The sequence below is a fragment of the Myodes glareolus genome, chromosome 9 (genome assembly GCF_982192425.1).
Source record: "Myodes glareolus chromosome 9, mMyoGla1.1, whole genome shotgun sequence".
NCBI classification, from domain to species: Eukaryota; Metazoa; Chordata; class Mammalia; order Rodentia; family Cricetidae; genus Myodes; species Myodes glareolus.
This window is the reverse complement of record NC_142034.1, coordinates 94,204,223-94,273,532: the sequence shown is the minus strand read 5'-3', so window position 1 is coordinate 94,273,532 and position 69,310 is coordinate 94,204,223. Positions and strand designations below refer to the sequence as shown.

The 69,310-nt window shown below is 54.6% G+C and overlaps 3 protein-coding genes and 1 long non-coding RNA gene across 9 annotated transcripts; 3 read left to right on the top strand and 1 right to left on the bottom strand.

Annotated features, from left to right (window-relative positions):
• The first annotated feature begins 12,642 nt into the window (after positions 1–12,642).
• On the top strand, positions 12,643–14,170 carry LOC125401531 (tryptase beta-2-like). The gene is given in 7 exon segments (XM_087909596.1): positions 12,643–12,781; positions 12,970–13,142; positions 13,229–13,338; positions 13,463–13,600; positions 13,602–13,730; positions 13,826–13,967; positions 14,045–14,170. Coding segments are annotated over 7 exon segments (957 nt in total).
• A 3,534-nt stretch (positions 14,171–17,704) lies between these two features.
• On the top strand, positions 17,705–22,088 carry Tpsg1 (tryptase gamma 1). Of its 2 annotated transcripts, XM_048436138.3 has the most exons (6): positions 17,998–18,149; positions 18,776–18,802; positions 19,987–20,158; positions 20,741–21,006; positions 21,323–21,468; positions 21,572–22,088. In XM_048436138.3, the coding sequence occupies exons 1-6, from the start codon at positions 18,104–18,106 to the stop codon at positions 21,890–21,892; spliced, it is 978 nt and encodes a 325-aa protein (XP_048292095.3). In that variant the 5' UTR covers positions 17,998–18,103; the 3' UTR covers positions 21,893–22,088. The 2 variants fall into 2 exon arrangements, with proteins under 2 accessions (XP_085550911.2, XP_048292095.3); XM_085694785.2 differs by lacking the exons at positions 17,998–18,149; positions 18,776–18,802; positions 19,987–20,158 and adding an exon at positions 17,705–17,836.
• Positions 21,909–45,441, bottom strand: Cacna1h (calcium voltage-gated channel subunit alpha1 H). Of its 5 annotated transcripts, none has more exons than XM_087910752.1 (34): positions 45,302–45,441; positions 45,088–45,221; positions 44,793–44,890; positions 42,897–43,056; positions 41,355–41,670; positions 41,120–41,212; positions 39,377–40,166; positions 38,615–39,054; positions 36,783–36,934; positions 36,016–36,201; positions 35,449–35,566; positions 35,183–35,338; positions 34,908–34,998; positions 34,388–34,596; positions 32,990–33,418; positions 32,451–32,551; positions 32,182–32,305; positions 32,033–32,101; positions 31,754–31,938; positions 31,428–31,554; positions 31,113–31,238; positions 30,922–31,011; positions 30,527–30,719; positions 30,176–30,193; positions 28,838–28,989; positions 28,223–28,332; positions 27,929–28,062; positions 27,650–27,720; positions 26,428–26,506; positions 25,355–25,476; positions 25,029–25,274; positions 24,763–24,946; positions 24,474–24,634; positions 21,909–23,767 (listed from the first exon to the last, which is right to left on the bottom strand). In XM_087910752.1, the coding sequence occupies exons 1-34, from the start codon at positions 45,392–45,394 to the stop codon at positions 22,718–22,720; spliced, it is 6,807 nt and encodes a 2,268-aa protein (XP_087766878.1). In that variant the 5' UTR covers positions 45,395–45,441; the 3' UTR covers positions 21,909–22,717. The 5 variants fall into 5 exon arrangements, with proteins under 5 accessions (XP_087766878.1, XP_087766881.1, XP_087766879.1 ...); XM_087910755.1 differs by having other exon boundaries at positions 24,474–24,556; XM_087910753.1 differs by having other exon boundaries at positions 24,778–24,946.
• Positions 31,779–37,714, top strand: LOC146892853 (uncharacterized). The gene is made up of 2 exons (XR_015738913.1): positions 31,779–31,899; positions 32,108–37,714. It is a non-coding gene; the product is annotated as an uncharacterized LOC146892853 (long non-coding RNA).
• Positions 45,442–69,310: the final 23,869 nt, after the last annotated feature.

Below are 69,310 nucleotides of genomic sequence, written 5' to 3'. Positions count from 1 at the left end.
GGCAGAGTACAGGGCTTTCCTCAGTTCCCAATCTTGGGTAGATTCTGAGGATTTCACTGATACCCTCTAGATCAGGGATCCCCTCTTAGGTGTGGGGAAACTGAGGCTGAAGAGAGTTGTTCAATCCTCCTCCCATATATGACATCATGGGGCACGATGCGGGTGTTTGGGGCCTGCCTGTCCCATGGCCAAGGCTCCCGGTTTCGTAGTAGCGGCTGGAGGGATGCCTCAGCAGTTGAAAGCACATGGGGCTTTAGTAGACAACCCAGATATGGGTGGTTTGCAATGGCCCATGATTCCAGCCCCAGGGCATCTAATGCTCTCTTCTGGCCGCTGGGAGCACCTGTACCCATGTGTGCATATGGCTTTCCCCACATTATCAAAAATAATATCTTTAAAAAGGAATGCACGTCAAGTGTTTGATTTAGCTCTGCGCCTGCTCTGTATGACAGTCAGGGCTCCTCCCTCAGGTGTACTCTAAGGATGGGCTATTTGGGGAGGTGTCAGCTCACCCCAGCACAGATGTGTCCCTGCAGGCCATCCCACCTGGTCCAGGAAACTGATGTCACTCAGTTTTAGGGGCGAATCCTTCATGAAACAGATTCCCTGAGTCCTGAACCCTAGAGTCACCACAGGTCCCCATAGGAGGAACATTTAGGGCCCTAACCTGTCCCACTTCTGTTTGCCTCTAATATGAGGTACCTGGTCTCCTCTTTACTTCATCACCTAGTTCCCTGCAAAGTTCTTGACACCCCGGACCCCAGGTCTGCTGCTCAGGAAGAAATTCCATCTGTGTATCCATGCATTCCCTTTGTTCTCACCAGATAGAAAGACAGAGGGAGGTCACAACTCGGCCTTGGTGACCCCATCCCAACTACTGGGTCTCCCAGGGTCATGGGCTAAATGAGTTTGCGGTGGGCCACGGTGGCAAATTCCTTCCTGTCTCAGGGATTCTGTACAAGAGTGAGGTTGGAGCTGTCCCCTCCTCTAGGGTCCTTACTTGCCTCAGGCTGCCCTTTGGTCCCAAGCAGGAGGGTTGAGCACATATCTGTGAATGGTTGCTGGCAGCAATGCATCTCTCTGACATATGCAGTGATGAAAACCCAGTGTAAGGCCTGCCCTGTGCCCCTAACCCAACCAGGCTGCGGATCTCCCATTTAGAGCTCTGGGTTCCTAGGGCCTAACCGCTGACCTCTCTGAGTTCATCACACACACTCTACGCAGAAGTCTTAGAGAGATTGCCCCCTGACATGGACAATGGCAAGCCATGAAAAGCTGACATGTCATAGAGGAAAGGACATGAGCAAAGGTTTCTACTCCACACGATTAGGATGTGCACACAGAGTTCACTGTTCTATTCCTGTGAAGAGACACTATGACCAAGGCAACTCAAAAAAAAAAAAAAATAAAGCATTTAATTGGGGATTTTTTAAATAGGGATTTTTTTTAAGATTTATTTATTTACTATGTACACCATGTTCAGCCTCCATGTATGCCTGCAGGCCAGAAGAGGGCACCAGATCTCATTACAGATGGTTGTGAGCCACCATGTGGTTGCTGGGATTTGAACTCAGGACCTCTGGAAGAGCAGTCAGTGCTCTTAACCTCTGAGCCATCTCTCCAGCCACCCCCCTTTTTTTGAGACAGGTTTCTCCATGTAGCCTTGGCTGTCCTGGAACTCACTCTGTAGACCAGGCTGACCCCAAACTCAGAGATCTACCTGCCTCTGCCTCTTGAGTGCTGAGATTAAAGGTGTGCATCTCCACCACCGGGCTTGATTACAGGTTTAGAGGGTTGGTCCATGACCATTACAACACAAAGAAGACCATGGTACTGAGCAGTAGCTGAGAACTTTACAAGTTGGATGCTGGTCAACAGGCAGCAGGCAGAGAGAGAGAGAGAGAGAGAGAGAGAGAGAATTCTGCCACAATACGGACATCTTCCATCTCAAGGAGCAGCCCCTCTTATGTTAACAGCACATGGGAGAGGAAGGGAACACAAAGCACGAAACAGCAAAGGAAGCTGTGCTGTTGAACAGACTTAAAAAAAACTGGGCTATTTTTAGAAGAGGCCAGTGATATGTTCATCCTGTTTTGGCAAACACCTCTGTGCATGCTGTGTAACATGTATCTGCCTCATTATGCAGTCACGATTCATGCTGACTCACATTTGTGTCCAGTGCTGGCCAATAATACACAGTAAACCACCTCCCCACATACAGGGTGGCATTGTCATAGGATTCACTGGGAACCTGCCAACAGGGAGTCGCATCAGACTTGAGTAGCCCTAGGGTCTCAAAGCAATCCTGATATTATTTATAGGGGTGTAACCCAGGAAGCTGCACAAAGTCCAATAAAGGTGCTGGAGGCAGTGCACACCTGTGATCCCTGCACTGCTGGGTGTGGTGCACACCTATAATTCCTGCACTGCTGGGTGTGGTGCACACCTGCAATCCCTGCACTGCTGGGTGTGGTGCACACCTGTGATCCCTGCACTGCTGGGTGTGGTGCACACCTGCAATCCCTGCACTGCTGGGTGTTGTGCACACCTGCAATTCCTGCACTGCTGGGTGTGGTGCATACCTGTGATCCCTGCACTGCTGGGTGTTGTGCACACCTGTGATCCCTGCACTGCTGGGTGTGGTGCACACCTGCAATCCCTGCACTGCTGGGTGTTGTGCACACCTGCCATCCCTGCACTGATGGGTGTGCTGCACACCTGTGATCCCTGCACTTGGGATGCTAAGCCAGGATAATCATGAGGTGGTTGTCAGCTTGGGCTACACAGTGAGACTGGATCTTTAAAATAATCCAATAAAGAACCGTTGGGAGACAGGAGACATATGTGACACCAGATGAGACAAGCATGAGGACATGGTCCTTTGGTGTCAAGTTCGGGTGCAGGAGTAGCAGTTCTCCTAGCTGGTGCTGGTGCTCTGTGTGACATTTCCTCAGTGTCATTAAAGTCTCCATAGGGCCACAGTCAGGGTTGGGGAGGTGACTCAGTTGGCAAAGTATGTGCCTTGTAAGTATGAGGACTTGAATTCGGCTTTCGAGAATCCACATAAAAAACCTGGGCATGGTGATCCTGTGATCCTGCAGCTGCGAAGTGGAGACAGAGGACCTTTGAACATGCCGATGAGCCAACATAGGCTCACTGAGTAAGCTCCAGGCAAGAGACCTTGTTTTAAAAAAATGACACAAGCCAGGCAGTGGTGGCACATGTCTTTAATCCCAGTACTCAGGAGGCAGAGACAACCAGATTTCTATGAGTTCAAGGCCAACCTTGTCTACAGAGCAAGTTCCAGGACAGTCAAGGCTAAACAGAGAAATGCTGTCTCAGAAAAAAAGAAAAAAGGGGGCTGGAGAGATGGCTCAGCGGTTAAGAGCACTGCCTGTTCTTCCAAAGGTCCTGAGTTCAATTCCCAGCAACCACATGGTGGCTCACAACCATCTGTAATGAGGTCGGGTGCCCTCTTCTAGCCTGTAGGCATGCACACAGACAGAATATTGTATACATAATAAATAAATATTTAAAAAAAAGAAAAAAAGAAAAAAGAAAAGAAGGAAAAAATGATCCCTGAGGTTGACCTCTGGTTCCCACAGTGTGTGCACACACAGAGACACACACACATGAGCAGACATGATGAGGGACAGCCTGTGTCAGTAACAGCACGGACAGGCACTTGTCACTTTTCTGACTATTGAAGAGAGGTGGAGATGCATTTCCCCAAGGGAGCAGTTTTCTGTTATCTAGACAAATGGAGATCTGACCCAAGATGCCAGTCATTCCAAGCCAGCAGGTTCTGGACACAAGACACCTATGTGTACAATGATAGCAATGACTTAAGAGCCCCGAATGGGAACACAGCAGAACCCATGGCTGCTTTCATGCACTTTAATGAGATATAGAAGGCAGCTGACTGCACACTGTAGGAGTGGTCAGGGGCTCGGGTAGAGCAGAGTTGATGAGGAGCAGGGGGACAGGGATGTCACCAAGGCAGAAAGCAGTGTGCTGGGAATGGCATGGTCTGGTTCTGCCCTGATCCTGGAAGGAGTCCTTGGGGGACATAGCAGTGGACCCAGTCCAAGTAATGAGTGATCTGAGTGTCGATGCCAGGCCTGTGCACAGCCGTCCCTCCAGCTGGTCACATCTGCCTGCAGCCAGGTGTCTTTTACTTTGCAGACCAAAGGTTCTCTGGAGTAGCCCTAGAGAGAACAGGGGTCAGCACTCTTGTCAAGGCTGGGTGAAGGGGCAGGATGATGAGGGGATGTAGGAACATCTGGCAGGGGTTGTGTCGTTCATTCCCAGCACACAGCATGTCATCATGGACAATGTGAACATTATCCCCTGTACTGAGACCTCTGTGACATCTCAAGTCTCAAAGGTGGTTTTCCATAACGGGAACTTGCACCTCCCTCAGGGAAATGGTGGTGGCAGTCTTACTGTGGGTGAAAGAAAGATCGTCATGGTGGGCAGAGTCCCAGGTGGCTGGGATGGGCTCAGCTAACCCTGTTCTCTGGGGACATTTGTACTGATGAGTGTCTCCTTGAGTCAGGCCTGCTGGACCAAGCTTTGCCAACCTGGTTTCTTTCACCAGGCTGGACCTGGATTTCTGTCTTTATTAAGAGAAGAAGGGCAGTCTTGACGGTCATCAGAGAGCCCTCTGGTTGGTGGAGGGCAGGGTTGGAGGCCATCATCTGCCCTCAGCATGACTGGTTCTGGCCTAGGTTGGGCAGAGGATTCCAGTGGAACCCTGGTCCTGGACACCATTCCCCGGACTTCTGTGTATGGGCAGATTGGATCCTCACCCAAGGATGCCAGGATCCTGAGGTCCACAGCCAGGCCCTGTTCATAGCCCTATCCCTAAAGTTCTGCTCTGACCTGTCAGAAACAAGGAGGAAGAAAAGGAAAAGAAGCAGCAAGACCGTTTGGCAGAAGGGAAACTTGCGCTGGAGGCACCCACTCTGTTCAGCCCCACATAACACTGTGGCCTGGGTGAGAGCCCATGAAATGCTGGTCTTTGTGCAGTTGAGGCTAGCTTCTTTCCTCATGTGTTTGACATTGTTGATAAGTGTGGTCTCTCTCTTTCTTAATCAAATGCCCATAATACAAACTGACTCTAGCCCTTTCAGAGATGGAAAACTGAGACTTGAGGTACCACATGGCTTGTCCTAGCTACTCTTGGGGTATCCTGGATGATGGGACTTGAAGCCCTGTTCTGATACCTTCCCACTTCCTAGGTCTTCAAATTTCCACTCCCCAAGTCAATTTGTTGGAAAGAACCCCAAATTTGTTTTATTGAAACTAGAGATTCATTCTCTTTCTCTCTCTCTCTCTCTCTCTCTCTCTCTCTCTCTCTCTCTCTCTCGGTTTTTTTGAGACAGGGTTTCTTTGTGTAGCGCAGGCTGTCCTGGAACTCACTCTGTAGACCAGGTTGGCCTCAAACTCACAGAGATCTGCCTGCCTCGGCCTCCATAGTGCTGGGATTAAAGGCGTGCACCACCAGTGCTGAAATGGAAGATGATATAAACAAGGAGAGAGACATCTCATGTGCACAGATGGGAAAGCTGACAAGGTGAGGACAGCAGACCTGCTCCTGCCGCTTATGTAGTCACTATCAAATCCCCAGGAGCCTTTTTCCTTTTTCAGAGATGAAAACAGGGCACCCCTAAAATAAATAGGACAATCATCAAGCCCAACCAGTCAAAGGGATATTGAAAACACAGGAAGAAGGCGAATGACCCCTATTCCCAATTTTGTAACTTCCTGTGAACTTTTAGGAGCCCACAGTGTGACATTGTCATGTACACAGACACACAAACCAATGGGACAGAACTGAGGTCCAGGAGCTAGCCCACAGGTAGATGCCAATCAGTCTCCTGACAAGGGTGCCAAGGGCATTCGCTGGGAAAGGAGTCGTCTTATCAAATGGTGCTGGGACATCAGGGTCCCCTGTGCACAGAGACGAAGTCTCATATCCACCTCACAGAATACAGAAACTAGCAGGAGCCCGACTCGGGGTGAGGCCTGTCAGTCCAGCACTTGGAAAGCTCAGGTGGAAGATTGTGATTTTGAGTCCAGCTTGGGCTACAAGAACATATCTGCAAAAACAAAAACAAAAACAACCAAATAACAAAACAATAATAACCCCCCTCCCAAACAAACAGCCCAGGAGTTCCTTCAGTTTGCACAATGGATTCTTAGGGTATATTCTCCCCAAACATGAGGAACAAAAGAAAAAAAAAAACAGATGAACTGGGCCTTGTCAAGCATCTGTGTGGCTCAGTGGTTAAGAGAATGTAAAGGGTCTGCAGAGGTGGCTCGATGGTTAAGAGCACATACTGCTTCCAGGGGACTGAACTCACTTCCCAGCATCCTTACGGGGTGCTCACAACTGCCTGCAATTCTAGCTCCAGAGGATCTGATGCCTCTGGCCTCCAAGAGCAAATGCACATACAAACACACACAAGCACACATAGTTGTTTTTAAAATTAAAGAGAACTTTAAAATTAAAGAAAAAATAATAAAGGGGTGGGGGGCTGGAGAGGTGGCTTGTCAGCTTAGAGGCCGACTGCCCTTGCAGAGGACCTGATTCAGTTCCCAGCATGCTCATGGTGGACAGCTCAAACTGCCTGTGCTCCAGCTCCCAGGGATCTGGTGCTCTCTTCATGGGCATCTTCACTTCCGTATGCACAGACACACACATACACACACACACACACACACACACACACATTCACAAGTGACAGCGAGGATAAGGGAAGACACTGGCATTATTTATCACTTGGGAAACACAGATAGATACAAACCACTCAAGATCCTGCTTCACCTGAACAAGAAGGACTATTCTAAGAAGGAATTCAGAGGGCAGATGGCTATGTATACAAAGGCACTTGCTACCAAATCTGACAACCTGAGTTGAAGCCCTGGGACACATGGTGGAAGAAAAGAACCCACTCCTGCAAACTGTCCTGTGGCCTCCACACGTGCTGTGGGTGTGTGCACACACAGATAAAAAATGTAATGAAAAGTTAAAATGAGCCAGGTGGGGTGGTGTACACCTTAAATCCTAACACCTTGAGGACAGAGGCAGGTGGAACTCTGTGAGTTCGAGATTAGCAAGCCCCTGTACTAATGGCTTTCTCGTTCCTGTGATAAAATACCCACAGAAGCAATCGAAGAGAAGATTGGTTTTGCGTCACGATTTGAGAAGGGACACAGTTCCTGATGGTGGAGAAGCATGGTGGCAGGAGTGGAGGTGGTTAGTCACACGGCACGTGCAACCAGGAAGCAGAGGGGATGGGGAGGACCGGGGCTCAGCTGTCTCCCAACTTTCCGCTTTTCTGTGCAGCCCAGGCCCCTATCTCTGGGATGGTGTCGTCCACATTCAGGATAAGAGGATTTCTTTCCTCTTCATTTAAACCACTCTGGATACACCCTCACAGACTTGCCCACACGCATGTCATCAGGAGATTCAAAATCCAGTCACGTTAACACCAATGATTAGCCATCATAGACTTGAACCTCACACCTCAGTGGAGCTGGTCTGGTGGTCAAGTGGAGGACACCATTCAAACGCAGAAAGACAACGTTCACAGCAGAACTACTCAGAATAGCCAAAGGCAGAAGCTCCTAACTGGAAACCGCAGGCGAAACGGATGAACGGTGAGGGGCAGTCACACACTAAACAACTGGTGGTCGCAGAAGAAGGAAGCACTAGTTCCTTCGAGAACATCGTGAATTTGACAGCACTGTGTTAAGTGAAAGAAGTCAAGCACACAGGGTCATGCACACATTTGTTTTTTGACTCCATTCATGGGGGATGTTTAGCATCAGGAAAGCTGGGGAGAGGGCTCAGCTAATCAAGGGCTCTCTGAGCAGGCATGAGGACCTGGAGTATGATCCCCATGATGCCCCCACAAAAAACTGTGTGATGATACGCCCTTGTAATCCCAGTGCTGGGGAAGGGGACACGGGAGGATGCCTAGGGATTGCTGGCCAGCCAGTCTACTTAGCCTACTTGGTGAGCTCTGATCCAGTGAGCAACTTGGTCTCAAAAAAAAAAAAAAAAGTAGACAGTGCTTGAGGGATGACACATGTACATATATGTACATCTTCACTTACATACATATAAACATGCATACATACAATTTGATATAGCCACAAACTTCCAGAAAAGCCACGTGTCTGGTCCAAAGAATTTTATTTCTGGACCACTTAAGAGTTTGGACTGTGTGACAGCCCTTCAGATTTCCACTGGCAACTCCTCTTTGTTAATAATAATAATAAAAAAAAAGCGGGGGGATATGTTGAGCTGGAGAGATGGCTCAGTGGTTAAGAGTGCTGGCTGCTCTTTCAGAGGGCCTGAGTTCAATTCCCAGCAACCACACAATGGCTCTCAACCACCTGTAATGAGGTCTGGTGCCCTCTTCCGGCCTGCAGGCATACACAATGAATAAATGCATCGTTTCTAGAAATTTTTCTATGGTGCTGCCCTGTAGTCACCTGAGTCAGGACACAGCTAAAGATACTGTCACCACGGAATTCTCAGGCATTGTTTGGCACTTGCCTACCACCTCAGCAGGAGCGTGGAAGCAGGAGCCAGCCTAGAATTCCAGGGTGTACTTGGCCTCTCCTCTATCCCCGCCGGCTTGACCCAGACCCCTGGACTAGTCAGTCCATTTCCCGGGATTTTCTGACCCCAAAGCTTCTGAGGATTGCATTTTATAGAATGTTACTCAAGCAGGGATTTCCGATATTTCTCACAGTTAGGCTGAAGTCAGACATCTGATGTTAACATTATAGTTGTGACTGAATTCTAGCCATGTCTTTGCAAATGCCCGCCATTTCAGCTCCTGGTGTTTGTTTTTGCTGTTTGATTCGGGGCCTTCAGCTTCCCCAGGCGAAGTCTTCCCTTCCCTCTCTGATTACCATGCACCTAGCTGTGCACTTAGGGCAGAGGACAAAACTCGAGCTGATTTCTTAACAGAATTTCAATCATTTATTTACTTACCTATAACTACATTAACTCACGGTCTTCTGTTTTAATCAACGAATCTCCACGTATTTCTTTTCCCCAGTTTCTATTTGCTATGCAGGGTTCTGACTGGGACTCTGGGGCCTCCTGCTAGCTGGCTTCTGTCTTTAGGCTCCCTTCCCACCTCTTTTACATGATCTAATTATGCAACATAATTTCCGGCTCCCATTGTATTTCCTTTGGTCCAGAAACGTCTCCATGAAGTGCAGCTCCTTTCACTGGCAAATGTATTTAGAAACCCGTATCTGGGGATGAGTGCTGTATGTAACTCTGGGAGTGTCTGCACTCTTGTTCCTTCTCAGGGGACAGAGCTAGGGAACGCACGTATGTGTGCTCACACAATGCACAGACACAGACACATCCATGTGCTGATGCAAAGCACACGGGCACATATACTGTCAAGCAAACTCTTTCTCTGGGGAAGTGTAAACAAACTCCAATCCCCTCCTTATCAGAGCACTAATGACAAACCAAAGTCAGATGTGGGGAACCAGTGAGCGTCTTGGAATAGCACGCAGAACATAGATAAGGGGTTACTTACGGGAGGGTGGGTGACCCCGAAGCAGTCGCACCATCTAACATTCTCACCTTGACATGGACGAAGATTCCCCCTCCCCCAGTTAGCCTGCAATACCCCCAGCCCATGAGACTGTGTGCATTTAGGGTACAACTGCACACAAGTAAATGGCCATAGAGTCCAGTGACCATCCCTATCCCCTTCTTCTATGAAGGAATCAATAGTCAAACCTGATCTTGGGAGACTCTTGGAAGAGTTACAGCAGCTCTGATGAAGATGGCTGTCATGCTGGCAGGACAATGTTCTACAATGCACACCACGTGGATGACATCCGTGCTCACACGCTCACACCTCATATCTGTGTTTCTATAGCTACTGTGGGAACTACAAGCTCTTGGTTACAATTCTCCCCTAAAGATCACCCAGGTTTACTACTTCCTTCCCATCTTGGGCTGCTGGGCTACATCACCCTCCTGCCCCTCCTCCAAGCAACGAGAAGGGCAAAGGTCACGTACTCGGTAAGTTTAAGACTCCAGCAGTCTCCCAGTCGTCCTGTCCTTTCTCTCTGTGGGGGAAGACGGGCTTAGATTAAGTACAAGTCACCCAGTTTATGCTTGCTCACCCTAGAGGGGTTCTATTACAACCCTGTGAGGTCCCTAGCATAGCCTGGGCTCAATGTCACCTCATAAAAGTCAGGTGGCTTAGCATTGCACCTGGGCAGTAGGCCCAGCGGGCACTCCACAGCTTCCTCCCTGGTCTGGCATGCCCTCTTCTGGAGGCACCGGGAACTGTGGCATTAGGAGCCAACTAGGCTTTGCAGAGAACTCAGATGTTTGTAGCATAGGCAAACCTCAGGGCTCTGCAAATACAGTGATGAGCAAATTTAGCAACCAGCCAGGCAGTGGTGGGGCACACTTTTAATCCCAGCACTCGGGAGGCAGAGGCAGGCTGGTCTCTGTGGGCTTGAGGTCAGCCTGGTCTACAGAGTGAGTTCCAGGACAGCCAGAACTGTAACACAGAGAAACCATGTCTTGAAAAACAAAACAATTTAGCAAGACTTCAATGCACAAAATCACCGTACAATCACACTTTACCAGCAACTGGACAATAAACTCAGAAGTCAACACCATTTGCTAGCACTAGCTGTAAGGATAATACATCGTCTTGTTTTGTGGCTACTTTAAACCATCAATTATTTTCAGTTACGTTTGGAAAGTTCACATTTAAAGACTTTTTCGTTTCTAGAACATCCTTGATGCAGTCCTAGATCGTGTGGTCTCTTATCATCCTCTTTCTGAGGGAATTCCGGGGGAGCAGAGATACTGGCAACACATTTTCTCAGATCTGCGAGGCTGAGAAAGTCCTGCTCTCTCTCTCTCTCTCTCTCTCTCTCTCTCTCTCTCTCTCTCTCTCTCTTTCTTCTTTCTTTCCTTCATTCCTTCCTTCCCTTCCTTCCTTACTTCTTTTTTTCTTTCTCTTTTCTTCCTTTCTTCCTTTCTTCTTTCCCTTTTTTTTTCAAGATAGGATTCTCTGTGTCCTGGAACTCACTCTGTAGACCAGGCTGGCCTTGAACTCACAGAGATCTGCCTGCCTTTGCCTCCTAAGTGCTGAGATTAAAGGCGAGCACTACCACTACTCAGCTAAACTTTGCTCTTTTTGAATTTTGTTTTGAGTCAGGATCTTACTATGTAGTCCAGATCTTAACCATCCTCCTGGAATTACACCTGTGGGCCACCACCACAGACCCCAGCCATCCTCTGGGATTACACCTGTGGGCCCCTACAGTCACCCCCTTACATTAGCTACTCACTGGTTAATCTCTTGGTCCTGAACCAATCAGAATTCCTTGGAGTATCAGGATCCACAGCCCCTGATTCAGTGGTACCATGCAGGCCCTACCCCCATTGGTCCTTTAGCTTGGAGCCTCCTGTGTGTCCCTAGGACACCCTCTCCCCTAACCGGATTCCTGAAGCTAAGTCTTGTTAGTGTCCTGTTTGAGAGTGCCGGGGACGTCTTGTTAGAAAGGGAGCCTATCCTGTGTTGCTCAAGGAGTCGAGTTGATACACACCTCTGGGGTGTGCAGAGAAGAGGGCGGGGCAGTCCTCGGAGAAACCCAGGAGGTGGTAGTGGGGACCAAGCTGGGGATGGACGGGAGCTCATGGTGAGGAGAAGGCTGTAAATTCCTGACCTGCAGACCAGAGGAGCCCGCTGGTGGGTGGATGGGCATGCAGGACAGTGGTCATCCCTAGCCCTGGAGAGGTGCAGGGATGGCTAAGGTGGCGTGTCTCCTGGGGGGAGGCTGGGAGCCTCTTCTTAGATCTCCGTCCTCTGCATGTGTTGCCCCTCAGCGGACGAAGTGTCCGATAAAATGAGGAGCTTTATCAGATGCCCAGTAAGCAGCCTCCCACATTAGGAAAGCTGTGTAGATAAGGGCCGGCTCACACTGCAGGGTTTATCTGTAGAGCTGGGTCTGGTGGGGCAGCAGGGCCCTGTGGGCTGGGACTTGATCCTGCTTCCTGTCATGACTGATTCCTATTCTGACAAGGGGCCTTGTGTGACCCTCTCCCTAAAACTGTTCAGGAAAGCTGAGCCTGACCCCGAGAACTTGGAGGACAAGACGAGTAACACTGTTACCCTCGTTCCTTTTGGGGTGGCTCACAGACAGTATCTCCTGTCCTGTATCCCTCTCGGGAGATGTGTTAGAGCATGTCAATATGTCATTAGAGGGTGACACTGAGCTAGCAATTTTTTTGAGGCCTCCCCTGAATCCCTGGGCAGGGGACAGGATCCTCATTTCAACAGCTGGAAATGGTGCCATCTCAGTGCCGTAGGGCACTCAGCTGAGAGAGACCCTCGGGGGTGCAGTGCTCTGCCCATGGTGGCATGCCCTGGCATCCCCAGTACAAAGAGCAGACCTGATGGACCCTGAGCAGAGAGCAGTTGGATCTCAGAACTCTGCCTTCCGTAGCCTGGCTATGCACACCAAGACTGCAGGCAGGGTGTGTCGCTGGTCCTCTGGCTGTGTACGCGATCCTGTGACTTGTGGGCATCAGAAGAGCATCTGGGTGCTGGGGGCATGTGTTACATGGCGGCCTTTGATCATTTCCTTCATGTCTGGATTGGAGAGTGGCATGCCCCTCCTCTCGTGCTCTCCGGTCTGGTAAATAAAAGGGCAGAGGACAACAGGAAGAGAAGAGATGGGCAGAGATTGCCGAGGTGCCGAGGTAAAGCCCTTTCCCAGAGTCGCTGGCAACTGCATATCACCCTGAAGCAGAGTCACAAAGCTTGTGACCTTTGTGACCTGGAGTACCAGACCCCAGATTCCTTGACTAAACCTACCCTCCATTTCACGGACCCTGGCTCCATTCTGGACTTGATACTCCGCTAACCCCAGTCCAGCCCTGTCTTGCAGCTGGACTCAAGCTGAATTCCTCACTACTTCCAGATGCTGAGCCCGTACTGCTGGTGCTGTCCCTCCTGGCTAGCCTATTGCAGGCCTCCCCTCGTGAGTGCGGTCGTGCCCTCTCTTTCTCCCTGACTTTCACAGGCCACAGGCTGCTCCACTACAGGGGGGATGAAGCCAGGGTGCCGAGGCTGCCCCCTTGTCCTTTACCAGGCTCAGCTGAGCAGTGAGTGGACATCATGGGAGGACACAGGCTTCTGAGAGTCAGTGGCCCTAGCAGGTGAGCCTGCAATTTAAGTTCAGCTACTGGGTACATTTCTGCAGATGCTCCTTCATCCACCCACAATTGGTGCTCATTGTGGCACATTGTGTGGGACCGTGAGTCTCCCTGGGCCTGGCATGGGAGATGGGGTCGGGATTTCTCCCATGGTACACAGTGTTCCTGAAGCTTCAATGTTCAGGTCCAGGCTGGAGCCTTCCAAACAGGACTGTTTTCTTCCAGGCACATCCAAGGCCCAGTGCTTTTCCAGGTGCAGCTTCATGAGCAGCATCTATACTATGAGGACCAACGGCTGCCTGTGAACCAGATCATTATACACCCCAACTATTTCTCGGCCGAGGGTGGGGCAGACATTGCCCTGTGAATGTTTCCACCCATGCCCAGCCCATATCCCAGCCCTTGCTGTGGAGACCTTCTCCTCAGGGACATCATGCTGGGTGACAGGCTGGGGAGATATTGATAATGGTGTCAAGGCTAGGGATGGCTGCCAGTTAGTTGGAGGTGGGTGGGCAGGGATTCTCAGGGATGACCAGGGATGGTTGCTGATGAACCTCCCCCAAAAGTTGTACTTCTCTCATTCCAGAGTCTCTCCCAAGTGAAGGTGCCCACTGTGGAAAATGATCTTAGTGATTGGAAGTATCACACTGGCCTCTACACAGGGGACAATGTTCTCATTGTCCGTGATGACATGCTGTGTGCTCGAAATACTGGGAGAGACTCCTGCCAGGTGGGTCCTGTGTCCCCCGCCCCTGCACCCCGTCTCATCCAATCTCCACATGGAGTGCTAACCCCTATCTTCTCCAGGGTGACTCAGTGGGGTCACTAGTCTGCAAAACGAAGGGTGTCTGGCTGCAAGCAGGTGTGGTCAGCTGGGGTGAGGTCACCATCCTAGGATCTACATCTGGAATGGATCCACCGCTAGGTCCCTGAGGACTCCTGAGCTGCTTCCAGGGTCAGAAAAGAACCAGGCCTCTGCTGTCTTTAACTTGCTGCTTCCTGCCCAGGTAGAACCCCTGACTTCTTGTTCTTCTGCCTCCCCTGTCCCTCTGGGCCCCTGGCCACTTCTATCCCTTCTGCTTCCCACCCCAGGTAGCCACACTGGATATTCACCCTCCTCTGTAGCTCATTAAAGTACCTGGAAACAGCTATGGGGTGCTGCTCTCGTTGTAGGTGTCACCGGGGGCACATGGAGTACCTTGGCAAGGCTGTGATGCACTTACTATGGGGTCCTAGTCACAGGATTCAGCATATGGTAGTGGGGTTGGGCCTCCTTGCCAGCACCTGTCCCCAAGACTAACCTCTTCCCACACAAGCTCACTTTAAAAAGTTATTTTAAACACATGTCAAACATACATTTGTTTTCCAGACTTAGTGACCCACGCCTTTAGTCCCAGCACTTGGGAGGCACAGGCAGGTGGATCACTGTGAGTTTGAGGTCAGCCGTGTCTGCAGAGAGAGTTCCAGGACAGCCAGGGCTACACAGAGACACCCTGTCTTGAAAAAAAAACCCACAAAAACAAACCAACAAACAAAAACCAAACAAATACATGTGCTTGTCTAATACATGTGTTTGCCACAGCACATGCGTGTAGGCTGGAGGACAACTTTGTGGAGGCAGTCCTCTCCCTTCCTTCCACCTTCATGCGGGTTCTGAGTATCGAACTCAGATTGTCAGGCTTTGACGGCCAGCACTTTTACCCACTGAGCCATCCTTCCTGCCCACAAACTCATTTCTTTGACGTGAGAGGCATAATGTCCTTAAGATTGGTGGAGAACAGGGACTGATGTGGGATTCTCATCTGTATGCTGTGAATACCACTGGTTAATAATAAAGCTGTTTTGGACCTGTGATAGGGTAGAGCAGAGCTAGGCAGGGAAAACTGAATGCTGGGAAAAAGAAGGTGGAGTCAGGAGAAGCCATGTAGCCCTGCTGGACACAGATGCTGGAACTTTACCCAGTAAGCCACAGCCTCGTGACAATACACAGATTAATAGAAATGGGTTAAATTAATATGTATGAGTTAGCCAATAAGAAGCTAAAATTAATGGGCCAAGTAGTGTTTTAAATGTGTGATTATTTCGGGGCTGAGCAGTCAGGAACAAACAAGTGGCTCTCCTTACAACAATGGACACCTTAAAAGACTAATGTAGAGGGAAGCCAGACTCACTGCAACTGGGCTGAGAAACAAAGTCAATCATACCCCTCCCCATTCAGGGATAGCTCTATGATCTTTACCCTGCAGTGACAAGAGACATCTTGGCCTCACTGATGACTGCATGACTGCCCTGATAGCAACACTCTTGCAGTCTGACCTTTCCGTCGCTTCTACATACAGTCCATGCCGTTACTGCCTCTGCTGCCCAGAATCCCCTGTGGTGGGGTGTGGGATGCAGCACACTTGGTAGGATTTGCCTAGCACACAGGAAACCTTGATTTTGATCATCACCACCATACAAGCCAGGTGTGGGTAGTACACCCTGCAATCCCCTCACTGGGGAGGTGGAGGCAGACCAAGAATTCAAGGTCATCCTTGTCTACAAATTGAGTTTGAAACCATTCTAGCACTGTGAGAACCCATCCCAAAAGAATAATAATTTTGTGCAGTGGCACATCTGGTTGCTATGGTGCACTTTGCTTGGAGGCGTTCTCATTTGAGGCTCTCAGGACTTAGGTGTTCATGACTGTTTCTGCTCACGCAAACGCCTATACCTGAGACATTCAACTGAAGGGAGCTGTTGGCCCAGGAATGGGCCCCATTGGGGTGCCCGTTCCCTGTTTGTTGGAATGTCACTTATGTTCCCCAATCATATGCCAGCAATACTGCCTCTCTGATCCCCTTGTCTTGATTCCGTATTCTGTATTGGAGGTAACATCTGATGTGTGTGTGTGGGGGTGACATCCATGTTTTTTATTACTGCTGATGGCATACTGTTCCCTTTCTTGGGTAGAGCCCTCGTCCTTGGTGGGGAAATGAAGTCAGTTGTCTCATCCAGTGCTTGATGTCATCTCTTGGTGGTTGGGGGTGTGTCACATTCTTAGCCAATGAGCCATCTCTCCAGCTCCTTAGTTTTAGGTTTTTATGTCAAACATTACACATGCACACCACAAAAATAAAAGGTGAAGCTGGAACTCAGTCCCTTGTCCCTCCATTCTCTCCATCTCACTCTCTCGGGGTCACTGTGGATGCTGGAGGGCGATGACATTCTGATAAGTGCATTTAGCCATCCTTTAGTGGAGGCCATGCAGGGAGGGAGATGGCCCAGGACTCCAGTGAGAGGTATCTAGGGACAGGCAAGGGGCCAGGAATAAAGGGAGATGGGTAGGTGGGAGGGAGAGCAGCCTGGATTCCTGCTGGGCTTTCTTATTATCTGACCCTGGCAGAGCAGCTCAGCACAGCTTGGAGTCAGTTGACAGATAAAAGTGATCCCTGACTTCATTTCCCGCCATGGGCACCAGGGGTCAGGCCTGAGAGCTTTCAGGATCCAAACCCTCTGTCTCAGGCAGAGGTCAGTAGCCAGGAGAGCAGGCTACTTTAGACAGACGTAGCCCTCAGCTCTGGCTCTACTTAGGGTCAGAGTTACAGGAGACTCTGGCAGCTCTCTCTCTCTCTCTCTCTCTCTCTCTCTCTCGTGTGTGTTTGTATGTCTGTGTGTGAATGTCTCCAGGGCCAGGCTGCCCGGCCCCTTGCTTCTCTACAAGGTGCTAACAGAACCCACTCCTGTCGTGCGTGGATGGGGTTTTAGTCCGAATAGCAGGCCTGGAATGAGAGTGTTGATGACTCTGCAGGGAGCCAGGTAACAGGGCATGTGTAGAGGGGGAGATACCAAAAGCAAAAGGAGGTGGGACAGGTAAGGGTACTTAAGTCCTCTCCTGTGGGAACCTGGGCACAGTTCAGAGGATCGAGACTCAGAGGATCTGATTCTGCAAGAACCTGAGTGACACCAGGCTCTTGGGTTGACTGGGGTGGCTTGTAAGAACATGTGGCTCCCTTCCCTCCATTGCCTGCTATGTTGGGATGAACTGACAGGCAGGTCCAATGTCCCCAACGGTTCCCTCTTCGGCATGCAGCTTCCCGAGGGAGGCCAGTCACACAGGGTGGGCTGACAGTGACCTTGTTTGACACTAGGTCAAACATTCGTCACATATGCTTGATGAGCTGTAGACAGGTGGGCATGAAGCAGGCACAATTTGCCCTGCGATGTCAGATCCTGAAGGAGGAATGAGCCTCCCTCTATCGTCAGTTTCCCCACATCTGACTGGGGATTCCTGACCCAAAGAGTTATCAGTGAGACCCTCCGATCCTGGCCTGTGATTTGGAGCTGGGAGAAGTTCCTGACTCTGGCCACACCCCTGGTCAGCTGACCATTAGCTCCTGACAAATCAGAAGCACAGGATCTATTTATCTGGGGCAGAGTTAGGGCTCAGGGCTGGACATGAGAACAGGGACACAGGAGGTGGGTGTGTCATCATAGAGGACTGGGCCTCTCTGAGGAGCCTTGGAGGTTAAAAAGCTGGAGAATGGGAGAAGCAGGCTCTGCAGGAACCAAGGCTGCACTGCCTCCTCTCCACACTGGGGAAGAGAAGCTCAGGCTGTGGTGAGGACAGCTGGGCCCCATTCTGTTGCTGTTATTTTCTGTGTCCTTGAACTTGTCCCTCGCTGACAAGGCGGGGTGTAGCCTTCATGTGAGACAAATGTGGGTGGTAGCCCCTCCCTGAAGTATACAACAGGATCAGGTGGGGAGCCTGTATCCTTCTCCCTCCAGCTCTACAGCAGGTGTGAGGCGCTTCCTGCCCCACCCTGTGCTGACAGGCCCTGGGTTGAGCGGGGGAGGGTGGTCCTGTCTCTGTTGTGGGCAGACACCATGGCTCTGGGGCCCTGTGGCTTCCTACTGCTTCTGGCTGTTCCTGGTGAGTGAGCTGGCTTGGGATCTGTGTGGCATTGTTTATACCCTGCTCTGGAGTAGGAGTGGGCCTGCTTCCTCTCTGGACCTCCTCCTGATTCCCCCTCATTTTCCACCATTCCCTGGGTTGGAGCTCTGAGAGAGTTGGGAGCCCTGTAGAGGGAGCTGGGGACCTTGAAATCAGAACTTAGGTGGGCAAAAGCCAAGTTCTTCATGATGGGTCTTTGTTCTGCCTGGACCCCTCAGTTGGGTAGCTTGGCCATCATTGCTGGGGACAGAGGCTTGGGGTGTGGGTGTGGGGGACACCTATACCAGACCCTGGCACGGCCCTCCTCAGGAGGACCTAGAGATTGTGAGGGGCTAAGGCTGGGACAGTATTCAGGGTCTCCTCAGCTGTTATTTATGGCCCATTGCTAGTCCCATTCTACCCGGTATTGGGATGGCAGCTGACCAGGCCACATCTACCTGGCTGGACTCCATCTATCTGGATAGATCCCAGCTTTAGCTGCTCAGGTCAGGGCGGGAAATTCACCTTAGGACCACCTTGGGACACGGGGGGACAATGCTTAGGTCCAGGGGACCAGAGTCACTCTCATGGGCAGCTCCCCTAATCCTTCTGTCTCCCTTCTTCAGGTATCTCTCATGAGGCTCTGCAGTCAGGTATGTCCCCAGCAGAAGTTTCAGGATCAGAAGTCAGTCCTGGCAGGCAGGCCCCAGAGGGACAGCCTGTGGGGGAGGGGTGGCCTGGCCTAGGGAGGCTATGGACTTGTCACAGGAATCTCTGATACCCTGGTCGATAGAGCACAGGCTAGCTTCACCTGGGAAGGTGCACCTCGGCACTTCTGTTCTGGCTACTTTGTATCTTCTAGAGCTATTCTGAATCGCCTGTACCAGCTGCTGGTCCTCACAGCCTATCCCTTTCTTCTGCTGATGTTGCTCTTGGGAAGGAGACTCAAGGCATCTTGTTAGCCTTCTTTAGGATTGACCTGGTGTCTGGGGTCAGGGATGTAGTCTACTTTCATTTTTTTCTATCAGCATGAACCCAATTTCCAATTTCACTCTGTTGTGCAGATTAAGAGTGAAGCTCTCCCCTGTGGGGTCACCTCTACTTTTCATTAAAAGAGAAACCTAAGGTGAAATTTACATCAAATTTAGCCATGCTACAGTGTAGCGTTTGGTGGCATTTAACACATCCCCAGTGTTTTGTGGCATTACATCTATTGAGTATCACTCTAACAGGAAATCCCTTCTCACCAGGGAGGGAACCCCTCCCTTGCCCCATCACTCTTAGCCCTTTCTTACCCCCTTAACTCAAGGCAGTCAGCTGCTTGCCCCAGCCCCACCCAACCATCCTAACAAGGAGCCTGCTATGTCCTCCTATAGGGCAGTGTTCAGACACCAAGATCCATGAACTTATTGCTTCTAGGGAGCGGTTTTCAACCTGTGTGTCGTGATCCCTTGTGTGTGGGGGTCAAACAGCCCTTTCACAGGAGTGGCCTAATATCATCTTCATATAACATATTCACATTAGAATTCATAACAGTAGCAAAATTACAGCTATGAAGTAGTAATGAAAATAATTTTATGGTTGGGGTCACCACAACATGAGAAACTGTATTAAAGGGTTGCAGCATTAGGAAGGTTGGGGATCACTGTTCTAGGGCATTGTTATTTCCTGCACCCACAATGCTTCTGGGCTGGGGGGACCAGCAAGTGGGAATCAGAGACATCGGGGTTCCCCAAGATGCTAAGGAGTGGGAATCATGGAGGGCCCCAGAGGAAAGGCATTGGGCAGAATGCCAGTCTCTGGGATTCCCTAGCCAACAGTGCCTCCTCCGGATCAGGGTGTGGCCAGCCTCAGGTTTCGCATGCAGGAAGTCGAATCGTGGGAGGCCATGCTGCCTCAGCTGGCACATGGCCATGGCAGGCTAGCCTCCGTCTGCAGAAGGTGCATGTGTGTGGAGGGTCTCTGCTCAGCCCAGAATGGGTACTCACAGCGGCCCACTGCTTCTCTGGGTGAGTGGCCCGATGAGGCTTGACTGCCTGGGCTTATGGGGCAGTGGTAGCAAATAGGTCCTTGATGAGCCTATGATTGACACCCAAGTCCAAGATTTCCTCTTCAATAGAGAAAACCACATTAAGGTGCCACCCACCTAAAGTGGCAGTATGCAAGCCCAGTGGGGGTGGGGTCCCCTCTACCACATCTGCCAGTACATGGCAAAGAACACTTAACCCCCATTGGGTTTGAGAGTGAGCCTAGCCACCTACCCAGCTTGTATTCGGGAGATATCCTAAATCTAGTGAGCCCCAAAGCCCTTCTACTTTTCTTGCATACTCCAGGACTGACTTTCCCTGTTTTAGAACAGTTGCTGGCCCTCAGCAGGCTGGACACCTTCCAGCCAGAGGTGTCAGGACCACAGGCTGCCATCCTTGGGTCCTGAAGTGTGAGGCACTGCCAGGTTCACCACCCGTGTACACAGTAGATGTTTCTGTGCCTAGAGTTGGGGACAAGTGGGACACTGGGTATTGGCAGAGGTGGGTGGTGGGTAGGTTAGTCATTGTTCGAGGGGGACACTTACATTTCTCCCTGCCTCCCAGGTCTGTGAACTCGTCCGATTACCAGGTGCACTTGGGAGAGCTGAAGATCACCCTGTCGCCCCATTTCTCCACTGTAAAGCAGATCATCCTGTACTCTAGCCCCCCGGGGCCACCAGGGTCCAGTGGAGACATTGCCCTGGTGCAGTTGGGCACCCCTGTGGCCCTCTCCAGCTGGGTCCAGCCTGTGTGCCTCCCAGAGGCCTCAGCTGACTTCTACCCGGGGATGCGGTGCTGGGTGACAGGCTGGGGCCACACACGGGAGGGAGGTAAGAAGAGCCCTTTCTGAAACCCTCTTCCATGGAGAATAAGGGAAGGCAAGGGCTACCTGGAAGGGAAGTAGGAGCCACGGGTGCTACCGCTTGCTCCTAGTGGCCACATCTGTTCCTCCTGAAAGTCAAACACATATTGGTCTCCACCAAGATCGACATCTGATCCACATATGGGTGTGTATGTGTTTGAGGAGGGGAGGCAGAGGCCAGCATGGTGGGAGGTTGACTGTATGAGGGTGTGCCTGCCACTTGCTCACTTCCAGCAGCATAGGGCTGGTTATTCAAACTCCTCCTGAACCTTCCTTCTTCTCAGAGCCTCTGAAGCCCCCATACAACTTGCAGGAGGCAGAAGTCTCCGTGGTGGATGTAGAGACTTGCAGCCAGGCCTACAGCAGCCCCAATGGCACCATCATCCAGCCAGACATGCTATGTGCCCGGGGCCCTGGGGATGCTTGCCAGGTGAGCTAGCTGGGAACATGGAGGGGATGGCACAGCATGGATGAAGCATGGTGATGGTCCCCAAATCCTTGGCATCCCATCCTCATTCTGGCCTATCCTGCAGGATGATTCTGGAGGGCCACTAGTCTGCCAGGTGGCTGGGACCTGGCAGCAGGCTGGTGTGGTCAGCTGGGGTGAGGGCTGTGGCCGCCCTGACCGGCCTGGTGTCTATGCTCGAGTTACTGCCTATGTGAACTGGATCCACCACCACGTCCCAGAATCAGGTGGTCCAGGAACAAAAGGGTTTTCCTGGATTCCCCTCCTGGCTGGCCTCTTCTTGCCCAGCCTCCTCCTGCTGCTGATCTCTGGAGTCCTGATGGTCAAGTGCTGGCTGGGGAGATCCTGGCTAGGCTCCACCTCCCACCAACTTCAGACCTCTTACTGAGGTGTCACAACCCAAATACATCTTAAATAAGTTAGTGTTTATTCAGCTTTGCCTTGCCCCTTCCCGCCCCTTATCTTTGACTTAGGAAGCCAAGTTTTCTGCATCTGATTATTGCGACGTTAACCTGAATGTGCGAAACAGGTGACAAAGCAAACGGAGGGCAAATAAATATCAAGGCCCAAGGCCTGGGACGGAACGGGAAGCCCCGCTCATTCGGGACTATGACGTCTTATTGCACGGGCCATTGCTCCTTGGTGATGCTGCCCTTCCCAGGGTCACTGACAAGTTTCTAGACCTTCAAAGAGGATGGAGTAGGGAGAGGGGTCGTGTGAGAGGAAGAACGCTGAGTGACGGACAAGAACGAGACCGTGAATGGAGGTGATAACTGGATGTGGTGGCCGCGGGACCAAACGTCTGCCCACCAGGGCACGAGGGGCTCAAGCATGTGTTCCCTATGGGAATCTGTGTCACGTGGATGGAGCTGCGGTGCCCTCCTGCCCATGAGGAGTTTCTGGTCCTTCCCAGGACAGAGCCTCTCCTCCTGAGACTGATGACCTGGTCCTGGTAACGACTTCAGATGGTGGTGGTTAAAACTCAGGAAAACCCAAACCTGAATCACCACGAGGGAGGCTCGTGGGGCCCGAGGCTGCTCCTGCGTCATGGTGCAGAGACTGAATGTCTGCTGCCTCTCCCGGGATGGTATCTCCGGGTCCCTCTGCCTCAGTGGGGCCTGAGCCAGGGTCCACTCATGGCCCTGACTGGGGCTACCACCCTGCAGGGAGCCACCAACCTGAATGCCAAAACCCTGTGTACACACAGTCCAATCTACACAGGCTCATCTCCACTGTCATCTGGGGCAGGAGTGGCTGGGGGAGACCCTGGTTTCTTCAAGGGGGCCTGGGGCACAGTGAGGTACAGTCCTTGTCCCTTCTCTGGGGGGTCGCCAGAGGGCACAGAAGGTTCAGTTTCATGGTGTACAAGAGGCACTATAGCCCCCGACAAAGAAACTCTGGGTTCTGTGGTCACGCTTTGGTCGCTGTCCAAGAAAGAGTCTCCACCAGGTCCCCCCTTGTCCAGAGGCTCGAAGGCAAAGTTGGGGACAGTCAGGTGCTCTGCCCGGCAGGAGGCCTGGCCCCAGCGCTCACCCTTGGCAACAGCATCCCCTCCAGCGCCTGGGCCCTCTGTGAACTCCGGGCAGTCCCTGTGGAGGGCAGCCTCGCAGGATGGGGTTCTGCGCCTCAGGGTAGTGTTGCCACCTTCAGCTGCAGGCGGCCGGGAGGAGCCCTCATCCTCAGCGGGAGGTTCGATGGAGATGCAGGGAGGGCTCATCTTCTTCTTCCTTCGTGCACCAAGAGCTGGTTCGAGCTCTGAGGCCCGGCCCCTCCCCTCCCCGGACTCTAGGTGGCTGTCTCCACTATCCAGTTCCACAGAGGGCCACCGTTGGACATCTGCCCTACCTGGTTTGTCCAGGAAGCTCTGAGCATCTACACCGCAGAACCTGCGTGGGTCCCGCCCACTGCCCGCTGCCCCTTTGGCAGCAGGGGAGGCTGTTGGGGAGGCCTCTGGGCTGTGGGGCTCTGTGGCTGACCAGGGGTGGGCTGAGCTGGTGATGTGGCTGACCTCCTCATCCGCTGGGTCTGCTGCTTCTGCCTCATCTCCTCCCAAGGTGGGAGGGCGGCTGGAGATGCAGCGCTGCCCAAAAGTGTGCTTGCGAGTACGGACACTGGCAGGTCGTGGGGAGCAGGGAGGGGACCGCAGGGAGCCCAGAGGCACCTGCCTCGTGGAGGTATTTTCGGCAGGCTCTGTGTAGTCTGGGATGTTCTCTTCTCCAGCATCATCAACCTGACCTTCCAGGGACTCGGTGTGCATGGCCTCCTGAAATGATATGGGAGGGCCAAGTTAAAGGCCCTGTCAAGCACCCAGCAGTCAGACACCTTCTTCCTCACTGGGCCCTGGGAAGGTCAAGTTGGTAATACTCTAGGGTGACTCTCACCCTCCTGGATGGGCCTGGGAGCTGTTGATGTGAATATCCCTGACGCTGGCCTCACCTACTGACCTATGAGACTTCAGAGGATGAATCCGCTACACTGTGGGTACACGGAGAAGAACTCTGAGCTCCTAAGGCAGTCTTTCGGGGCCTGGAGAACTTTAAAAGGGCCCAGGTTGCCTCCTCACTCTTGAGCCCCATATACCTACAGTCTAACTTGTACCCCAGGAACAGGAAATTCCCAAGAGCTCTTGGGCCAGGTAGTGGGAACTGAGGAGAAGGACAGGAAGAAGCTATGGACCAGGCTGGGTGATAGAGGCATATTAGCCACTGCGGGGGGACCGAGGCTTCTGCCTAAGAATGGGACTTGAGTCCCGTGAGGGGTTCTGCTACCACAGCTGGCCTGCTGATGGACTACTGAGTCACCTGGTAGGGGACTTGAGACCCACTATGCAGTGATGGAAAACTCCAAGTCCAAAACACATGCTGCAGCACCCGTCCTCTTGGGTCTCAGCCTCGCTAACACTCCAAATGGGGAAAAGGAACCCTAGGGAGCCCCAAAGGCCTGTGGGATGGGACGAAAGTTTCCCTTACCTGTCTGCAGAGGATCCGTGAGAGGCTCAGAGAGCGGGGTGTACCTCGAGGTGAAAGGGCACGAAGGGGATCGCTGGCCCTGGCTGGGGAGGATGCAGCTGATGGGACCTGGAAGGAGGCACGGGGCTCCAGGGGCGGTGAGTGAGCAGAGGTGACTGGGCCTGGGGTAGGGATGCATCTGAACTGTGTGGCCTGAAGACTTGGCCCCCACCCCTCTCCGACAGGCTGTCCAATTTCCCACCTGCCCAACCTCCCTGCCCAGTCCCTGCTGCCCTGCCAGAGTCCATACCCGAAGGGGCACTACCAGCATAGGTCTCCATCTCCACTTCCTGCAGCGGGTGAGGGTGTGGGACGATGGCGGGAGCCACCGGCCGGAACATGTAGCTGTCATTGGGCAGGGAGAGCATCCTGGACACAGACACTTTGCGCACGACCAGGAGGTTTGGAGAGTCGGGCTGGGTACCCGGGCTTTCCTGTGGTGCGGAAAGCTGTTTATCAGGCGCAGGAGCACCCCAGAAACCCTGGGACCCTCCTGGGCCCCCTAAGAAGCCTTACCGGTGCGACAGACGGGGGCTGGGCTGCAGACCCCTGAGCCATCTCCAGCTCAATCTCGGCATCCATCTCAGCCTCCTCGCGGGCCTCTTTGTTGCTCTCCTCCAGGTGTTTCATGAGCACAGCCACCACCACATTGACCAACACGAACTGGGCAACCAGCACGAAGGTGACGAAGTAGACAGGCGAGAGCGCAGGCAGGTAGCTGAGGCAGTGCTTGTCCTCACGGGCGCATTCCCGCAGAGTGTCCTGGGAGGGGGCCGAGTCACAGCTCTGTCGTCCCTGTCATAGCCAGGAAGAGGGGAGCGGGGGAGCAGCCCCACAAATACCTTCATGATCCCATTCCAGTTGTCCCCGGTGGACACTCGGAACAGTGTGAGGAAGGCCATGCCAAAGTTGGTGAAGGTAGCGTGCCTGCTCAGGCCCTCACAGGGATTGTCCTCGCTGCACTCTGAAAGGAAAAGTCCCGGCCCACTCAGCGCCTCTGTGGGACTGGGACAAGGTCAGCAGACCGTACCTCACGTGGGGCTGTTTGGGGCGTGCGTGGTAGGAACCTGGGGCCCAGGCCTCTGTTCTGCAAGGACCTGTCCTCAGCAGACAGCACTATCTGAGCTCCTAAGTACCCTCAAGCCTTAGGCCTGGCCTCTCTGCTCACGGCTGGCATATACCAAGCAAAGGGGCTCCCTGGGGCACAATGAGGCCTGGATGCCAAGCCTGGTTGCCAGACCTGTCTTGGGAGACTCGGAGGCGGGGAAGAAATGACTTGTAAGCATTTGATGTGAATTTGTGTGATGACTGAGTGGGAGCCATGCCTGGACTCAGCTCTCTGGGTGGGCAGACAACATTCTGTGACAACCTGCATGGCCTCTGTCCAACTGGGTCAAGCAAAAGCCCCAGAAGATCCCCACAGCTAGCGGAAGGGCTGAGCAGTTCCCAACGTGCCCTAGCCCAGACAGAATAAAGTCTTAGACTTCTCTTAGGTAATAAGACAGAAGATACATTGCTGGCAACCTTTTCGGGGACAATGTTCAGGGCGAGGCATGGGTATGTGCTAGTGTGTGCATGTCCTCCAGGGCCCATGTTCACTCTGGAGTGTGACCCTGCTTGGCTTGCTTGAGTGTGGTCTCGTGCAACACAGATCCGGGGGTGTGCTTCTGAGTGTGCGTGTCTGTGCACACAGGTGTGAGTATGTGTACCTGCTTTAAGCACTGGGCTGACAAGGTCGGGGGTGAACAGGGGGTCAGGCGGACTGAGGATACACCAGAAGGCTTACAGACTATTTGGTCTAGGCCAATGCCCTGCACCCTATAAACCTGTGGACGTAGGGTGGGGCAGACGCAAGAGCCACCTTCCCGGGGACCAGCATCACCTTCTGGGAGAGGCCCAGAGTGGTCACACTCACCGAGCCTCCCAAACAGCTCCACTCCCAGGGCAGCATAGATAAAAAACAGGAGCATGAAAAGAAGACCAAGGTTCCCTACCTACACAGGAGAGAAGTGGAACAAGGTCAGCCCCATGCTGGCCCAGTCTGCTCGGCCCCACTGCTCCCAGCCCAGGGCAGAGGGCTCAGCTCCAGTTCCACTTAGGCTCTGGCCTTCCTGGGCCTAGAGCATCACCCATCCTCCGTCCCAGCTCGGCATGCCTCTGTAAGCTAGCCTCTGCTCCTCCACGGTTCCCAATTGCTCCTGGGAGCGGCTCTACCCTCTGCTTAGCCCTCAAGGCCTAGAGGGGGTCCCATGTCTACCACATGGAGAGGCCACCTCAGAGTCCCCACACTGGGTTGGTGATCAGTGGACAGGAGCATCAGGAGGGATCTCACACAACCACCCATGAGGTCTGCCAGCCCCAGCGCCTGCATGCACAATATCCCAGCATCCACTCCAGTCCCTATTCAAGGCATTGCCCCGGCCTCCGTCATTGACCCCATGGACAGTAAACATGGTGTGGAAAGCCACTCAGATGAGGCTTAAAACACTGCTAAGGTCAGCACATATCAGGCAGGATGGAGGCAGACAGTACAGAGGGCTGGAGGGGGGGCATACAGCTGCAAGGGTACATATTAGGCAGAGGTGGCAGTGGGTTGAATAAGTGAGCGGGGAGCTGGGTGGATAGGAATATGCTGAACTGGAGGATGGGCACAGGGCAGGGGTGGTCAGGCAGCAGGTTGGGCTGTGGACTATGTGTGCAAATCTTCTAGTGTGTTCCTGCTTGGTACAGCCAAGCTGAGCAGTGCATATATAGTCTGCACTCCGGGGAGAGGAAGGATTGGGGCAGGGCAGAAGGTGCAGAAATTCAGGATTCTGGACAGAGTTGGCTCAAAAGCTACCACTGGAGTCCTCTGTCCACTGGCAAGCTCACCTCGGGCCCTGCTGGCCTTGCTGTGGCCCCTTACCTCCCATGTGCACCAGCTGGGCGGGCACCAGTCACTAGTGCTCTTGCCTAAAGCCTGAGGCCAAGGTAGGATGCCATCTCCAACCTCCTCCAGAGCAGTCGAGCCAACCATTCGGGCATGACCCTGGCCTCAGGACAGAGCAAGCAAGCAAGGGACATGTGCCAGGCCCTCCCCGAAGTCTGTCCCCTGAAGGCTTGTGATGGCCTTCAGAGGGTGCCGGACTCCAACCTACCTGAGGCAGAGCTTGAACCACGGTATCCAGCAGGGCACGCATGCCTGTGGCCATCTTCAGCAGCTTCAGCACTAGGGCAGGAGCCAAACGTCAAGAGGGCCGAGCAAACCCAACAGCCCAGGGGACCCTGGACACCAGTCCCCTTCACTTCCTATCTACAGACCAGGCTTTCCCTCTGGCTGCAGATGTCCCAGGCACTAGCTAAAGACGGAGCCTGTCTGTTGCCCATCTGGCTGGGTCTGGGGCCTCCTACTGACAGGGCACACAGAGGCCACCTACCACGGGCGATGCGAAGCACGCGCATGATGCGGATGATGGTGGGGTTGATGGGCAGGGCAGCGTTCATCTCAATTTCCTCCAGCGCAATGCCCATGATGGACAGGAGGACTATGGCCAAGTCCAGCTGGTTCCACCTGGCCAGCCATGGGTGAAGCTTAGTGTGGCCATGGCTTGGAGTAGCTGCAGCTCAGCCAAAGCTCACCCAGAAGGGAAAGAAGAGCCTTCTCCCTACCACCTGCAGCCTGTCCCAGGCCACCTGAGGCCCCGACCTGCCCTGTCTCCAAGACCACACACCTGTCCTTGAAGAACCTCCGGAACCCAAAGGCCACCAGCTTCAGTGCAGCCTCAAAGACGAAGACAATGGTAAAGACGTAGTTGCAGTACTTGAGGGCCTCATCCAGAGACTAGGGACAGAGGAGAGCTGGCTGAGATGCCCCGCGGCTCCCAGCTGCCCCATCTCCTTGCTCCCTGAATGCCAACTCCATGCCGCCCGTGGCAGGCCTGAGGGCATCACCCAATGACCCTGTGAGCAGGCTGAGGACTTTGGGAAAGGGAGGAACCAGGGTAATCTGTCCTCAGCCCTGGCGGACAGATGGAATTTCCCACAGGCCAAGTGTATTTCCACCAGAAGGCTCTGCTACAGAGAACCCTGAGGCACCCCTGTGGAAAAGGTGGACAGAGGGAATCCCTTCAGCAAATACACAGAGGGTGAGGAAAAGGACAACGGCCCTCAGGCTTGAGGTCTCTGGCCAGCCCCTCTTGCTTTGGTATCCATACAACTGTGTCCACACCTGCAGGCAGGGCCCTGGTGAGTTTCAGCCCCTAGTCCTGTATTGGAACACAAGCTCTGTGTCCCCCCACCATCCCGCTGGGGGCCCTCTTCCCAGTTCAACCCCGGCCTCTCGCCACCTTGGGCTGGTTGTAGTGCTCCATGGACATGGTAATGACATTGAGGCAGATGATGAAGGTGATGAAGAGGTCCAGGTAGTGGCTGGTGCACAGCGAATGGATGGAGCGGCGCGTATGCGAGTAGTCCGCGTAGTAGGGCCGGCGCTGGGCCTCTGTGGAAAAGGGCAAACGCCTGAGCAACCTGGATGCTACAGGACTGCCTGGCCATCCTGCCCCACTTTGGCATACCGAGGCCCCGTTCTCATTTTGGAATGCTAAGTGTGTGGACATAGCTCAGGCAGGGCCACAGCCTGGCTGGGTGGCCCCTGGATTAGTCCCAGGCAGGAAGAGGGAAGATTCTTTTCAGAAAGGCCTGTTCTGGTCAAGAGGTTCCTGTGAGTCCACGGTACCCAGGGAGCAGGACTGGGGCCCCCAACAGTGTCCAGGAGGGATGAACCGTCCCAGCCTCCCTTTGTAAGTGCCTTCCCAGATCCCACTCTTCAGTGGCTTAGTCTGGGGAACAGGCTGAAGGGACTGCCCTCTTCATCAACCACACGCTGACACTGGGGTTTAGACATCTTGCTGGTAAGGCAGCCATCTCCCTGCCTGGGCTCTGCAGGCCCCACTCGGACAGAGATGACATAAAGTCATCCCTGGCCTTCAGGCTTAGCCCCTCCCGGCCTCCAAGGGGCCACTAGTGACCACCTGTGGCCTGGGATGTGCATCCCAGAGAGCCCGAGGCTGAAGTCAGGACAGGAAACTACCTGAGGGACCACACCCCACATGCATCTCCCCCAGGTTTATCTACACTAAAAGGTGTGCCTGCAGCAGTCCTCTTCGGGGACCCCAGTGTAGTTAAAGGGTCCCACTGGTGAGGGTTTTAGCCACCCTGCACCCCAGAACCCACCTCGGCCTAGAACCACACACTCAGGGACTGAAGGCCAAGGCCTGAAAGAGCAGGGTCTGATGGGCGACCATCCCACCCTGGACCCACATGCTCCTCAGCCCAACATGCAGTCATTAGCGAGCTCAGCTCGTGCAAGCAGCCAGGGAGGCCGACAGCCAGCTGAGACACCAGGGAGCAGCCACGAGTCCTCGGGAACAAGGGTGGACCTTGTCCCCTGGGCACAACAGACTGGTGTACATGCTGGCCATGAGGAGAGCCAAGCAAGGGCAGGGGCAGCAACACAGACGCTGATGGGTAAGCCATTGACTTTCCTCCCACCCTCTGGCAGCACCCTGGCACTTGTGCCCCACCCTGAGGTGGCCCCTGGAGGCCTAAGACACCCATCTTTCCCACTGCAGCAGCAGCAACAGCAGCAGTAGCAGCAGGCTGAGCATGCAGAGCAGGGCAGGTACCTGGGTTGGGGAAAGTGCCTGGAAAAACAAGGACATGTCTGAGTGGTTGTGGTGGGGACACTGTGTGGGGAAGCCCTCCTTGCTCCCAAGCTAAAGCCCACTGTCCTGTCTCTCCAATGCATGAGGGCTTTGGGAGGGTCCCATCTGCCTCCTGAGCCCTCATGGGGTATCCTGCATCCTGTCATGGCAGGCACCCCAGCTGCTCACTCCAGTCGGCCCCTCTTCCAAGGCCTGGCCCCCATGCAAGGTGGCCACGTGCAGAGCCATCTGGGCTGGGGGCTGCAGGCCCAGAGCTGGGTGCCACACAGCATGCGTTCAGGTACCGACCCGCCACCTCGGGGGCCGCCTTACTCCTGCGCCTCCTCTCCAGGCGCCGCAGCCGTTTTTCCTCACGCCGCCGCGCCTCCTCAGCCTCCTGGTGCTGGCGGCACTTGTGGAAGTTCTCCACCACCACGCCCACGAACATGTTGAGCACGAAGAAGCTGACGATGAGCAGGAAGGAGATGAAGTACAGCAGCATCCAGGGGTTGTGGTTCTGCACGGGCTGTGGCACACAAGAAGGTGAGTCCCTGACCAGTCAGTCACCTTCCTGCCTGTAAGTCCTCCCCAGGACTGGCCTGTGGGGTCAGAGGAAGTGACCGCACCACGGCCGCCCAAAGTTCTGGGGAAGGTTTCTGAGATGACCTGCCCCAATCCCTGCAGGATTTGCTCACGGTTACCCACGAGAGCTGTCCCAGACTGCGCACCTGCTGGTCAATGCCCACAGCATCAAGCCCATCATACATGATGTTCACCCAACCATCCTTGGACGACAGCACAAACAGGGACATCAGCGCCTATGTAGCAGGGTGAGGGTCACTGGCGGGGTAGGATTGTAGCCATGTCCCCCACATCCGCAGTTAACTCCACAGTCACACTGCATGACATCCATACCTACCTGACCCAGGTTGTCAAAGTTGTACTTGCGCCTCACCCAGCGGTAGTGGGCGGCATGGCACTCGGCCTTGGTGGTGATGTTCCTGGTATCTGAGCCCTCGCAGTAGTAGAATTTGCCCTTAAAAAGCTGACCGGAAGGAGCTGTCACTCCACGGGTCCTGGCTCAATCACTGGCCCACAGACCTGCCTACCTTAAGTAGGATTGGATTCCAAACTAGATGTGCTGACCACCCACCATGGAGGACAGGACCCATTCCACCAGTGGGGAGCAGAGGCCCAGGGTGGGGGAGACACTGGACAAGCCAGGGCCACACACCTGCACCCCAAGGATGCCAAAGATAATGAAGAAGGCGCAGCAGATGAGGACGATGTTCCCAATGGGCCTGAGCGATGATATCAGAGTCTCTACAACCAACTTGAGGCCCGGAGCTCGGCTGATGACCCTGCACCCAGGCAGAGGGGACATGCTGTTGGGAGCATCTAAGAAGGTGACCGACCAGCGGGCAGAAGCAATGGCACATGCAGAGGCCCTAAGGTGATATGAGTGTGTGGCTGCAGAGCCATACAGTTGGGCAGAGGTGGGGCTGGGCTTCTGGGTCCTTTCTGGATCTATATGGGTGGCCCCGCCCCCTACACCCCCACCTCAGAGGCCGCAGGGTCCGAAGCAGGCGCAGCACACGCAGAACGCCTAGGATCTTGGCACCGCCGGCTGAGGCCATGGCCACGATAATGTCAACCAGGGACACCAGGACAAGAAGCCCATCCAAGACATTCCAGCTGCTCTGCAGGTAGGCGTGTTCACCCCACAGCAGTCCCAGGGCTACCACCTGAGGGAGGGACAGTCATGTATGGGCTTGGTAGAGGGTCCCAGGACAGGGTGACGGAGGACAGAGACCCGAGGGGGAGGGGGAACATCAGTACCTTCACCATCATCTCTACCACGAAGATGGCTGTGAAGATGTAGTTGGAGACGCTAAGGAAGGCCCTCTCCTGCAGGGAGAGACCAGCGGGAAGTCCAAGTCCACCTGCCCCTGCCCCACCCAGAGGGCCAGCTGCGTTCGGAGACTCACGGTGCTGCCTGGGTCAATGTCTGGCCTCTCCAGGGCAATGGTGACGCAGTTGAGGAAGATGAAGGCAAGGACCACATGGTCAAACATCTTGTGTGCGATGACCTTCTGGCAGGAGATGCGGAGCCTGAGGAGGGAGCCGAGGTGAGAAGACCCCGAAGAGATCTGGTGTCTATTCGTGCTGCCTGAGGTGAACTGCTTGGCCGCGGGTGCATCAGCTTGAGCTCGTTCACTCGACCTTCCCAGGAGTAGGCAGCCCTAACCCAGCTCACCTGTTCTGCGGTGGGAAGAGGTACAGGGCCCAGGACTCCCGGCTGCGACACCACTGAGGTGCATAGGGTTCTAGCACTTTGTGTAGGCGGAAGCAGCAGCTCTGGGGATAGAGATGGAGTCTGAGTCACAGCAGCCTCCTCTTGCTGACCCTCCCACCTCAGGACAGTCTTCCTTGCCATTCCCTACCCCCTCTACTTCACTCCCCCGCCAGGGGCAATGGGAGGGTGGCCATGCTGGGAGGCCACGGGGATGGAAGAGTTGATTGGCTCCTGAAGAACTAACCCCTCAACCAGTAAGAGCTGCTTTTTGTAGTGACCACCTCGTTTCTTCAACGCCAACGGCATGTGGCTTCTAATGGGACAAACTGGACACCTGCTCTGGCTCCCCCACTCCCTCCCTTCTACTGGGAACCGCACTGAGAGAGGAGATGGGGTAACTACGGGTCTAGTTGGCACCCTGCCTTTAGTCTCTGCCAGGGAGGGATGGAAACGGTTCAGAGAGTGGCCCGTGCCCCACCGCATCCCACCCACCCACTCACATCCACTATGTCGTCATCATCGAACTCGGCCGCATCGTCCTTGTGGCTGTCGATGCGCAGGAAGAACTCGCTGGGCAGGGCCACCATCTGCCCGTTGCAGTCGTGGAACTTGGTGGGTAGGAGGGCAGCAGGCCGCGGGGTGTGGCACAGGTCCAGAGCGCTGCGGTGGTCCAGGGACTCGGCCCGCCGCCGTGGGGTGGCACGGGGCCCCGGCGAGGCTTCTGGGTGGGCTCCCGCGCCTGGCCTGCCGTCCTCGGCCTCGTCATCTGTGCTGCCCTTTCCCTCCCCGGAGAGCAGCGACTCGCGCTCCCCGCACTGGCTGCGGCGTTTGAGGCTGGGTGCGCGGCCCAGGCTGTTCCAGCTGGAGCGGCGGCTGCTCCCGGCGCTGTTGGGGCCCCACGGGGTACAGGGGGAACTGCGGAGGCTGGCCTGAGGGGTGGCAGGGAGTGAGTGGACTTGCACAGGCCTAAGGATCACCTCATACCCCAGTTTCTGGGATGGGAGGGCCTCTCCCAAGATGGTGCTGTTAACTGCCACCGTGGGCATCCACAAAACACTTGCTGTATGCCTGGCCATGCACTGCTCTCCCACCTCGCCAGGGCACTTTAAGGTAACACCTGACTCAGTTGGACATGGTTAGAGCAAAGGCCCAGCATCAGCCAGGCCTGGCAAAGTGATTCTGAGCAGCCTTTGATTTGCAGAGGCCCATAGCCCAGGCCCCTCTAGCTTCCCATACAACTCAACCAATCAATCTCCAGACTCACCCTCAGCTCCAGGGTCTCACAGGAGCTGAGCCTTGCTCTCCCCGAACCTGTCTCTGTCCATCTATCAGGGCCCCTTGGCAGGAGACTGTGACAAGCTGTGCAAAGTGGCTCGGTCCTGGGACTCCTGACTTCTTCGCCACACACAACTTTCTCATCTTCTCCCTTCTCTCGCCCAAGTCTTGCCCTCAGATCTGCCCCTAAATTCCTCCATGTGGTCTAGCTGCTGCCTCTGTTTACCCTGACTTGACCCTTCTCAGGGTCTCAGAAGCCATGGGAAGCCATCACCAGGCACTCTGGCTGTGGACAGAAGTGAGCTGCCATGTCCTCCACAGCCCATGGACCTTCAGTGAGGCCTGCCTATGAGTTTCCCAGGCTGCTTTTAAGAGTCTTTGTCAGGCCCCATGTTTCTCCGGTGTGCCGTGCTTGGTTGGCTTTTATCTTATTCTCTGTAATTTTACCCAGATGCAACCAGGAGGGGTCATAACACAATTCATTCCTCTTTCACGGCTCCAGGCTTGTCTCATAGGAGGAGCCACCCTGGCTTCCAGGAAGAGAATGGCCCCGACCCTGTTTCGGACAGGCTGGGGTGTTATGGGGAACCTCCCTTATCTCAGGGGCTGGGGTTGGTCCCTACCGGAGACTTCTGGTCCCCCAGTTGGGGGTCCACCGGACCACTGCTGCCGTGCTGTGAGTCCAGGAGAACGTGGGCCACATCCAGGTGTGGGGAGCTCTTGGGAGTGGGCATAGGCGTAGCCGCTGTGTGCGTGATGAGAGGAGGCGGTAGGCTGCCCCGGCCCTCCAGGTGCCCGTTAGGGGTCACAGCCAGTGAGTACATCTTCATCTCTAGGGGAGAATGAGGGGGCTGTCTGAGCCTGCAGAGGTCCCAGCAGTAGGAACCTACCTGCCAGAACTCTGCCTCGGTCTACACCAGTGGTTCTCAACCTTCCTAGTGATGCCAACTTTTAATATAGTTTCTCAAGTTGTGATGACCCCCCAACCATAAAATTATTTTTGTTGCTATTTCATAGCTATAATTTTGCTATTCTTATGAACTGTATTGTAAGTATCTGATAGCAGAATATCTAGTGTGTAACCCCAAAGGGCTGCAACCCCCAGGTGGAGAACCACTGGTCTATACCATGTAAGCACATTACCTGTGGCCTGAAGATCTCTGAGCTTCTCAAAATCTTCCTCTAAGTGGGTAGATGTCTTGTCCTCATCCGTGTCAGACCTGGTGGCATCCCCCTGAAACCATGCAACACAAGGTGAGTGTGACGTTCCTACAGCAGGGTCCTCTGGACCCAGCCCAAGTCATATGCCTGGGAGTGCAAGGGAGATGTGGGGCCTAGAGGCTGCAGTGTGAACGTGTGGAGGGTCTGCTGAGGCGAGACTGTCTCCATGCCCAGACTTCAGCCTATGAACCCCTTACCTCTGCCTGGAAGCCTTCCACTAGAATGGCTACCAGCAGGTTGAAGAGCACATAGTTCCCAAAGGTCATCAGGGCCACGAAGTAAAGGGCAGCCCAGGAGGAGGTGGAAGCCATGCCGTTGTAGAGGACCACGTTCCAGTCTTCCTGCGTCAGGATCTGGAGGGACATATTTGCAGGGCTGAAGGTGGGTCTGGCCTCACAAGGAGACCCTTGCGCCTCCCTGGGGATAGAGCCTTTGGTTGTCCTAGGGACAACTGGGGCTGTACCTGGAACACAGTGACGATGGCCCACAGCAGGGAGTCGAAGTTCTTCCGGTCAGGGACCGTGTCTCCAGAGTCTGTCTTCAGGCTGAACTTACAGCCAAACAGGTGCATTCCCAGGATGCTGAGGGGGATGGGCACTGAGTGGGAGGGGCCCAGGATCCCCTCCCAGAGTGCTGAGGGGGATGGGCACTGAGTGGACGGGGCCCAGTACCCCCTCTGCTTGAGTTAGCTACCAGCCTCACCACACCCTACTTTTGCAGTAGGGGCCAACCCTGAGGTTCAACAAGTTTTCTATAGCTGAGAAGGCCTTAAAAGGGGTGGATGGATGGAAGGCCACCATAGTGCCTTTGGACAGTGGAAAGGACATCCGGTCTCAGTAGCCTCACTCTCCCACTCCCTCCCCAAGTGGCAAGACTGGCACACAGAAGGCGCTGAGCAAACTCCACTAGAAACCCGCCCAGCACCACTCCCGGGGGCCCAACTTATCTCTTCCACCTGTGGACCCCCCACAGAGCAGAGCCCCACCCCCAGCGCTCAGTGCCCTGAGGGAGGAGCTTGGGCCCCACCCACCTGAAGATGAAGATGAAGAGCATGAGCAGCATGCAGAAGGTGGCCACGTTGTCCATGGTCCTCATGAGCACCACCAGCTGCCGCCGCAGGGCCGGCAGGAAACGCACCAGCTTCAGCACCCGCAGGAGACGGAACGTGCGGAGCACGGACAGGCCGCCATCCGCCTGCCCCACGATCTCCCAGACGCTACAGGTTGGGATGATGGTCTGAGGGTCAAGATGGCCGGTCTGGGAGCCACCAGAGCCTCTGTTCAACCCCATAGCTGGGGGCAGATCCAGCGGCATCATGGTACTCTGGGAACTACAGTAGCCCCATCCTGGGCCTCAGGGAAGCTCTGGCTCCCAGCTGTCAGGGAACTTGCTGACGGGGTCATCTACCCTGGCCCTTCATGCCTGGCACATCTGTATGCTCAACTCATTCCCCCCAGCTACGAGACCCTCCTTTGAAGGGATATGGGCCCAATCTCAAGCATTCCATCATTCTGTGCTTATTTCACCCTTGCAAATGCCACTTCCCACCCCAGGACCAGAGTTAGTGTGGAAATTGGTCCCTACTACAGACATGGCTGACCAACTGTATAGCATGGACAGGGCCCCAAGGTAGGGATTAGACCCTATGGTCTATTATGTGAGTGACCAGGGTCCTCATATCCCGCCTGCTATGAATTCCAGCACCAGCCTTCCAGCCATGGCAGGCTTTGCTCTCGGTAGTGCCTAGGAAGAAGTGAGGCTCTCGGAGCCTCTAACGTGGGCAGGGACAGGTCCTACCTGATGACAACAACAATGCCATCGAAGATGTTGTAGGGGTTCCGGATGTAGCCCAGCGGGCCACAGGCCAGCAGCTTCAGCAGCATCTCCAGGGCGAACATGCTGGTGAACACGATATTGCTTATCTCCAGGGCATTGGTCAGCTCATCAGGCTGTGGGTCAGAAGAGGTGGTTAGGATCCACCAGGGTTCCCGCCCTTTTAGGGGCACAGTACCCAGAAGCCAATGGAAATTCACCGCATCAAGAATGCAAGGGACCTACAGCTACTCAGGCTCTTTGGAAGAGTTGCCTACGACCTAGGGAAGGAACTAGGACCTAAGAATGTCTCCTCTAGATAGACAGCCAATTTGTCTGGCTCTTCCACTCTGGTAGTTCCCATCCTGACCTTCCAATAATCACAGCTGGACACAAGTACAGCCAAGTCTCCCAAGACTCCCCTTCCTCTGCAGGCCCTGCAAACACAGGATAGTCTGAGACACTGTGCTGGGGGCGCAGGATGGGCTACGGATGCACAAGACAGCAGCATTGGTACCTATGTCTCACCCACCTCTTCCTCTGCAGGCCAAGCAGGTCTCTCATCATGAATATGTTGACTCTCCTGTCCATGTAGGAATATGTGCATGCATGTTTGCCTATACCTGTACCATTATGCCCTGCATGTGTGCATATGCATGCATTCCTGCATGCTGGATAGGTTGGGTGTGTTCTCTAGCACAATTTGAGCACAAACATGAAGTTGTTGTATTGGACACTTGATATGTAGAAAACTTGCCCAAATCCTCATACCTGTGTGTTCATATGCATCCGGCCCCACCACAAGTGAACTGATTTCCGTGTTCATAGGTCAATCTTGTGTGTACAGTGCAAATGCATGTGCACTTGCCTTTATGTACATAGGTGAGAGCCTTTAACATGTGCAAAGTACACGTGTATGAATGATTTTCATGCACACAGTGGAATCACACATGTGCAGTGTTTACAACCATGCAGACTTGTACACATGTGCATAAGTGAGCCTGACGTGTAGTGTTTGCACATATGCCTGTATGCACGGGTACTTCAAGATGGAGTAGACTTCTCCTCACCCCAGTACCACCTGCCCAAGCCTGCCTAAGGCCACAGTTGGTAGACTTTCTTTGCTTACTCCAAGATAAGAAAAAGGAATAAAAAAAGCCCAGAGGTAAAAGCCCCAGGAAATCACTCCATTCACTAAAAGAGGGTTGGGCTTCCTGAGTCCTGTAGCATCCCTGTCCATTCCTCCTCTCACCTTCTTGCTAGGCTTGGCCTTGTTTTCCCTAGTGTTGATTGTCCCTGGGGCTGAAGAAAGAAGAGGGCTTGCAGAACCCAAGCCCTGAGGAATCCCAGGTACCCTTTGATCCTCCTCAAAAGGCCAGCTCATGATGCTGACTCCCCCCCGCTCTAGTCTCTCAGGTCCCCCAAGACATGGCCAGGAAGCTGAGGAAGTTTTGGTAGCCCCTCTCCATGGAGTCTTGGAGCTGGGTGGAAGTCCTTGCGGTGTTTCTGGGTCCCCCTCACTCACTCTTGGGGGTAGTCCCTGGTGACCTCAAACCACCTATTCCTCCCACGTCTGGGAGCTGCTCAACAAAATGGCATTGTGCTCAACACTCAGCAGAACCCCAGACCAAGGAGCCATAATGGCTGACTTAATAAAAGTCCCAGGTTAGGTAGTTCCCTGCTTTGGTGCCAACCCTCAGAGACCCCAAGAAAAGACCAGAACTCTAGAAGACCTGGGGACTTGCTTTCTGCTTCTAAAACTGGTGCTTATCATCCTGCAAGCCCACCCCTGCTTTGCCCCAGGGGAGGGAGCCCACCTGCTCATGATACTCAACGCCCATGCTCAGAGTGTTGACAAGGATGGCAGCCATAATGCCCCTGTTGAAGTACTTGCTGTCTACGATGCGACGCAGCTTGCCACTGAAAGAAGCCCAGAGGCGGCCTAGCCCTCCTGGTTCTGAGGCTGGCCGCCGTGGTGGCCGCCGCCTCTCACTGCTACGACCTGGCGTGTCCACTTCATTGGGCTGCTGCACGGGGTCTCGGCAATCCCCGTGTCTCACGTCCTGCGTAAACTCATAGACTCCGTGGGCATCTGAGTCTCCACTCTCCGAACCACTGAAGTCAAACTCAGGGTCCTCCAGGGCGCTGGCACAATATGGGCAGCTCTTCAGCTCACACGTCAGCGTGCCCGCCTGGGGGCTGGGCAGGGGGCAGGGCACACTCAGGCCGGACAGGTGGCTAGAGGCTCGGCCTAGTCCTGTGATGCCAAGACATGGGTGTGGTTAGGCTATTGCAGCAGCAGCAGCAGCAGCAGCAGCACACAAGGCCCTGCCACCCCAAGATTCTGATCTTCATCCCCCTCCTACTCAACCATTTTAGTTTCTTCATAGAAAGGGGACAGTCTGTGGACCCTAAGTTTTTCAGAGCGGTGGCAAGGACACAAAAATGGCCTCCTCCTGGGGCCAGGCAGGAGCAAACGGGATGTGGGCCCAGAACACTTGGGACCAAGGACTTGCCTTGCCCGGATACCTCCCCTCTCACCCCGTCCATTGCTTTACACAGTGGGGCTGGGTCCTCACCTTGTTCCCCAACCACATGCTGGATCTTCTCGTAGGGGCTGGGGCTGCCCAGGCTCTGAGGACTTCGAGCTGCAGGACCCGGGGTTCCGGCACCCCGGAGCCCCTTGAGGCGTGGGCTGGTGGCACCTTTGCTGTTGACTGTTCCTGAAGGCAGGATGGTGGGGTAGTTCATGGTGCCCAAGCCTGACGCCAGCTTGAGACTGGCAGCAGTGGCTATGGAGCGTGCCACCCGGGCTCTCTCCTGCGGCCCCTCCACATGGCAGTCAGCATGGTAGATACTGTGCACAGACTCAGAGTCTGGTGGCCCATGGCCTGGGGATGGTGGCGACGGGGGCACACAGGCCCGGACCAACCTGGTGTCACCCGCACCTGGCTCTGGGCTGGGCCGGCGTGGGCCACTGTGGCTGAAGTGGTAATGGTGATGATGGTGGTGGTGGTGATGGTAAACCAGATGGTGCACGGAAGCTGTGCGCCTGCCTGGCCGCCGTGGCCGCCGCCCAGGGCCTTGGCCATGCAGGGTGCTGCTGGGGTCCACCTTCTTACGCCAGCGACTCTGCCAGCGGGCGTAAAGGCGCAGGCTACGGCGCTTAACCTTGCGGAAGATGTGGCCCACATACTTGAGGAGCTCCTCGTAGCAGCTGCCGGGCTCCGAGAAGCTGGCCAGCGTGCTGTCGTTGGACAGATAGCGGGCCCGCTGTTCACGCATCAGCTGGTTTTCCCTCTGCTTTGTCTCTGAGAACTGCGTGGCTATCACCACCAGGCACAGGTTGATCATGAAGAAGGAGCCCACCTGTGGCAGGGGGTGTGTGACCATCAGTTGTTCTTTACCAAGCCCAGTCAGGACCTGCTCTGGGGACTGGGGCCTCGTCACAATGCTCTAAGCAGGACTATTCCAGCCATCCACTAGGTGACATACAATAGGTGTTTTGCAACTGTGTGATAATGAGACAAGGACCTCCCTTGGAGTCCTGCACGCAGGACTTCTTACTCCTCAGGTTTAGCCTCAATGTACTCTCCACTGTGGTCACACCGTCCTTCTGTGGGGCCTCCCCAGCCAGCTCCTATGGCCTGTTCTCCCTGGCACAGGTCATTATTGGCTCTCCTCTATGTCCTGCCATATGGGCTGTCTGAGACTACAACTGTGACAACCCTTCCCTGCTGGGTCCCTGTAGGCAGCTCCTGTGCACCCAGAGATCTGGGAATGTTTGATGACCTAACAATGTCCTAGCTGAGACCCACAGGACATTGAGGGACAACAAGAGACTAAATCTGAGACACAGATGCTTTAGATGCACTATGTGTGGTATGGACGTTAACAGGGAGTCGTGGACCAAAGAAATGTGGGGTCACGGATGCTATGGGAGTCTGCCAAAGATTCATGTTCACTCCAGGGGGCTGGGCTGGGAGATCACACATGTTTGTTGTGGGGAGGCTGTGTTAAGAGGACCAGACACAATGTGGAAAGACGGGACTAACTGTTGTGAAGATTCTGGGCATCACCTTAGATCTAGGGGCTGCACAGATCTTCTTCCATCCGGTCTACTTCCTTCCACTGCAGGAAGGGCAGAGAAGCACCTGCCTGCCCCTCCCACCGAAGCCCATCCCAGCAGATGCCTCCATACCACTGAGCTTAGGGACTCTAGGAGGTCCGGAATGAGTTACAAGGGGGAAGGGGCAGGATATGACTTCCCCCGCCCCCCACCAAATGCAGGATGCCCACCAGCCGACCACGCCCACACTCACAATGATGAGGAGGATGAAGTAGATGAAGTTGTAGAACGAGTGAGCATCCATGACGTAGTACATGATATCCACCCAGCCCTCCAGGGTGATGACCTGAGGAGGCAGGCAGCTGGACATGGGCCCACGTTCTCCAGCTCCCAAGAGCAGCAGTGCGTGTCACACCCCAGCATGGGTGCCTTTCTCAGGGGTCACCATCCTACACCCCCAGGTGCCCCCAGACTATTCTAGCACAGACCTGAAAGATGGCGATCCAAGCATAGCCGATGTTGTCAAAGTTGATGGCGCCGTTGTGAGGGTTGAATTCCCCTGAGCGGCACACATTGTAGTACTGGTTCCAGTTGATGCAGGCATTGCGGCCAGCACCTCCATCCTCAGTCTGTGGCTGCCCGTAGGCCTCCCAGCCAAGAGTGCATTGCACACGAAGCTCACGACGGTTGGGGATGTGCGAGCACTTCTGCATGCCGTTGTCGCGGCGTGAGGAACAGATGAAAGGGTTCTCCTCACCCTCTTCTGTTTGGTAGTATGGACGCAGGAAGGTCAGGTTGTTGTTCCTGGGTTGCAGAAGGTCAAGGCATGGCTAGGGGGTTCCTGGCCTGAACACCACTCCCCCATCCGCTCATCCAGTCTCACTCAGGGCTTCTAAGCCTGAATCCCACATGCCCATCAAGACAGCAATTCCTTCCTACCCCTCAACTGGGCCTTGGACTCGAGATGATGAAGGAAGAGGTACTGGATCTACAATGTGGTACCCAGCTCACTGCATTATTATTATGTCTGTCAGCTGCTACAGTGACAGACAGGCCATGATTAAAGCACCTCAAGGCCTCTAGACCCATCCTCACTCCCTTCCCACGGTGTCTACAACAGTGACGTCTCCTGAGTGGGACCTGGCAACAGTGTGTCTCTACAACTCTAGGCTCCCTGGCATTACCTCATGGACCCACTGTCCTCCTCTCTCCAAGCCCCCACATTCCTTTCCAAGAACATCTTAGAAGCTCTGAGACCCAGAGACCCAGGAACAGAAGACCCTTGGCCTGTGGGTATCCATCCTAGAGGCTCAGTGCTCAGGTATCTGACTGGTGCTGGAGGAGGCAGACAGCTCACAAGTGGGGTCTAGTGAGGAGCAGGGTGCCTCCCAGCATCCCCTACCAGGGACACCCTAGAGGGTCATCAGCCTTGGGTTACCTATCTTCTAACGCTGTAGAGTGGGGCCCAGGATGAAGGGGATGGATACACCCTCGTTCCCACAAAGTAAATGCCATATTGGCATATGGGTCCCTACATTCAGGAGGCACTGGATGGAGTCAGGCAGATGCAAGGGGCAGAGGACAGCAGCCACTAGGGACACTGCCAGGAACTGTGCCAGGAATGGCAGAAGATGTGCACAGCATCCCACCCCAGACAGGCCTCTGGGGCTAAAGACACCTAGTATCAAACCCTCACACGCACTCACAGGGAAAAACTGTTCGGGATGAAGTGGCCTCCACCCCAGCCCTCTTAGAACCTGCCCCTGAACTACCAAGCCTATGTCTTCATCTCCACACTGACCCTGTCTCTGGGGACTGTACCTGGGCACTCCAGGACCGATCACAAAGTAGGACCCAGGTTCACTCTATGGGTATTCAGGGATAGAACACCTTGGGGGGGGCTCATACTGGGGTACGGCAGAACAGTCTTGGAGTGACGAGCCCTTTGGGGGTGGGGCCTGCAGAAGGGGAAGGCCTGAAGGGCCGAGTCCAGAGATAACATTTTGGGATCATGGGTGGGGCTCGCACACCTGACGAAGGTGCTGTCCAGGAAGCAGCGGTTCCGCAGCAGGCCAGCCCAGAGCTGGACCCCAACAATGCCGAAGATGAAGAAGACGAAGAAGCAGAGGAGAAGGACATTCCCAAGCATGGGCAGCGTGTCCAGCAGCAGAGTGACCAGGATCCGCATGCCTGAGGGAGGCAGGGCTGGTGCTCAACACAGCTGTAAGCCCTGGTAGAGTCTCCTCGGGGAGCTTCCCCTCGAGCCCTGCCTGCCACTCACAAATCCATACCGAGTCTATCAGGACAGGAAAGGCCTGATGGACCCCCGGAGGGAGTCGGGTTGCAGCCCCAGATGGCCAGGGCAAACCTGTCCCTGCTCCTCACTGTGTAGCATCCCCAGGGTGGGCCAGCGAGACGGCCAGTGCAGCTTCTGTAGGGTCCCCAGCACACTGGGTTCTGAGGTTTTGCTGGGCTGTGGGTAGGGGCTTCCTTATTTCCAACGCAAGAGCAGACCTGCAGGACCCTGCTATCGGGAAGGCATGGGAGGTGCCCTATCTCAGAGCAATGCTGAAGCCCTTTGTCCTGGGTGGTGTATGAACTTGAACAAATCAAGGAAGTGGGTCAGTGGTGGCCTCATCCTGGGTCTGCCCCCCTCAGTCATCAAAAGAATGTAGCTCAAAATCTGCACAGGGCCAGCCTAGGCTGTTGATGGAGCATTGGGCCACACAACAAGAGGGAACTGGAGTTTTGAGACGGGTGGCCATGGAATGACGGCCCTTGGGTCAAAAGGGGGTCCAAGCTGATGGGGTGCTAATATTTCAATTGGAGAGACACTGTCTCGTGGGGCAGCAACCAACTAGGTCATGTGATCACACTGCCTTAGGTCATGTGACCTAGGGGTCAGAGTAGAGCCAAGGTAGGTAGTTGGACAGTTCTGAAGGTACTGGGGTTGCTCGAAGGAACAGGCGGTCCTGTCTAGGAAAGAATCCCAGAGTTCCCTGGACATTTAACCAGAATATTTTGGATGGGAGTGGACCTGGGTTTCATCTCTGCTCCAACACACGGGTTGTCCAGGTGGAGCTGCTGTGGCTCTGTTGAGTACATGGGACACACAGGGTTCCAGGCAGAACCCTCATGTTTCCCTTCACCTCACACTCTCTTTTGTCCCTGGGAAATATATTCTGTACTCCACTGTTTTAAAGGGAATTGGAGGCTCAGAAGAAGTCTGGTAACATGCCCAATGTTACACAGCATTTAAACTGGATCTGATCCCAGAAGTCATGGCCAGGCAGGTAGGTGGAAGGCTGAATGGCAGCTTAAAAGGGGGTGTGGACCTGGAACCACATCTGTTCACGCATGAAAAGGGGGTGTGGACCCGGAACCATACCTGTTTACACATGTACATTACACACCTTGCACAGCTCCAAGAGTGTGGTACCTTCCCACCCTCAAACTGGACATCTGAATTTAGCCCCTAAGAAAACACCAAAACTATACCCCTAGACGTAGGCAGACGGCCAGTCAGCATTCGGACAGGCCACCCCTAGATTCAGGCAGACAGCCAGTCGGCATCTGGACAGGCCACATCCCAAGCACAGCCATGTGATTTCCTGCACGTTTTCCCTCCACGTGTAGTGGGGGCATGCAGTGTGTCCCTCCCCACAAGTCCAGTCTCTCACATGTGCTCCCTCTGCCTCAGGCTCCACTGGACAGCGGTGTAGCTAGGAACCTTCTCGGCACCCAGTCCCACACCAGATGCTATGCAGACAATGAAGTCAAGGTTCTGAGTGGCTCCCATCGCTAGGCACTGGGAGTCTCCATCACATCCCAACTGGGACTATTCTAGAAGGGCCCAGTCTGCTGGTGTCTGGGTAAGCAGCAGGACACACAGGCTGATCTCTTACTCAGGACAGGGGGACACTTACTGGGGACCCGATTGATGGCGCGGAGGGGCCGCAGCACACGCACCGTGCGGATGGCAGAGAGGCTCACGTTGTGTCCGTCTAGAGAATACTCCATCATGCTGGAGGAGCAAGGGTGTTCAGGAAGGGGAAGACCCCAGGGGCCCATGACTCCTAGCCCATCACCCACTGCCCCACAGGGGCCACCGACATGTGCACCCTGCCCGGCAAGGCCACCTGTCAAACCCTAGCCCCTCTCGGGTCTCAGTCCTGAGGTCAGGCCTAGGACTCCCAAGCATACCAAGCTGAGGCTGCATACCCCGCCATGACAATGAAGAAGTCCAGCCTGTTCCAGGTGTCACCCAGATAGCACTTCTGCCCAAACAGCCCCAAAGCCACCATCTTGATAACCATCTCCACAGCGAAGAAGGCAAAGATGAAGTCGTCAAAGGCCTGGGTGGAAGGGGGTCACGATGAAGGAGCAGGGTACACTTGGTACCCTCTTGGTCCTCCTCACAGTCCTTGACACCTACCTCCAAGATGCTGCAACGCTCTGAGCGGCACTCAACATCCTCGCAGGGCCGGAACATGCCGAGCGTCACACAGTTTAGCATGATGACCAGCATGCTGATGTGCTCGAACCACCTGGGGGCTGTGTGTTAAGGGCCACGTGCAGCAGGGGTCACCCTCATGCCAACAGTGAAGGCAATAACAGAACATGACCACCAGATGGCGCCATGGCACCACGCTGGCCCCTATGACTCTCAAGTGTCCCAAGTTCTCCCAGGGAAGGTAATCACTGCCCCCTGCCCCTGCCCCACCGCGTACCAAGATGGACCTGGAAAGGTTGCAGTGAGCTAGTAGTGTCGTACATGAGGCCCAGGTAAGGACAACAAACAGACTGGAGTCTGGCAGTCTTAGTGAGGGTCAAATGTGCAGGGCATGCAAGAAAGCCCTAAGGCCTGATCAGACAGGAGCTTAGGAACCTGTGGCAGGAGAGACCGACTCTCCTGAAGGTGACCGTGAGCAGTCCTTGCGCCTCTAAGTCTGCCTGGGTTGATGACCACCACCGAAGCGCCCATGAAGGCAATAGCTCAGAGCTCTACCAGCACGTGTCCATGCACCAAAGCAACACTGCCAACTCTATATGGGGACACAGGCTGGCACTGATGTGATCTGGGGCCACAAACTACAGAACCAGCACCAGCCAAAGTGACAACCTGCCAGAGGTACAGGGACAGAATACGCTGGGAGATGACATTCTTGGGGGGCGGGGGCTGTACGACCCTCTGTCCATGGGGCTACCTGGGAGCCGGGGGGTGGGGTGGGGGGAGGATTAAGCGGTTCTCTGAATGATCCTCTTGCAGTCCTGACTCTGACCTCCCTCACACTCACAGGGCTGGGCCCCCCAGCCCACACAGGCGGTGTGCTCCGCGGTGCCAAGCCACCAATGTAATTACACGCTCCTGCTGAGCGCGTCATAATTACACTTAATGGGTTCAGCAGTAACAAGCGCCTCTGCCATAATGGGGCTGCGGAAAACAGAAATCAGCCTCCTGCTAGCGCAGCACCGGCCAGCCTCCGGCAGGCGATACCGTGCTCCCGGGCCACAATCTGTGGAGTTCTCATCCCCTGTGCTTGTCCACATCTGGCTAAGAGCCTGTGGCTTCTGCACACCCCTCACCCAGCAATTTCCAGCTCGGCCAAGCTCACTCACAACACCGCTCAATGCTACTCTCCACCCGGATAGACAAGGGGGGTGAAGGGCTGGCCTCCCAGGCTGGCCTCGCTGTGGTGCCAGCGGTCACCCTCATGTGGCTCAGTGGTAGACTGACTTCCAAGGTGAGAGGGCACTGCTCTGGGTTAAGGAGAACAGGCTAGGGGAATCAGCACAAAGCCCTGGAGACAGGAACCCTGTTACACTAGCCAGCAAAGGTCGCGGTTAGGACATATGGTCAGACCAGACTAACACAAACGGCTCCTAGGCCCGACTAGACTCTGAGTCTACCAGGTGTCATGCCTTTCCAGGCCTGCTGGACACCAATGAAGGAAGCGACTGCACCTCCCTCAGCAAGACTAGGCCCTGTTTCTCTGCCCGCTCCCTGAGCTCTGCCCGCCCTACTCCCAGAAGAGGCTGGGAGATTGGCTCTCAATGGAGATAGGCTCATCCTGGCTATCCCTACCCACTTCTTTGCCATCGTTTGCTTTCTCCCAGGCTCGGCACACATTCATCCACTCACAGATTCTCCGAGGAGGACTCAGGTGGGCTATATTCCCTGAAGCTGGCTTGCCTGGACGGTCTATAGTCCACCTACAGTGTAACTCCAGGCCCCCAGCTGTTACCTTCACATACAGCTACTGCCAAGACTAACACCAAGGCTGGAGTATGGCCTCCCCGAGTGACTGTTGCCTCTGGACAAGAGACAGGCCTGGGCACATCTATGGAGCAGGGGACACTTGCAGGGGGCCTGCCAAGACCCCTAACCTGGTGGGAAAGTGGATCAGGTCCAGAGTCCAGGGCTGGCTCGTACCAGGCATGGACCTGGGACCTGCCTAAGCAGAGAATATTCTAGCTTCCTACAACAGCAAGGACGCACCTCACGTGTCACACTGCCCCCTGGTCATGTTCTGTGGGCAGCTAAGGACAGGCAGCACCAACTGGTCATATCATGTGGAGCCGGGTGGCTTCCAGAGGCTTAATTACAACAGATAGATTTTCTGGGTTTAATTAAAATTTCTGCAGGCTTTGAACTGACGTCTACAAATTAAAATCAATTTCCATGGGGGTTAGAGGAAACCAAACGGATATGTGAACAGGAGATGGTGCTGGTGGAGCCCAGGGCCTGAACCCAGTCAAGTGAACTAATCTGGTTCCTCTTTGCCCCCTCCTGCAAGGTCTCACTCAAAAGGCAAGGACCCACCCAGCTCTGAGATTTAGCAAGCAGCAAAGTTCTGAAAAGCAGGCCAAGAGAGAAGCTGAACAAGGGGACCCAGGAGATGCCCCTTGGATGGTAGGATCCTGTGGTTGGAGAGCACAAAGCAGTCCCTATGGACCCTGTTGGCCAGCACTCCAAGCTCCAAGGACACCACTGTCTGCCTGGCCACCACACTGAGTCTGTGCACTTAGGAGGGGCTCAAATGACTTCCCATTCTGCACCACACCATTGCCAGGATCCCCAGTCAGCAGTCAGAAGAGAGAAGGTCCTTCCATGGGGACTCCAGAACAATAGCTAAAGAAACCAACTCTAGGGTCCCCAGGCTGTCTGCTATGGACACAGCTTCCCTGGGGGACATGGGATACAAGGCTACCCCCATAGCAAGATCCCCCTCTCTTCACCTGTACAGCAAGCCCACACTGGGCTCATGATAGAGTCTACAGAAGGGTCCTCAATCCACAGCTGGGTGGTCTCCAGTGTCCCCCAAAGCAGCCTTATGTGGACCTGAGTGAAGAGGACACTGGCTGGATGCAAGGCACTACTGGTGGTTGCTGTCCGTGGTGCTGAATCTGCTGTCCCACCTGGGGCCCATCCAGGGTGAGCAACAGGCTGGACTGGCTGGACTGGGGAAGGGGTGCGAGGCCAGGAGGGTGTCCCTCACTGGAGCAGGGTGGCCCCTCCTCATTCAAAGGGAAGCAGGAGGAGAACACACAGCACATAACCGTGCTGAGAAAGGCGGTAGCTTGCCATGCTCCCTCATCCTAGCAGAGGAGAGGAAGCTACAGGGTCCTTGCCTGTGTGTGCAAGATGACGAGGCCACGCCTAACCTGCTGACTGGGGTGGTCACTGTTACGTCTATGGAGTCACTGAGGCCCGGCAGCTAAACGTCTCTTGCTGCTTGCTTGGTTAACTTCACAAGCTACTGACTCCCCATGGGAGATAGTCCCAGCTGGATCTCCAGGTGGAATACAGTCCCTCATAGTGGAACTGTATGACACAGGATGGTACGGCCCAATGTGATCCTGTACCCCCCAGACCCCAACCTTTATTAACACCCAGCTCGGCACAGCTCCCATGTCTGATGGCGTAAGAGTCCCTGGGATTCCCCTTGCCCCACCCCTAGTGACTCGCGCGTTTAGAGTCGGAGGACGGGAAATCTGTCTCGATTCTATTGTAACCGCCCCTTTTCGGGGTTCAGTTTCTCCATCAGTCACAACACTTAGATTCACGCAGACCTTTCTGGTACAGCAGCAGCAGGGCCTAAAGTCCTCCTGACATGTGTGTAGCCCCCGGGCTGGGTTTCTGAGCATCGCCCACCAGAGTGCCACTCTGCATAAGCGGGGACGGAAGGGTGTCGCCACAGAAGAGCAGGGCAGTGGCAGCAGGGAGGCAGCCAAGGCCCCAGAGTCCCACATTCTCACACCACTGGGCAGTGCGGCCATGCTAGCTGGGGCAAGGGTCGGGAGTCTCCAGGTGTGGCTGCTGCCTGGCCTCTACTACCTCAGTAGCCCTCAAGCAAGACAAGGACTCAGGATTCCAACCAGGGCTCCCTGCTAGGTGGTGCATGAGATCAGAGGATTAGCTCTGAGCTGCTCCAGCCCCGCCTGCCAGCCCCCAGAGCAATCTGTACAGCCAGCTAAGCTCCATTAGGCCAGATCCAGAACAGCTTGGCTTTTGCATGTGAGAGGCTGGGCAGGAGGGGTAGGAAGATGGAGGACCCACTACAGGAAAAAAGATCGAGCAGTCGGCACCACACTCACGGCCCTATGCTTCCCACCTCGGGGCTCTGGGGCTTCCCTCTGCAGGGACCCGTGGTTTTCCAGAGCCCTCCTTGTCTTAGAGGTCTTGAGCCTTCCCTCTCTCTTACTCTGCAGCATGAAGCCCACACTCCATGCTTACCGCTGCCCCTCCTGCCACTGTGTTCTCAGGAGCCCTCAACCTCACTTTTCCAAATTGTTCGAGAAGAAAAGAGCATGTTTGTTCATAGTGAAGGACCGTCTTCAAAAGGGACAGCCCAGCCAGTGATGAGGCCTCATACACTTCATGGTAGCTGTCTGTCTCGGCTGGCAGAATAACAGCTTCAGGACCTGCATCAACTATCAACTAACCCTCCTGGCAGGTAGCTGCAGTGCCTGGCATTCGGTGGGCAGTGAGTACCGACCAAGACAGTCCACCTCCCCCAGCACGGTCTTTCTGAGCCCCTCTATTCCTGGCTCTTCTCTCTATGACAATGGGATCAGGATGGACTAGTCACCATGAGGTCTATACAGCTTGATGGTCAGGGAGGCCCAAGGGCTTCTGGCCCAAGCACCAGGGCTCCCTGTGACGAAAAGAAGTCAAAAGGGCAGAACTTCCAGGCAAGTGCACATGGCTCATCGCGCACGTGGCATGTAGTTTGTGGCACTGCTGTTCATAGGAATGCTGCTGACGTGTGAACTGGGACACAATGACATGAGGAGGGGGTAACAACAAGTTATGGAAGGCACACGGCCCTGCACACAGCCCCCATCTATGGAAAAATGTCACAGTGAGAAACTGTCCCTGAAGGATGAGAACTCCGTACATGCACGTAAAGGAAGGACAAGCGGGGCCATCACTCAGCCATGGGCACATGTGTGAGGTACAAAGCGGGAGGCAGAAGGACAGGAGAAGCAGTCACCCCGTTTTAGCCCCCTCTATCAAACCACTGCTACATCTTTTGACCTTTTGTGCTGAGAATCTAGGTGCTGCTTTACTTGTGGGAGTGCTGAACTCCTGACATGGGAGGCCACACCACAGCAATCTCCAGTTGGCAGACAGCAAAGAGATCTCACCTGGGCCTCTCTAGGGGCCAGGTCGTGAACCATCAGGACAAAGAGATGACCAGGAAGAGGATGTGGGGACACACCTGCACTGGGGCTGCTGGCCCAGTCAATCTGTCTCTTCCCACACCTGGGGGGGGGTGTACATGAGGTGCTCCAGGCTCCATGCTCAGTGACCTCCATGGCCCCTCACGTGCCTCAGGCAGATCTTCTGGTCCTGGAGTTCTGGGAGTCTGGAAGGGTCTGGAACAGGTCTCCTGGGCAGAGATCATGCATCAGGAGAGGGAACAGATGTGGAAGGCCTGTAAACATGACTATGCCCCGTGGAAACTGGTTTTCCCTGCCAGTACCCTTCTTTGGGGTCAGCAGGGCCCAAGACAGCCCAGATGGCTGGCTCTGACTCACATGGGATGGATGTGATCCTATAGGTTCCTTGATCAGCTGATAGAATAGGTTAACTAACCAGTGATCACTCTGTGGCAGTAGGCATGTCCAGGGCAAGGTGTCTGATCTTAGGAGTCTCAAAAGGGAGGCACGAGCCACACACTGGAGGGTGACACATTCCAGGGCAATTGTACTGCTATGTTCCTTCGCCCTGGTGAGAGCTCCAATTTTGGGAACCCTAACACCTTCCGCTCTTATCCTTCTTGGGCTGTTCCTTAACCCCGGGGACTAACATCTAGCCCTGCTCACACCTCAAAACTTTAGGTCCCACACTCAGTCCCAAATAACTGGGCACCCACATGCCATCTCTCAGTCCATTGTGAGCCAGAAAAATCCCTCTGAGAGGTCCCAGATCTGTCCTTGTTCCTGCTGCTCCACCACCCCTCGGTCCATCTGAGCTGCCTCTGAAACAAAGCACTGGCGGAGGCATCCGCTCAGAACCTTGCTATGGCTTCCTAGTGCCCTGGCCACACAATCCAAACCAGAGCCCAGTGTGGCCTAGCCCTAGGAATGCAATGCTGGGTTCCACCTTGTCCTGGCTGCTCCAGGGATCCAGCCCTCTGCTCCACCCTACGATGACCTTTGCAGCCTGGAGGGTGGCCTTCCTAGTAGCCCTGGAAGTTATACAGATGGAGTCTGTGCAAGTGACTGCCGGAGCCTCTACTGATGCAGGGTCCTTCATGCCAGACACCTGGTGCCCGCCCTCATCAGGAGGCTCCGGGAAGATGCTCTGAAGGGCAGGCAGGTAGGCTGCCACCAAGTAGAACACAAAGGGATGCTAGCTATACAAGCTACATTGACTGCCACCCTCACACGCTCCTCCATGACCCACACTTTGAATTGGCTCCCTACAGACGGGCAGGATGGACTGCTATGGCTGTGGCTGAGGAAACACTGTCAACCGTGGCCCCAGAAGGAACCCCAAAGCTGGCCCAGATAGTCTAGCTACCTCACAAGTCAGAGTAGGTGGGGCCTGTTACTCTTTTCCCTGGGGGAGTTGGGGGTCCTCTAGCCTACACTGCTAGCCATGACCTCTGTGTATGAGGACTGCAAGCAAAGCCAGCTCCCAGACCACTGGGTCTGCTGCCTTCCTTCTTCCCGGGGAAAACGTGGCGGAAATCCCGAACACTTCTCACAGGCTGATGCCTTATGCCAGGGGAGTTCTCTGTGGGCGTTCATCCTGGTCTCCTGTGAGGTCTTAGGGGCGGAGCATTCTGCAGGCTCTGCTGACTGTAGGAGGTTTTTCTCTTTCTTCCCCGAGGCTGTTGCCACGCCAACAGCTGATAACAAGGTGAAGAGGAACCTGGAGACCCAATTAGGGCAAAGATAGTGGGGATTCCCCAGCCCAGCTCCATTTCCAAAGGCTTCCATCAGCTCAGCCACACCTTCCTGCTTCCGTACTAATGGTCTTAAGTGGGGGAGAATCCTATTTGGGTTTGGGAATTGAGAGGAAAGGTGGGATGACAGGAGGGGCCGGGGCCAAGGTGCCCTTGTCGGGATCACCAGAGTGATCACACAGGAGGAGCACCGGCATGGGTGGCAGCTTCCTTTCCCAGCTGCCCCACCCCCACATCAGACCCTATACCTGGCCCAGCGGGTTTCACCCAGAGCTTTCCAGAAGCGGACTGTTTAATGTCGTGTGCCCCAGCTACCGCAGGACCTCCACCTAGGCCCCTCTTCCTGTGGAGGGCAGCTGTTGTTCTAAGGTCACCCGGGTCTGGATCCTCTCTCCACCAGAAGGCCTCCAGAGCTGGGACAAGTGGGCTTGGAAACCAGGGGCAGAGCAACATCATCAGCTGCTCAGGGCTCAGTAATGCTGGCTGGCCATCACCCGAAGGTGACCCTGGCTCCATGAGGCTCAGAGTTTGCCCCAGAGACAGGTGGGGCAGTTGGTCCAGTGCATCACCTCTGTCCAGGGCTCAGGGTCTTGGGGTGTGGCCCCCGCTCTCCCCTCAGCAGCCACTCCCAGGCCTAGAGAACCTGCTTCCTGCTCTCAGCCCCCACTCTAAGAGACCCCTTTTTCCTCTCCCCCCCCCCCCCCCCCACGGCCTGGCCCAGGGAACATGGCCTGGGAGCCTGGGCCTAGGCCTGCGTGACTCACGGCAGGCTGGGCTGAGCTGGGGCTGGGGGTGGGGGTGGAGAGTGAGGGCAGCGGACCAAACATGGAGCTGTTTCTTCTCCAGCTGCCTGCTCTGCTCGGGGTCACCCAGGGGAAGGGGGGGCAGGCTGTCTGTGGAAGAATACTTCCTCCTGAAGCTAGGGTGTGGGAGCCACTCCCCACTATAGCCCCTTAAGCAGTGGGGGTGCAGTGGGGGGAAGCAGGACACTCTATGAATTACTCAGTTTCTAGCTTCCAGAACATTCTAGCTTATCCTCACCCTCCCCTATGAAGCACTCTGCTTTCCCAGTCCTTTGACTACTAACAACCAGGGTGAGCTGACACTTCCCACGGCCTGGGCAATGCACACCAGCCCCACTCCCCAGCTCACTGTTCTGTCCCTAGGTATAATATGTGCTGGGTTGCCGGCCACAGGGGCAGGCTGGGACAGTGGGGCACCCAGAGCCAGACTTGGATACCAGACGTATACCCATAAACCCGCTTATACTACTATCTGTTCTAATGTCCTATACAGGCCTCAAACACACACACAACACGGGCACTTGTACTGTACACGTAAACACACTCTATGAGGTCTTCAAAGGAGGGCAGGACCCCAGGCATTCCCAGGCCAAGTTCCCCTATCCTCCGGGACTGACACTGTGGAGTCTGGTTGAGCACATGCCAATGGCTCTAATTGTGCAGTTTTTAAAGTCATGCTAATTAGAAAGTGCGCTAATGTCTCTGCTTAGCTCTTAATAAAGAGCTTGATTCGGGATCTTTTCAAGGGATAATTGAGTGGAAAAGTGCCTGATCCCACCCCTCTAGTCCCTGTGCCTGCAGGAAGGCAGGCTGTGTAGGCGAGAAACCTCACCCAGACTTTGCCAGCCACTTGGCGGCAGCCTCCAACCCCGACAAACAGCATGGGGGTGCTGCTGCTTGGAAGGGCAGCCAGGCCCAGCCTGTTTCCCGTATTTTCAGACTCTCCTGGTCGATCCTCATGAACACCAGTCAGAGTGACAGCCTCCCCACCCCCAGCTGCTCCTTTGACAACCCCCACCCCCCCCCCCACCAGTCTCCTCGGGGCTACCAGTTTTATCCTGGGAGAAAGTGAGAGGGCCTGGCTTGACCTCTGCCCAGCAGGGTCCCCCAAAGCATTCTTCACACCCCACTCTAACGGTCCTGAAGGGAAGGAAGGACTGGAGACAAAAGAAGCAGAGCCAGGTGATTCCTGGGAAAAGAGGACTGCTGGCCACAGGGGTGGGTTTTCAGGGACCGCTTTGCTGGAATTCTCTGGGCCAGAAATAACTGCCTGGGCCTTGCTGCACAGCTGCCTGCAGCTCAAATTAGTGACCCCAGGGGATTGGACACTCCTTCCATGGGAACATGGCCTGGTCCTCTTCCCCTTCCCCACCCCCAGGGTCTGCTCCTTCCTGCAGGGGCACTGTGGCAAGCCCATCTAGATGGGGCCCCCAGGTGGTTTCTGTTCCCCATGGCTGGGCAGTAAGGACAGGGGCTGGCCTAGGAAGGTACAGAACAGGGCCCTTCTGGGCCACCCTATGGTGCCTGGGCCTGGAGGCTGAGAAGAGGCTCAAGGGAAGGGTCACAGGGTGTCTCTTCAGTCTACAGCACTGTCCCTTTGTGCCCAGGGTGCCCTGTCAGGGCAGGACTCTGCCCGAGTCCCATATCTCCGCTGCCTTATCCAGTTCCACATAGTGCCCACAGAGGATAAAGTTATTCTGGGAGAAGCCACTACTAGGGACCACATTCTTGTCAGCAAGGCCGCCAAAGCCACATCTCTCTCAAGTCCCCACCATAAGCTCAGCCCACAGGCTGTCGTCTGTCCTCTCTGAGGGTCAAAAGACTTTATCTGTCCCTCAGTGGATGGAGGGGCTGGGTGGTCCATGAGGGCAGGCACTCATCACCCCCTCTACTGGCTAGGGGCAGGAGTCTCTCTGGGTGGGCCTTAGCTCCCCAATCCACGTGGCTGAGTCCCTTCTCTTTACTACATACTGCTAGTGACGCTACCATCTCCACCTTCGTGTGAAAACCCAGCTCACACTTGGGACCTGAGGTATGTGTGTAGGCTGCTGCAAACACAAATTTGTGTCTGCATGAAAGCTGGGGTACCAGGCACCCAGGAAAAGAGAAAAGATAGGGTACCTTGCGGCACAATGACTGCCATCCATGGGAAACTAGGAGCCCAGCAGCAGGCTATGTTCCCACTGGGTCCTTGCTCCCCCCACCCATCCATCCATACAAAGTCTGGATATCCCCACCAGTGTTGCCTGGCAACCGGGTATTTATTTAAAAGGGAGACCTCACAGTAATGCCTACCACCAGCCTGCTCTTCCAGCCTGGCGCAAACCCCTCTCCAGTTTTTGGCTCCCACACCCTAGAGACACATTGCTTTGCCTGTCCCTGGGCTTCAAGTCTATCCTCCCCTACCATCCACTTCCCTGCAGCCCTAAAAGCAGTGGGGAACAGTGGAACACACTTTAATAATTGTACTTTTCCAGAAGGGTGGAGAGCAGCTGTTCTGTTCACAGTCCTGCCAGGGCTCAAGAGCCTGCTGTGCCTAGGACTCCCTGGCTACTCACACTTCATGGGCACCTATGTCTAAGGCCCCAGATCTCAGGGTGCAGTGAGTCAGGGCCTTCTGGGCTGCTAGGCTACTGTGAGCGCTGTACTAAAGCCAGTCCAGGACATGGAGCCCAAGTCCCAGCCGGAGTCCTGCATCCCAGGGGACCGCATCTAGAACCTTCAAGTTCTGGGTACTGGTAGTGAGGCTGGATCCTGCTCTCCTGAGGAGCCCTAAGTCTAGCTGGTTGCTGAAAGTCACTAACAGGCTGTTCAGTGCTGCCCAGGCCCTACCTGCCAGGCCTCCCGCCCATGCAGAGCTCTGGAAACCCCATAACTCTTGGAGTCCCTTACCCTCTCTATCTACCAGACTTGGTCAGACCTGTTTGTGCAAAGTGGCTTGTTTTTCTGCCTGATATTGCCCAGATCTGACAGGTTACCAGACAGTTCCACCTCTCAGTGGACACACGACTCCATCAAAGCTAGATACCCCCCCCCCCATTTCTGGGATCTCTCCGTGCCTCCTCTCTGGTCCTTTGGGGAAACCTGCCTTGAGCAGGCTTCAGCTATGTTGACCCTCACTGCAGACCCCAAGCCCCATGCAGCTTTCTTAGGTCTACACAGGGACTGGCCCTATCTTCACAGTACCTGGCCTATGTCTCCCAAAGGCCGCTCAGGCTGTGGATGAGCTACTTGACTTTGGCCTTGTCCCTGTCCTCCTTCCACCAGCAGCCACGTTATTAATAGTGATGACATTTTAAAAAGATTGCCCAGACCCCTGGAAAGTCTGATTTCAAAGAGACGTTCCCTGGACCTTGGTTTCCCAAGGTCCACTGCTTCATCCCTGAGGCCAGGCTCTCTGCTCCCTGGGTGTCAGCCCCAGCACGACATTTATACACTATGTTCTCAGTGGCTCTGCCCCAAAGTTCAGAATCATAAGCCCTGTTTTTTCCCACTTTGAGAAGCCACTGCCCAGGTGCCGAGTTAGCTGGGCCAGACTGGCCCAGAGGTAGTTCAGGGTTTCATGCACCCCACTTCAGGTGTGAGCCAGTGCTGGGTGAAGAACATGAGATGAAGGAGTCCCAGCCTCCAGGCATACCTAGTCTCAGTCTGGCGCAAAGGGGAATGGGAGGGGTGGAGTCATCTCTTAGTCTGGAGGCTGGAAACAAGGAAAAGCGTGTGACAGGAAAGGTTTCTGGGCACAGGCAGCTGACTTCTGGGTTCATAAATGGCAGAGATCGTGTACACAGGGGACTCCGGGGACCCCTATTCTCATAGCTTTACCTGATTACTATAGGTCACACAACCTGCAACGGCCTCCGCTTCTGGTTCTAACATACTCCTGGGATGTTTCAATTGCTGAACTGGAGGGCAAATAAGAATTCAGTCCAGGACAGGTGGTCACCTCCTGCTAAGCCTCAGTTATCCTGGGCAGGCTAGTCCCTCTCTCAGGTAGAATATTATGGGATAGCTCCAGGACCAAGACAGAGTCTTGGAATAAGGTAAAATGTGGTTCAAAGTAGAGCCTTTGTTTTATGCGGCAGGTCCTCATGGGAAGAAATCGGGGCACAGGTCATGTGAGGAAGCAGACACCAGCCACAGAACCCGGCATTTTTGAATTTACAGCTTCTGGGGTCCTAAGATATTAACTTCCATCACAGCATTTACAGATTCTCAGGGTATCTCACCTGCCAGGTCACTGATGATTGGGTCTGGCTCACCCCAAACCCCCACTGCCCCCAGAGAACTAGGCATACACAGCCCCGCGCTCATGGGCCTGCCACACCTTGTAGGGACAGGTCCTTCTAGGTTTTGTCCAATTTGCCTAATCTAAGCAACAGCCAAACTCATGGGCAGGGTGGGACAACGCAGAAAGACCACAGCCATGCCATGTGCACGCACCCAGGTCAGTGGAGGCCACCCCGCCAGGCTCTAATCAGAGCTCCACGTGGCTTGCTCGAAGGAACAGTCAGGGCGGCTCCAGCACAAATATTTCAAACCGCATGGTATTCGTATTTAATGGGATGAAATTCTGTAAGCCTAGAGCCCAGCTGAGCCATTATGCCAGCCAATTTGCAGAGAAGTGGGAAGCACAGAGCACGGAGCCTCACATGGTCCATCCACAGAACTGGAGAGGAAGTCGAGTAGGCTAAGCACAGCCCAGCTCCTGGCCCCACAGACTGATGCCACCTTGGCCTGGAAACGTTTCAGCCTTGGATCACAGGGGGTGGTCACAGTGGAGGGTCTGGGAGGGGGAACGGGGACTGATGACTGACCTGAGACTGGTGACAGTCACTGAACCCAGTGACACCCACTCCTCCCTCTGCTTTGGTAACCTCTACTCGGCCTCAAAGGCCCATCCTGGAAGTCTTCCCCGGGGAAAGAGTCAGACTCCTCTGCTGCTCTGCCTGACGCTAAGCAGCAAAATCCATCACAGAGTACCTGCTGCAGGTCCACAGACCCGAGAGTGAACGGACAGAGGCTGGCCTTCATCAAGCGAGGTGCGGGGGACACTGAAGGACAAACTCATGATAAGCAAGCGGATGTGGGACAAGGCTCCAAGAGTAAGTGGTGTAGGGAGGGAGCCTTGCGGCCACTCGGTCCTATAATAAGATTGACGGGGGCACACTGGGGCTTCACAGTATAAACCCGCAAACAGAACTGCTGGGATCCTCAGAGACCCCCTGCTTCCTCCAGTAGTGGGGTGGGGGCACATGGAGGAGCCCTTACACAGTAGGGTCTTACATCCTGTGGGACCACAGACACAAACGTAATAAGGCCTTGTCTAAATGGATCACACTTTAGGGCACCACCCACAAGAAGCATATTTGGGAATCCATACACGCATATGTGTACACACACGCTCTTTCCTCTCCCCTCACCCCACCTCCACAGTACAGGCCCCCAGTGCAGGTACTGGCCACGCTGGCCACCCTGCCAGAACTGTGATTCCCTGTGGCCACCAGGAGCTAGGTGCCTCTCACTGGCTGCCTGCCTGCCCACCAGCCTGCTAACCTCAGACCTGGACCCCAGGGAGTCTCCTAGTCAGTGCCACATCAATTTGCTGGGCTGGCTCCCCTCCAGCTACCCATGTCTCAATCGATCCCCTAATAACTCGATCCATTATGTCGGAGCAGGATTCTTGGAAACCGGCAGAAAAAGGAAGCTCTCAGAACCGTCTGAGTCATTTTTTTTAAACTAACAATGGGGCATCTCTCCCCTCCCCAGCGTGGCAAGCTGCACTGCCTCCGCGTGTTCTAGAAGGTGCTGTGCGGTGTTCTGGAAGGTGCTAGATACCCTTGCCAGGAGAGGTGGGTCAGGATCGCCTTGTGCAGAGCAGGGTCTTCCTAACGAAGCAAGCGAGAGCTGGTCCCACACCAGCTACAACCATCAAGGCTGGCTGGCCCTGTGGCTCTGGTTACCCACAGCTGGGGAATCCTGGTGCTATCCCCCTCCCTGGGAGCCAGGGAGACACCCCCACACACACCCGCAAATTGGAGGATGAGCTCAATTTACACTTGGCTGTGGGAGTGTGTTACTCATGGCTCCTCGGCTCCTCACAGTCAGTATGTACACCCCAGGGTCCAGCACCTAACAAAGAGGGAGGAAAGCTGTGTCCAGCCCTCTCCACGGCCTCAGAAACCCAAGGTGACACAGCCAGGCCTAAAAACCCAACATGCAGAAGCAGAGACATGGCCCATGTCCATGTCCCGGGTGATGGGTGGTGGCGCTCAGGCTACAAAAATATCAGAGAATTCTCTGCAGCACGGCAGCATGAATCCTTCCTCCCATGCCTTGTTCCTCCATCAGACCAGATGGTGGAGACCCCATAGGTTGACAAGCAATGCCCCTGCTCCCACTGAATCTGCGCTTAGAAAAAAACAGTCATTTTTTGTGAAAGAATGTATTAACACACAAGGTGTTATTTTTAATGGGGGTTTAAAGTGAACTGGTCAGTCAGGAGTTTTCCATTTCCTAGTTTTAAGATTTATTTTTAAACTTTGCAAGTGTGTGTCTGTGCCTAAGTGTAGGTATATGTATCTGTACCTATGTGTAGGTATGTGTGTCTGTGCCCGTGTGTAGATATGTGTGTCTGTGCCCGTGTGTAGGTATATGTGTGTCTGTGCCCGTGTGTAGATATGTGTGTCTGTGCCTGTGTGTAGGTAAATGTATCTGTGCCTGTGTGTAGGTATGTGTGTCTGTGCCCATGTGTAGGTATATGCATGATTGTATTTACCCTTGCAGCACAGAGGTGTCGAATACCATGGAGCTGGAGTTACAAACTGTTGATTGCGAGTACCCAGATATGGGTGCTGGGAACCAATCTTGGGTCCTCTGCAAGGCTAATCATGCTCTTAGTTACTGAGCCATCTCTCTAGCCCCTAAATTTCCAAGTTTTTAAACATCATTAGGATAAACCACCAGGACCTCACTCCAGCTGCTCACGGGCCCTTATTCACCTGCGTTTCCTGACAGGGTCCTGAGACCCCTTGTGTATGACAGCCACTGTCTCGAGGGCTGGAGAGCAGGTGCAACCTTGCCAGAGAACACAGGCTCAGACATGAAGGCCCCATTTACTCTAGCTGACTAACTGGGCTTCCAAACACTGCCCCTCTTGGTACCAGCAGAGACACCACCCCTCACTTCCCACTGTGAGCCACTAAACTCATTCATCTACAGCCTTAGAACATAAACTCAATAATTCTAGCAGCTCGATACAACATCCCCAGAGGTCTCCACGCTGCTCTAGGCAGGTGGATCCCCCTCCTTCAGACAGCAATCACTCAGCATGATGTCCTTCCCTTAATGTCCCTAGGCTATCCCTGAGGTCTGGCCTGTGGTTGGCCAGGCTGATGACACTGGGCTCTGTTTTACCCCAGGAGTTGTTGAATCTCACAAGTAACATCCTTTGGGCTCCAAAATGACCCCAAGGGGACAAGGAGCACCAGTCTGGGCTACTGATGAGCTACATAAGCTAAGAATTCTAAATGGGGTGTCAGGCTGCATACTGTCCACCAGTGCGGCCCCTGTGGGATGGCTGCCTGTCTGTCCCCACGGCAGAAGTAGAAAGCAGGCTACAAGAATGACGGCTGCTTTAATAATAAATTGCTTAATTAGGGAACCTCCAGGCTCCCATGAGGAGCCAGCGCAGCGTGGAGCACCAGCTTGAGGGATGTTACCTGCTGTTCCCACATCTTGGGGATCCCCCCTCATGCCAAGGAGCTGATACTGCAAGACTCAACATACACTCTAGGTACAGTCCTGCCAGCATCCCACAGAGAGGCAGGCCAAGCCACAGTGCAGGAGCTACCCTGGTAGGAAGAGAGCTGGGAGGATGGCCTAGAATGGGCATCTCCTAAGATGAGACAGTTACCTTAGGCCTACATGTGGCTCCAGGCTCTACTAGGTAAGATGGATGAGAGAAAACCCAGGTCTAGCAAGTGGTCCCTCCAAACACTGAGACACCCCTGTCCACTCCAGCATGGTCTTAGCCACAGCCACCACAACTGAACCCAGAGACAGGGGACCTGCCAAGTGGCAAGTGTAAGGGGATGCAGGACCTGGGCCAGCTGGGCCAAGGGGATTGACTAGAAACCACTGTCCTCCCCACCCCTGCCACCTCGAGGCTTCTCCTGGTATCATTCTCCTGACCACAGCCTGAGAAATTCCCACAGGTGTGGACCATCCCTTACTACTTTCGCTGATGTGAAGTCCACTGTGGATAACAGCATGAGGTGAAGGAGTTCAGGGATCCCACTTCATACTTTGTTCTGTCTGTCCCTCAGCAAGAATGGCTTGAAACGGATGCTGTGGACCAAGCCATCCAGTAGCTATGGCGCTAAGGTCAGAAGTTTAGGATGGAAGGCAGAGAAAATGAGCACTACCTGAGCCTGGATCCCTGCAGGCTGGGAGGAGTCAGCCTGATAGAGAAGGAAACCCCAGCACACCCTATTCCCCGCTTCAAGGTGCAGATTTTATTTCAGAAGCTTCCATTAGTCTCTGTGGGGTAGTTAAAGGGATGTGATGAGGCCGCTGTGGTCCACTGGTCCTACAGGCAGGAATCTACAGCATGCAGGCAGGCTGGAAGGCTCATGAGCACCCTGTCCTTGAACCCTGGGGCCCCTCCTCTCCAGTGACCCCAGTTACAGAGGCCATGAGCCCTCCGAGGGAAAGAATCTGGGCTATGCAAAGAAAAGTAGACGTGAAGGATACCCACAGGGTAGGGGGATTCCAGGAGACCACCAACAGAGGGAATGCCAGTCTGGCTTATAGGGAAGGGACTAGGTTAGGTTAAAGACCTAGAGAGGGGTGACAGGATGGGAGAGCCTCTGCTCGGAATGGAGCTAAGATGGACCCAGGGACTATGCAGCCCTCAACAGCATCTTTCAGTCTGTGCTTCTACTTCATCAGGGCCAGGGACACCTGAGTCTTGGCTCCTGGACCATTGGGCGGGGTCATGACTCCCTGGCAAGATTCCTCTGGATTCTCCTGTATGGTCTCTGAGCAAGTTGTGGCCACAAACACACATGTGCACACAGGAGAAGACGGAGGCAAGTGGCCAAGACCTAGTCCCTGCTGTCTTGGCGGATCAAGTCGTGGGTCCTGCTTACAAGGGCCCCTACTCTCTCCCTGTAGCCTCCTATAAGCCTGGGTGGCTGGGCAGGGGTGGAAGTAACAACCTCACCCCCCCCACACACACACACACTTGGCTGACATGGCAACCAGGAAGACAGCCCAGGGCCCCATCAGAGCAGTTCTTGCAGAATGTATTTCCTAATTAAAGTCAAGCCGTCAGCATCAATCCTCAAGCGGTCCTTGCAGCTCATAAAGGAGCCAAGAGTGGTGGTCGGTGAGGGGTTCCCTGCTGTCCGGTTCTGTTCCTGTCTCTCCCCAGGAGACAGCTGAATGCATCCAGTGCTGCTGCCAGATTCTGCTCCCTGCCCTGTGGCTCCACCCAGGCAGCCGGGCTGGCAGGACAGTCTGGCCACAGCATGACCTCAGATCCCCATCCCAAAGAGGCCTAGACCACGTGGGGAGGGGGCTGCCCCTCACAGAGAGGGCTCTGTGGTTCAATGTGGAAGAAAGTGGTGCTCCCTAACCTGGGAGCCCCTGCAGAGCTGGTTAAAATACTTGCAGCTGCCAGGGGTGGGGGTTAGAGGCCAGGCTCTGCCTCAGTAGCTCCCCCACCCCAACACACACCCTGAAACCCCCAGACAGCTGGAAGCAGAGTGTGGGGAAGAGGGGGGACTGAGGAGCAGGCAGAGACTCCAGCCCAGCACATAAACAGTCTAAATTAGGAATGAAAACATCCCGAAGCCAATCCTAGCTACCATCACCGGGCAGGGTGTATTTCAAAGGAGTAGGAAAATATCTCTGCCTCAAGTCCTAAACTCCCCGGTATGATTCTAGCATGGTGACCAGGGGCATCTGTGCCCCCACACACGTGCATGGACACAGTCCTATGTGCACATGTACAGCTCACCCACCCAAGGGACAAGGACAGGCTTGCCAGGGAGACACACAAAGTCTCCCCTGGACAGACTGGGCAGGACCATCCCAAGTCCCTCACAACCACAGCAGTCAAGACTATTCTGTGGCTTCCTGCCAAGCCCAACCCCCACACTGTGGCTTTAGCCCGGCTCCTGGTTTCCAGGGAAAGAAGCCCCAAGGCTTGGGATGCTCCCACCCTGTCCTGTGACAGGGGCCACCAGACCTGGCCCTGCTTCTCCAGGAGAGAAGCCAGGGTGAATACCAGGCAAGAGGAACCCTAAGCAGATGGCGGGGGAGGGGCAGCACCAGGAACACAGCACTCTTTTCCAACTGGGCTGTGGGTTTTGCAGCCCAAGTTCCAGAGCAGATGGCAGTGGATGGAGCTTCCACATCCCTCGGCCACATCCTGTCTTCCTGAACTGGACACCTGCAACACTGTTCCCAGGGGATCAGGGAGAAGCCCCTGGTAGGGAGGGAGCTCTATGGTAGAGCTCAGAGAGAGGGGCAGCCAGTGCCTCTGGGATCCAGGCCGAGGACAGGAGCTTCACCAGGGGTTACCTATGGGTCACGAGGGTAAGCAGGCTCAACCAGGAAAATCTTATGATGTCACAGGGGTTGAGGGTCACCCAGCCTGGTCCCTCTCCCTAGGTTGACTCCAGGTCAGGAGTGAAGGCAAGTTGCTTCCTGGGTTGGGGGCCAAGCAGGGCCCTACTCAAACCCCTGACATCCAAAGGGGCTCCATGCTATAATCTTCTGGACTATGTGTCGTGTCTGACACTGCCTCATAAGCCTGTCTCACAGCCATCTGACTGGCTGCCGTTTTTTTCCTAACACAAAGCCAGAAACCCAAGCCCATGACCACCAGCACGCGTCAGAAGACACAAGTCTTGGGCCACATAGTCTAGCGATGGAGACTCGGCCTCCATACCAGGCCACGAGGGGTGGAACCGACCCTCAGAACCCAGGTGGCCAAGGGACATGGGACTTGGTCGCAACACCATCAGCTGCCACCATGGCCATCAGCTCAGCTCCGAATCCAATAACATACTGAGATGCTGCAAGAGTTCGAGTGGGCACCTCAGCCAACAGGGGTCATGCTGCGGCAGTGCCTAAAAAAGAGGGGTTCTGCTGTTGTAGTAGGTATCGGGTTCCTGGTCCCCCACCAGTTCAAGTCTGGTCTAGCCTCCTGCCACATCTATCCACCCAGTTCTCCAAGGCTCACACACAGGTCTGAACTCCACCAAGGCAGGCATTAGCTATTCAGGTTCTGCACCACGGAGCAGAAGCAACTCCACTGAGAAGTGCCTCGGAGATTATAAGCACACCTCTGAGTCTGTCTGAGCGGGTTTCCGGAGATGACTAAGTCAGGGCATGCTTGGTGTGTGGGCAGCCCCATCCCAGTCGGGGGACCTGAAAGGAAGAGGGGAAGCGGGACTGAGAAGCTGATGCACAAGCTCTTTCCGCTTCCTGGCCTTCTTTCCCACACACTCCTTGGATCTCCCGCTAGAAGTAATGGCGTCAGCTGACCATTGACTGAACTTTTGAAACCACGAACCAAAACCAGTCTTTCTGCTCAATTTGTCTTCTCTCAGCTATTTGCCACAGAGACAAGACACTAACTCTTGCAGGGGCCACAGAGGTCCTGGAATAAAGAGGTCACATGCTTACTCCTGGAGACGGACTGGAGCAGGGCCTAGCATTGTGTGGAGGTGTCACACGCCCTGGCCCCTCCCCCACACCATCTCCATCTTCTACCATGTCTTAGACCAGCAAATCGAAGCTGGGAGAGGTCTGCTGCAGCCACTCACACCCTCATATCTGTCTCCTTGTATGTGACCATCCCTTGCCTGGATGCCCCCACAGGATGCCCTGAGAACACAGGCTGGCAGGAAGGAGGGTTAGCCACTGGTATGACAGCTGATCTTGACCAGTAGTCAGCTCAGGAAGGGATCACTGGAGAAGCTGAGTAGCTCAGGCCCATGCTTGGGGTTTATGCCAAAAGGGTCACTACCCTGAGTGGCACAGAACCTTCCTTTTGTCCTCTCATGGATGCTACTCAACTATTTACTGAATACCCAAAGCCCTTGAACTCAAGGTTCTTCAGCTGCCCCCATGAACTAGCTGCGGGCAGGCTGAACCCACAGGGCAGCTTTCCAGACCGCGAGACTCTAGCCCTGGCCTAGATCACCTGGTGGGTAGAACTCTAGGATTCAGGATGGCCTACTGTAACCGGGGGTGAGTAAGACTATGCCCTTGGTGGGACAAGTGCCATCTCATGAGTCCCGTTTTAGGCCTAGGTGCACCCTCAGTGCTGGGGTACTTCAGTGTGGGCATGCTAACCTACCCGATCCACGTAGAATCCTCGCTCAAGCAAAGCCTGAGACACCGTATCTGTTCTCCGTATCTTGGGGATCCCATGTGTGGCCCTAGAGAAAGGTGATGCTCCAGGGAGCCTGGTGGTGCTGGGAACAGCCAAGGATCACACAGTAAGAGGCTTTATGTAAGCATAAGCGGGCAGCTGGCTCCTGGGGCCAGGCCGGTAAACCAGGAGCTGGCTGGGGATTAGTGACAGGCGTTGCCACAGCAACCTAAGGAGAAGGAAGCATGCCTGGTCTGAGCATAGCTCAGCCTTGCTCTAGCTCCGCAAAGGTAAGAGGAAACCCCAGAGATTCATTAGCAACAGGTTACCATGGCAACTGCACCAAGCTCATTAATAATTTTTTTTTTTATTCCAAGTGTGGGTGTTGAAATCCTCCCGAGAATGAAGGGAGGGACGGATGCAGAGCAAACACACGCGCCAGCTACTCCTACCCGTGGCCCAGACGCCACCTGACAGTAACACCTGTCCCCACCCCAACTGCAAGCCAGGACCTAACCTTCCTAGCAGGGGGCAGTCAAGCTCAGGGACCACAGCCAAGACCCCAATTTCGGACCCACTAGATAGGCTGCTACACCCAGGAGATGCCACATGTCCTGTCTTGGCACCTGGGGCCCAGTCTCATAGGTGGGATAAAGGGTTCACAAGTGGGGGTTGTTTTGGAAAAGCCTTGGTAGTTTTTCCTGTGACCAAACAATGTTCCTACACGACCCAGCAGTTCTGCTAGTATCTACCCAGGAAGACCAAACCCAGGGATTCGCATCAGATCCCGAACCTGTCTATTCTCTGCAGCACTTTCAGCCACAGGCAGAATCACCTGGTGGCTGACACCTGGTGGTCTGTGAGCACAAAAAGCTCCACCTGCACCTTGGGACTAGTGCCCGTAAGAGAAAACCTTTGGGCACTGGGGCCTGCTACAGTGAAACTAAACCTCAAAACCAGATGGTTCACGGTGCTCCATCACCAACACGTGCAAGCGTGTGATCCCACTACATGGCCTCTCCAGAAAGTGGACACGTGGATGCAGAAGGTGGTCAGCAGAGATGGCAAGGGCAGGTAAAAAGTGCTCCGAAACACGCCACGACCATGGCTGCTCAAGTGGAAGACCAGGGTGGCAAACACACGCCATACACTCACAATAGTGCAAGCAGTGTTGGGGCCAGCCTACCAGTTCCAGGCCCTGCGTGGTAGCTGCTGCTGTCCTCACTGAACCTCTGGACCTCTGGGTAGAACACACAGGGGCTTGGTGAGGTGAACCGGATGCAGACCCTTAGACATCGCATGTGCCACGCAGGCTCCTGCCTTCTGCTCTGGACCTCTGACTAAAGACCACCGATTTCTGGGACAAACTGGGCCAGCAAAAACTTGGCAACATTTAGGGGCACATAGCAAACTCCATGAAGTTTATTACATCCACTCTGGCCCCCAGACCACCTCATGGGCTTGAATGTGCTTTCTCGTCCCCAGTGCCACTCAGACCACTAAAAGCTCGATGTCCTTTCTCGGTCCTTTCCAGGCCGTGAGAAAGCAGCAAAAAAACAAGAAATCCCCGTCAATACTCCTAAGAGCCTCTTGGTAGGAGATCACAACCAGGAACATGTCCTTTCCATCAATACGAAGACAAGGGAGTGGTCACAGAGAAATGGCGATGCATAATTAAAAGACAAAAATCAGGAGCCGTTTGCAGCCTGTGCCACAGCCACTCACACCCCACGCTGTAATAACAGCCCAGTGGGCCAGGTCCAGACAGCCAATTTCCCAATTAGAAGCCACGCGCCCGCCCATGCACAGGGCACAGTGTAGCCCATTCTTTCCCAGCAAATGAGAAGAAATCCGCTTTCATCCTAACGCTTGGAGGAAAAAGGACAGTCAGCAGGGAAGGTCTGGGGGCGGGGGGCACTGGCCTGGTATCAGGGTGAAGGAGTCAGGGCTACAGTCAGTGTGCACCTTGAGAAGGGTGGTACATACTGCCACCTGGGGATGGAGTTGGGGGACACAGAGAGAATGACAAGGACTTGGGCATGAGAAGGGATGGGGTGACCTAAAGGCTTATCCCTCTGGCTCTCTCAATTCCCAAAGCTGACGCTCCGGTGCTGGGATGCCAAACACCCCTCCCCCCGGCAAGAAACTTACTAAACCAGGCCTCAGTAGACAAGGCACTCTACCCCTTCCCAGGGCACACCCAGGCTCCTCTTGTGGTTTCATGCTGGGTGGACCTTGCTCCATTTGCTTGGTGACCCAGATGCCAGTGCTGAGAAACAGGCAAGGTTCTGGGATATCATGGAAGAACAAGCAGCAGGCCCAGCTCTGGAGACAAACACCACGGCCTGGTATCTGCTAGCAGTTTGGTGAGCCTTTGTTCCCAGGTCCCTCTGACACACTTGTTTCCATGGCGCTGCCTGACGTAGGGAACATTCCTCTCGATGGTGGCACTGGGAACACAGTGGCATGAGGGAGTCATTCCTTAGCAGTGGACTCCCCTCACAGACAGCTGCCTTCGCTACAACACCCAATCTGCTCCACGGAAAGTCTTCAGGGGTCCCCTCCTCACCTACCCACCCTGGTATCACTGGAGAGCGTTGCACACCCTAGAACCTCCATGGAACAAAACTGCCTGGGGTTCGCTGCCTGGAGGGCACTTCTAATAGACACACCATTAGGGACAGGGCCGAGACCCTGCAAGGCGAGGAAGCCATCAACTTCCACAAGATGGGCAAACACCAGGGAACTGAAGTGACCCATACTGAGAAACTCAACTGGGGCCATAAGCCCCCAAGCCTCTAGGCCTCCTAGCCCTGAGCTACAAGCGGCCCACACCAGTCACTGACAACACAAACAAACCCCAAACCAACCAACCATGCTGTACAAGATCCTGTCTACAAAGCTCGGGACTGTATCTCACAGAAGGGGATCTGGCAGGTCTCTTACACAGGAACAATGAAGATCCAGTACCAACATGGGTGTGTGTCACCAACCACCTGGTCCCACTATGGCTCCCTCAGGGTATAAGGCAGGGAGGCAGCAGCCAGTCCACACCTCTAGCCAGGACTCATTCCAGAGTGGTGAGGGGAATGAGTCACCAGCAGTCCCAGGGCTGGGAGAGGGGCAGAGCTTGGCAGGGACTATCCACATGAGCCATACTGCAGATAAGTAAACCGAGGCTCCATGGGTGGGGGTGGCCACATCACACCCAGGCAGCACACTGTTCACCTCACAAGATAGGAACTAAGGTGTTCTAAGCGGGTACCATCTCACCAGGCTGGGCACCAGAGGCTTCCCTGGACCAGGCAGGGTCTGAAGGGCTAACTGGAGATTGGAGGATCCCATGCCCTGGAGGATAAAGAACACTACAATGTCCACACTATGTAACTAAAGTCCCCTAAAGTACTTGTGGTGAGGTCATCCGATTCCAAAGACTCCAGAAAGAGCTCAGCTGGTAGGAGCCATGCCTAGCATGCACGCAGCCCCAAGTCTGAGCCCCACAAGCTCATAAACTAGGCACAGTGAACCCAGACCTACGATCCCAGCACTAGGAGATGGAGGCAGGGAAAACAAAAGTTCAAGGTCACCCTCAGCTGCATATAGTCAAGGCCAGCCTGGGCCACAAGAGATTCTGTCTCAAAACAAGAAGCCTGAGAGGTTGTGCAAATAACGGTATGCCCCTAAGCCTGATGACGGAGTTTGACCGCCAAGACCTACATGACCCAAGGAGAGAACCGACTCCTAAAAGTTGTCCTCTGACCTCATACACAAAATATAAAAATCCCCAAACCCGAAACCTGGATTTCAAATAAAAACCACCTTTATTTTATGTT

Bases quoted from the DNA above. Each gene is read 5' to 3' on its own strand.
- Tpsg1 (XM_048436138.3), top strand. From the start codon at position 18,104: ATGGCTCTGGGGCCCTGTGGCTTCCTACTGCTTCTGGCTGTTCCTG. The intron at 18,803-19,986 runs GTATGTCCCCAG...CCTCCGGATCAG, and splicing joins TCATGAGGCTCTGCAGTCAG to GGTGTGGCCAGCCTCAGGTT. The intron at 21,469-21,571 runs GTGAGCTAGCTG...CCTATCCTGCAG, and splicing joins GCCCTGGGGATGCTTGCCAG to GATGATTCTGGAGGGCCACT.
- Cacna1h (XM_087910752.1), bottom strand. From the start codon at position 45,394: ATGCTGGTCATCATGCTAAACTGTGTGACGCTCGGCATGTTCCGGCCC. The intron at 32,102-32,181 runs GTGAGTCTCCGA...CTCTCCCTGCAG, and splicing joins ACATTGACCCAGGCAGCACC to GAGAGGGCCTTCCTTAGCGT. The intron at 23,768-24,473 runs GTAAGGGAAACT...ATATCATTTCAG, and splicing joins CACGGATCCTCTGCAGACAG to GAGGCCATGCACACCGAGTC.